Source organism: Lampetra fluviatilis, chromosome 71 (assembly GCF_964198595.1).
Source record: "Lampetra fluviatilis chromosome 71, kcLamFluv1.1, whole genome shotgun sequence".
NCBI classification, from domain to species: domain Eukaryota; kingdom Metazoa; phylum Chordata; class Hyperoartia; order Petromyzontiformes; family Petromyzontidae; genus Lampetra; species Lampetra fluviatilis.
Genome location: NC_136345.1, coordinates 3,381,182 through 3,453,270, shown reverse-complemented (window position 1 = coordinate 3,453,270; position 72,089 = coordinate 3,381,182). Strand labels below are relative to the sequence as shown.

The 72,089-nt window shown below is 51.9% G+C and overlaps 1 protein-coding gene and 1 long non-coding RNA gene across 2 annotated transcripts; both read right to left on the bottom strand.

Moving 5' to 3' along the window:
* Window positions 1-23,489: 23,489 nt before the first annotated feature.
* On the bottom strand, window positions 23,490-44,709 carry RTN4R (reticulon 4 receptor). The gene is made up of 4 exons (XM_078883439.1): window positions 44,697-44,709; window positions 40,108-40,181; window positions 25,976-26,745; window positions 23,490-24,911 (listed from the first exon to the last, which is right to left on the bottom strand). The coding sequence occupies exons 1-4, from the start codon at window positions 44,707-44,709 to the stop codon at window positions 24,248-24,250; spliced, it is 1,521 nt and encodes a 506-aa protein (XP_078739565.1). The 3' UTR covers window positions 23,490-24,247.
* Window positions 44,710-67,570: 22,861 nt separating this feature from the next.
* LOC144952944 (uncharacterized) lies at window positions 67,571-70,509 on the bottom strand. Its single transcript, XR_013640722.1, has 2 exons — window positions 70,312-70,509; window positions 67,571-69,483 (listed from the first exon to the last, which is right to left on the bottom strand). It is a non-coding gene; the product is annotated as an uncharacterized LOC144952944 (long non-coding RNA).
* Window positions 70,510-72,089: the final 1,580 nt, after the last annotated feature.

Here is a 72,089-nt window from a genome sequence, read left to right as displayed (position 1 = left end):
AGTGTTGAGTCTATGGGCAGTGTTGAGTCTATGGGTAGTGTTGAGTCTATGGGCAGTGTTGAGTCTATGGGCAGTGTTGAGTCTATGGGCAGTGTTGAGTCAATGGTGCAGTGTTGAGTCTATGGGCAGTGTTGAGTCTATGGGCAGTGTTGAGTCTATGGTGCAGTGTTGAGTCTATGGTGCAGTGTTGAGTCTATGTGCAGTGTTGAGTCTATGGGCAGTGTTGAGTCTATGGGCAGTGTTGAGTCTATGGTGCAGTGTTGAGTCTATGGTGCAGTGTTGAGTCTATGGGCAGTGTTGAGTCTATGGGTAGTGTTGAGTCTATGGTGCAGTGTTGAGTCTATGGGCAGTGTTGAGTCTATGGGCAGTGTTGAGTCTTTTTGTGCAGTGTTGAGTCTATGGGCAGTGTTGAGTCTATGGGCAGTGTTGAGTCTATGGGTAGTGTTGAGTCTATGGTGCAGTGTTGAGTCTATGGTGCAGTGTTGAGTCTATGGTGCAGTGTTGAGTCTTTTTGTGCAGTGTTGAGTCTATGGGCAGTGTTGAGTCTATGGGCAGTGTTGAGTCTATGGGTAGTGTTGAGTCTATGGGGCAGTGTTGAGTCTATGGGCAGTGTTGAGTCTATGGGCAGTGTTGAGTCTATGGGCAGTGTTGAGTCAATGGTGCAGTGTTGAGTCTATGGTGCAGTGTTGAGTCTATGGTGCAGTGTTGAGTCTATGAGCAGTGTTGAGTCTATGGGTAGTGTTGAGTCTATGGTGCAGTGTTGAGTCTATGGTGCAGTGTTGAGTCTATGGTGCAGTGTTGAGTCTTTTTGTGCAGTGTTGAGTCTATGGGCAGTGTTGAGTCTATGGGCAGTGTTGAGTCTATGGGCAGTGTTGAGTCTATGGTGCAGTGTTGAGTCTATGGTGCAGTGTTGAGTCTATGGTGCAGTGTTGAGTCTTTTTGTGCAGTGTTGAGTCTATGGGCAGTGTTGAGTCTATGGGCAGTGTTGAGTCTATGGGTAGTGTTGAGTCTATGGGGCAGTGTTGAGTCTATGGGCAGTGTTGAGTCTATGGGCAGTGTTGAGTCTATGGGCAGTGTTGAGTCAATGGTGCAGTGTTGAGTCTATGGGCAGTGTTGAGTCTATGGGCAGTGTTGAGTCTATGGTGCAGTGTTGAGTCTATGGTGCAGTGTTGAGTCTATGTGCAGTGTTGAGTCTATGGGCAGTGTTGAGTCTATGGGCAGTGTTGAGTCTATGGTGCAGTGTTGAGTCTATGGTGCAGTGTTGAGTCTATGGTGCAGTGTTGAGTCTTTTTGTGCAGTGTTGAGTCTATGGGCAGTGTTGAGTCTATGGGCAGTGTTGAGTCTATGGGTAGTGTTGAGTCTATGGGGCAGTGTTGAGTCTATGGGCAGTGTTGAGTCTATGGGCAGTGTTGAGTCTATGGGCAGTGTTGAGTCAATGGTGCAGTGTTGAGTCTATGGGCAGTGTTGAGTCTATGGGCAGTGTTGAGTCTATGGTGCAGTGTTGAGTCTATGGTGCAGTGTTGAGTCTATGTGCAGTGTTGAGTCTATGGGCAGTGTTGAGTCTATGGGCAGTGTTGAGTCTATGGGCAGTGTTGAGTCTATGGGTAGTGTTGAGTCTATGGTGCAGTGTTGAGTCTATGGGCAGTGTTGAGTCTATGGGCAGTGTTGAGTCTATGGTGCAGTGTTGAGTCTATGGTGCAGTGTTGAGTCTATGGTGCAGTGTTGAGTCTATGGGCAGTGTTGAGTCTATGGGTAGTGTTGAGTCTATGGTGCAGTGTTGAGTCTGTTTGTGCAGTGTTGAGTCTATGGGCAGTGTTGAGTCTATGGTGCAGTGTTGAGTCTTTTTGTGCAGTGTTGAGTCTATGGGCAGTGTTGAGTCTATGGGCAGTGTTGAGTCTATGGGCAGTGTTGAGTCTATGGTGCAGTGTTGAGTCTATGGGCAGTGTTGAGTCTATGGTACAGTGTTGAGTCTATGGTGCAGTGTTGAGTCTATGGGCAGTGTTGAGTGTATGGGCAGTGTTGAGTCTATGGGCAGTGTTGAGTCTGTGGGCAGTGTTGAGTTTATGGGTAGTGTTGAGTCTGTGGGCAGTGTTGAGTCTATGGGCAGTGTTGAGTCTGTGGGCAGTGTTGAGTCTATGGGCAGTGTTGAGTCTGTGGTGCAGTGTTGAGTCTGTGGGCAGTGTTGAGTCTATGGGCAGTGTTGAGTCTACGGTGCAGTGTTGAGTCTATGGTGCAGTGTTGAGTCTATGGGCAGTGTTGAGTCTATGGGCAGTGTTGAGTCTATGGGCAGTGTTGAGTCTATGGGCAGTGTTGAGTCTATGGTGCAGTGTTGAGTCTATGGGTAGTGTTGAGTCTATGGGCAGTGTTGAGTCTATGGGCAGTGTTGAGTCTGTGGTGCAGTGTTGAGTCTGTGGGCAGTGTTGAGTCTATGGGCAGTGTTGAGTCTACGGTGCAGTGTTGAGTCTATGGTGCAGTGTTGAGTCTATGGGCAGTGTTGAGTCTATGGTGCAGTGTTGAGTCTATGGGCAGTGTTGAGTCTATGGTGCAGTGTTGAGTCTATGGGCAGTGTTGAGTCAATGGTGCAGTGTTGAGTCTATGGGCAGTGTTGAGTCTATGGTGCAGTGTTGAGTCTATGGGCAGTGTTGAGTCTGTGGTGCAGTGTTGAGTCTATGGGTAGTGTTGAGTCTATGGGCAGCGTTGAGTCTATGGGTAGTGTTGAGTCTGTGGTGCAGTGTTGAGTCTATGGGTGGTGTTGAGTCTATGGTGCAGTGTTGAGTCTGTGGGCAGTGTTGAGTCTATGGTGCAGTGTTGAGTCTATGGGTGGTGTTGAGTCTATGGTGCAGTGTTGAGTCTATGGGCAGTGTTGAGTCTGTGGTGCAGTGTTGAGTCTATGGGTGGTGTTGAGTCTATGGTGCAGTGTTGAGTCTGTGGGCAGTGTTGAGTCTATGGTGCAGTGTTGAGTCTGTGGGAAGTGTTGAGTTTATGGGCAGTGCTGAGTCTATGGTGCAGTGTTGAGTCTATGGTGCAGTGTTGAGTCTATGGGAAGTGTTGAGTTTATGGGCAGTGCTGAGTCTATGGTGCAGTGTTGAGTCTATGGTGCAGTGTTGAGTCTATGGGCAGTGTTGCGTCTATGGGCAGTGTTGAGTCTATGGGCAGTGTTGAGTCTATGTGCAGTGTTGAGTCTATGGTGCAGTGTTGAGTCTATGGTGCAGTGTTGAGTCTATGGGCAGTGTTGAGTCTATGGGCAGCGCTGAGTCTATGGGCAGTGTTGAGTCTATGGTGCAGTGTTGAGTCTATGGGCAGTTCTGAGTCTATGGTGCAGTGTTGAGTCTGTGGGCAGTGTTGAGTGTTTATGGGCAGTGTTGAGTCTATGGGCAGTGCTGAGTCTATGGTGCAGTGTTGAGTCTGTGGGCAGTGTTGAGTCTATGGTGCAGTGTTGAGTCTATGGTGCAGTGTTGAGTCTTTTTGTGCAGTGTTGAGTCTATGGGCAGTGTTGAGTCTATGGGCAGTGTTGAGTCTATGGGTAGTGTTGAGTCTATGGGGCAGTGTTGAGTCTATGGGCAGTGTTGAGTCTATGGGCAGTGTTGAGTCTATGGGCAGTGTTGAGTCAATGGTGCAGTGTTGAGTCTATGGGCAGTGTTGAGTCTATGGGCAGTGTTGAGTCTATGGTGCAGTGTTGAGTCTATGGTGCAGTGTTGAGTCTATGTGCAGTGTTGAGTCTATGGGCAGTGTTGAGTCTATGGGCAGTGTTGAGTCTATGGGCAGTGTTGAGTCTATGGGTAGTGTTGAGTCTATGGTGCAGTGTTGAGTCTATGGGCAGTGTTGAGTCTATGGGCAGTGTTGAGTCTATGGTGCAGTGTTGAGTCTATGGTGCAGTGTTGAGTCTATGGTGCAGTGTTGAGTCTATGGGCAGTGTTGAGTCTATGGGTAGTGTTGAGTCTATGGTGCAGTGTTGAGTCTGTTTGTGCAGTGTTGAGTCTATGGGCAGTGTTGAGTCTATGGTGCAGTGTTGAGTCTTTTTGTGCAGTGTTGAGTCTATGGGCAGTGTTGAGTCTATGGGCAGTGTTGAGTCTATGGGCAGTGTTGAGTCTATGGTGCAGTGTTGAGTCTATGGGCAGTGTTGAGTCTATGGTGCAGTGTTGAGTCTATGGTGCAGTGTTGAGTCTATGGGCAGTGTTGAGTGTATGGGCAGTGTTGAGTCTATGGGCAGTGTTGAGTCTGTGGGCAGTGTTGAGTTTATGGGTAGTGTTGAGTCTGTGGGCAGTGTTGAGTCTATGGTGCAGTGTTGAGTCTATGGGCAGTGTTGAGTCTATGGTGCAGTGTTGAGTCTATGGGCAGTGTTGAGTCTGTGGGCAGTGTTGAGTCTATGGGCAGTGTTGAGTCTGTGGTGCAGTGTTGAGTCTGTGGGCAGTGTTGAGTCTATGGGCAGTGTTGAGTCTACGGTGCAGTGTTGAGTCTATGGTGCAGTGTTGAGTCTATGGGCAGTGTTGAGTCTATGGGCAGTGTTGAGTCTATGGGCAGTGTTGAGTCTATGGGCAGTGTTGAGTCTATGGTGCAGTGTTGAGTCTATGGGCAGTGTTGAGTCTATGGTGCAGTGTTGAGTCTATGGTGCAGTGTTGAGTCTATGGTGCAGTGTTGAGTCTATGGGCAGTGTTGAGTCTATGGGTAGTGTTGAGTCTATGGTGCAGTGTTGAGTCTGTTTGTGCAGTGTTGAGTCTATGGGCAGTGTTGAGTCTATGGTGCAGTGTTGAGTCTTTTTGTGCAGTGTTGAGTCTATGGGCAGTGTTGAGTCTATGGGCAGTGTTGAGTCTATGGGCAGTGTTGAGTCTATGGTGCAGTGTTGAGTCTATGGGCAGTGTTGAGTCTATGGTGCAGTGTTGAGTCTATGGTGCAGTGTTGAGTCTATGGGCAGTGTTGAGTGTATGGGCAGTGTTGAGTCTATGGGCAGTGTTGAGTCTGTGGGCAGTGTTGAGTTTATGGGTAGTGTTGAGTCTGTGGGCAGTGTTGAGTCTATGGGCAGTGTTGAGTCTATGGGCAGTGTTGAGTCTATGGTGCAGTGTTGAGTCTATGGGCAGTGTTGAGTCTGTGGGCAGTGTTGAGTCTATGGGCAGTGTTGAGTCTGTGGTGCAGTGTTGAGTCTGTGGGCAGTGTTGAGTCTATGGGCAGTGTTGAGTCTACGGTGCAGTGTTGAGTCTATGGTGCAGTGTTGAGTCTATGGGCAGTGTTGAGTCTATGGGCAGTGTTGAGTCTATGGGCAGTGTTGAGTCTATGGGCAGTGTTGAGTCTATGGTGCAGTGTTGAGTCTATGGGTAGTGTTGAGTCTATGGGCAGTGTTGAGTCTATGGGCAGTGTTGAGTCTGTGGTGCAGTGTTGAGTCTGTGGGCAGTGTTGAGTCTATGGGCAGTGTTGAGTCTACGGTGCAGTGTTGAGTCTATGGTGCAGTGTTGAGTCTATGGGCAGTGTTGAGTCTATGGTGCAGTGTTGAGTCTATGGTCAGTGTTGAGTCTATGGTGCAGTGTTGAGTCTATGGGCAGTGTTGAGTCAATGGTGCAGTGTTGAGTCTATGGGCAGTGTTGAGTCTATGGTGCAGTGTTGAGTCTATGGGCAGTGTTGAGTCTGTGGTGCAGTGTTGAGTCTATGGGTAGTGTTGAGTCTATGGGCAGCGTTGAGTCTATGGGTAGTGTTGAGTCTGTGGTGCAGTGTTGAGTCTATGGGTGGTGTTGAGTCTATGGTGCAGTGTTGAGTCTGTGGGCAGTGTTGAGTCTATGGTGCAGTGTTGAGTCTATGGGTGGTGTTGAGTCTATGGTGCAGTGTTGAGTCTATGGGCAGTGTTGAGTCTGTGGTGCAGTGTTGAGTCTATGGGTGGTGTTGAGTCTATGGTGCAGTGTTGAGTCTGTGGGCAGTGTTGAGTCTATGGTGCAGTGTTGAGTCTGTGGGAAGTGTTGAGTTTATGGGCAGTGCTGAGTCTATGGTGCAGTGTTGAGTCTATGGTGCAGTGTTGAGTCTATGGGAAGTGTTGAGTTTATGGGCAGTGCTGAGTCTATGGTGCAGTGTTGAGTCTATGGTGCAGTGTTGAGTCTATGGGCAGTGTTGCGTCTATGGGCAGTGTTGAGTCTATGGGCAGTGTTGAGTCTATGTGCAGTGTTGAGTCTATGGTGCAGTGTTGAGTCTATGGTTCAGTGTTGAGTCTATGGGCAGTGTTGAGTCTATGGGCAGCGCTGAGTCTATGGGCAGTGTTGAGTCTATGGTGCAGTGTTGAGTCTATGGGCAGTTCTGAGTCTATGGTGCAGTGTTGAGTCTGTGGGCAGTGTTGAGTGTTTATGGGCAGTGTTGAGTCTATGGGCAGTGCTGAGTCTATGGTGCAGTGTTGAGTCTGTGGGCAGTGTTGAGTCTATGGTGCAGTGTTGAGTCTATGGGCAGTGTTGAGTCTATGGGCAGTGCTGAGTCTATGGTGCAGTGTTGAGTCTATGGTGCAGTGTTGAGTCTATGGGCAGTGTTGAGTCTATGGTGCAGTGTTGAGTCTATGGGCAGTGTTGAGTCTATGGGCAGTGCTGAGTCTATGGGCAGTGTTGAGTCTATGGGCAGTGTTGAGTCTATGGTGCAGTGTTGAGTCTATGGGCAGTGTTGAGTCTATGGGCAGTGTTTAGTCTATGGTGCAGTGTTGAGTCTATGGGCAGTGTTGAGTCTATGGGCAGTGTTGGGTCTATGGGCAGTGTTGGGTCTATGGGCAGTGTTGAGTGTAGGGGCAGTGTTGAGTCTATGGGCAGTGCTGAGTCTATGGTGCAGTGTTGAGTGTATGGGCAGTGTTGAGTCTATGGGCAGTGTTGAGTCTATGGGCAGTGCCGAGTCTATGGGCAGTGTTGAGTCTATGGGCAGTGTTGAGTCTATGGGCAGTGTTGAGTCTATGGGCAGTGTTGAGTCTATGGTGCAGTGTTGAGTCTATGGGCAGTGTTGAGTCTATGGGTAGTGTTGAGTCTATGGGCAGTGTTGAGTCTATGGGCAGTGTTGAGTCTGTGGTGCAGTGTTGAGTCTGTGGTTCAGTGTTGAGTCTATGGGGTAGTGTTGAGTCTATGGGCAGTGTTGAGTCTATGGGCAGTGTTGAGTCTATGGGCAGTGTTGAGTCTATGGGCAATGTTGAGTCTATGGGCAGTGTTGAGTCTGTGGTGCAGTGTTGAGTCTATGGGCAGTGTTGAGTCTGTGGTGCAGTGTTGAGTCTCTGGTGCAGTGTTGAGTCTATGGGCAGTGTTGAGTCTATGGGCAGTGTTGAGTCTATGGGCAATGTTGAGTCTATGGGCAGTGTTGAGTCTATGGGCAATGTTGAGTCTATGGGCAGTGTTGAGTCTGTGGTGCAGTGTTGAGTCTATGGGCAGTGTTGAGTCTATGGGCAGTGTTGAGTCTGTGGTGTAGTGTTGAGTCTATGGGCAGTGTTGAGTCTGTGGTGCGGTGTTGAGTCTATGGGCAGTGTTGAGTCTATGGTGCACCCCTCCTCTGCACTCCACATTTTAAGGGCTGAGTCGACCTAGGGGGGGACTGGTTGGCGAAGATGATCTCCATGACTTGGTGGGGAGTAGGGGGGGGTTGGGGGAGGGGGGCTAAGGGGAGGGGGGTGCCCCAGCTTCCCACACCGAATGCAATCACCCCAGAATCGCTCCCCTACCCAGCCCATACCCAGCCCCTACCCAGCCCCTACCCAACCCCTTCATAGCCCCTACCCAGCCCCTACCCAGCCCCTACCCAGCCCCTTCATAGCCCCGAGCACTTTCAGCTCAAAGGTTGTGGAAGCATCCGTCAGCAGCATCAAGGCATCACGTGATCACCCCCCCCCCACTCACCCCCCCCCCACTCACCCCCCACTCTCCCCCCACTCACCCCACTCCCCCCCCATCCCCCCCCCACTCCCCCACGAACCCCCCCACTCACCCCCCATTCTCTCCCCACTCTCCCCCCCCACTTGCTCCCTCTCGGTTTAGCTAAAGGTTGGGAAAGACATCCATCAGCAGCAGCAGCAGCAGTGGGGGTCACGTGGTTAGAGCCCCTCCCCTCTAGCCCCCCCCCACCTCCCTCAATGCCCCCCCCTCTCTACCCCCCCTCAACTTCCCACCCTCACCACTCGCCCACCACTCACCCTGTGGTCTATCTACTGCTGGATGGAGATCTACGTAGTGGTGGTTGCAGTGGTGGTGGTGGCGTTGGTTGATGGTGGTGGTGGTGGCGGTGCTGGTGGTGGTGGTGATGTTGGTGGTGGTGGTGATGTTGGTGGTGATGGTGAGTGGTGGTGGTGTTGATGGTGGTGGTGGTGTTGGTGGTGATGGTGGTGTTGGTGGTGATGTTGGTGGTGATGGTGAGTGGTGGTGGTGAGTGGTGATGTTGGTGGTGATGGTGGTGTTGGTGGTGATGGTGGTGGTGGTGGTGTTGGTGGTGATGTTGGTGATGTTGGTGGTGATGGTGGTATTGGTGGTGATGGTGGTGGTGATGTTGGTGGTGATGGTGGTGTTGGTGGTGATGGTGAGTGGTGGTGGTGATGGTGAGTGGTGAGTGGTGATGATGGTGGTGGTGATGTTGGTGGTGATGGTGCTGGTGGTGTTGGTGGTGATGGTGAGTGGTGGTGGTGGTGGTGATGGTGGTGATTCATCCGTCAGTGACGCTCCACCACCACCACCACCATCACCACCACCATCACCACCACCACCATCACCACCAACATCACCACCACCACCATCACCACCAACATCACCACCACCACCATCACCACCAACATCACCACCACCACCATCACCACCAACATCACCACCACCACCAACATCACCACCACCACCATCACCACCACCATCACCACCACCACCACCAACATCACCACCACCACCCACCACCATCACCACCACCATCACCACCACCACCATCACCACCAACATCACCACCACCAACATCACCACCACCAACATCACCACCACCACCATCACCACCACCAACATCACCACCACCACCATCACCACCAACATCACCACCACCACCACCAACATCACCACCACCACCATCACCACCACCATCACCACCACCAACATCACCACCACCACCATCACCACCACCATCACCACCACCACCATCACCACCAACATCACCACCACCATCACCACCAACATCACCACCACCACCATCACCACTAACATCACCACCACCACCATCACCACCAACATCACCACCACCACCACCAACATCACCACCACCATCATCACCACCACCATCACCACCACCACCACCAACATCACCACCACCACCATCACCACCAACATCACCACCACCACCACCAACATCACCACCACCACCATCACCACCACCATCACCACCACCACCACCACCACCAACATCACCACCACCACCATCACCACCACCATCACCACCACCACCATCACCACCACCATCACCACCACCACCATCACCACCAACATCACCACCACCATCACCACCAACATCACCACCACCACCATCACCACTAACATCACCACCACCACCATCACCACCAACATCACCACCACCACCACCAACATCACCACCACCATCATCACCACCACCATCACCACCACCACCACCAACATCACCACCACCACCATCACCACCAACATCACCACCACCACCACCAACATCACCACCACCACCATCACCACCACCATCACCACCACCACCACCAACATCACCACCACCACCATCACCACCACCATCACCACCACCACCATCACCACCAACATCACCACCACCACCATCACCACCAACATCACCACCATCACCACCAACATCACCACCACCACCACCAACATCACCACCACCACCACCAACATTACTACCACCACCATCACCACCACCACCAACATCACCACCACCACCATCACCACCACCACCACCACTCTCCCCACTCTCCCCCTCGTCTCCCGCAGGAATTCGCTGCAATTCGGCGCCGAGTTCCAGGGGGTGGAGTGGGGTGATTACAGCCCCCACCCCCCCACCCCCCTCCAGCCCCCACCCCCACCCCTCCAGCCCCCACCCCCTCCACCCCTCCAGCCCCCACCCCCTCCACCCCTCCAGCCCCCACCCCCTCCACCCCTCCAGCCCCCACCCCCTCCACCCCTCCAGCCCCCACCCCCTCCACCCCCCCACCCCCCACCCCCTCCACCCCCCCACCCCCCATTTCTCCCCAAGGCCTTGAGAGGGACACCCAAACCCAGGGCTCGAACCGAGGCTCTCAGTGTCTCTGACACGGCCTCTCTCCCCGTGTCTCTCTCCCCGTGTCTCTCGCTCCCCGTGTGTCTCTCTCCCCGTGTCTCTCTCCCCGTGTCTCTCCTCCCGTTTCTCTCTCCCCGTGTCTCTCTCCCGTGTCTCTCTCCCCGTGTCTCTCCTCCCGTGTCTCTCTCCCCGTGTCTCTCTCCCCGTGTCTCTCTCCCCGTGTCTCTCTCCCCGTGTCTCTCCTCCCGTATCTCTCTCCCCGTGTCTCTCTCCCCCTGTCTCTCTCCCCGTGTCTCTCTCTCCCCGTGTCTCTCTCCCCGTGTCTCTCTCCCCGTGTCTCTCTCCCCGTGTCTCTCTCCCCGTGTCTCTCCTCCCGTATCTCTCTCCCCGTGTCTCTCTCTCCCTGTCTCTCTCCCCGTCTCTCTCCCCGTGTCTCTCTCCCCGTGTCTCTCTCCCCGTGTCTCTCTTTTTTTTACGATCAGTGGAAACAAGAAGATGCTCGGTGTATTCGGCACTTTGCTTCGTTCATCATTTTTCGTTAATTTTATTTTGACGCTTTGCTTCACGTAAACCCCCCCCCCTTTTAAATGAAAGATTTAACAAAGATCTCTCGCTCTGCTCTCCTTACCCCGTCCTTCTCTCTCTACCCCCCCTCTCTGCCCCCCCTCTCTCTCTACCCCATCTCTTCCTAATCCATGTCGCTCTCTCTCGCCCACTCTCTCGCTCACTCCCTCGCCCACTCTCTCGCTCACTCCCTCGCCCACTCTCTCGCTCACTCTTCCCCTCACTCTCCCTCTCGCTCCCTCTCTCATTCTCTTTTTTGTAACTACGACAAGTGCTGCATCTGCACGCAGCCCTTCTCGCAGTCCCACGGCCTCCGACGAGTAGCTCATTATCAGCACGCAGAGCTCCCCGTCATCTGCCAGCGAGCACACGGCCTCCTCCATCGCCCACCGCTCCCTGAAGGCCGGAACGGCGTGGGTCACCAGCCACACCGCATGGTGGAACTCCAGCCCTCACACCCTGGGGCTCCGACCAGAGCGCGGGAGATGCCCCCAGGCTGCTGGCCGGACGTCTCCCCTCCAGGGCCACCTTCCTCGCCCTGTGCACGGCGAGCTTGGCGTGGCCGACTGGCACGTTGACCAGCCCCTGAAGATGTTGGGGTCCATCACCCCTCGGGTGTCCGAAGATGTTGGGGACCGTCGGGGAAAAGTGGAGGCTGAACCTTAGGAGGATGTTTCTCAGGACCTGCTTGTGCCAGGCTAGGTGCAGGAAGAGGTCACGGGACAGACCCTGCAGGTGCCATGGGTTGACTGCTGTGCCAGGCTAGGTGCAGGAAGAGGTCACGGGACAGACCCAGCAGGTGCCATGGGTTGACTGCTGTGCCAGGCTAGGTGCAGGAAGAGGTCACGGGACAGACCCAGCAGGTGCCATGGGTTGACTGCTGTGCCAGGCTAGGTGCAGGAGGAGGAAGTCACGGGACAGACCCAGCAGGTGCCGTGAGTTGACTGACAGATGACTGACAGATGCACCATCGATGCTGACACAGAGACGCCCATATTTAAACTGGTTTTAATAGTATTTGTATATGTACGTGCAACCCCATAGCATTTGTAGTAGAGGCCACACACCTGCTGATGAATCCTGAGGAAGGTCTAACCCCTGTATAAGGTTGTACAGCTTAAATAAATGTCACTTGAAAGACACCGGTTCACGAAGGTCGGCGATTATTCTGATGATGAATGGCTGCTTAGCCATGCGGTGGCTGGGAATGCAGGCCCCGTTTTCAAATCTCTCAGTCACCCATCTACTCACCCACCCACTCACCCACTCACTCACCCTCTCGCTCACCTACTCACCCACTCACCTTCTCACCCACTCGCCTAGTCACCCATCTACTCACCCACTCACCTACCCGCCCACTCACCCACTCGCCCACCCACCTACCCACCCACTCACCCACTCGCCCACCCACTCACCCACCCACTCACCCGCCCACTCACCCACCCACTCACTCACTCACCCACTCACCCACCCACCCACCCACTCACCCATCCACTCACCCACTCACTCACCCACCCACCCACTCACCCACCCACTCACCCACCCACTCACCCATCCACTCACCCACTCACTCACCCACCCACCCGCCTACTCACCCACCCACTCACCCACTCACTCACCCACCCACCTACTCACCCACCCACTCACCCACTCACTCACTCACCTACCCACCTACTCACCCACCCACCCACTCACCCACCCACTGCCTGAGGGGGTCGTGCCCCAACCTCCCCCTCCCTCCTCCCCCACACAACATGCAACATCGTAAACCTGCAGACCGGTTCCCACTCAGTCACCCACGCGCTCACGTGCCCATTTATCGCTATGGCTACAGTCAGCATTGGGCTCAAGGATTCTTCTCGTGTTGAGGGCTGTCATCATCATCATCACCACCACAACCAGGCGCACAAACGCCACCCTCCCTGAGCATTTCGCTTGGGAGATCATCTCTGCCCGGTGCCTTTCTTGGTCTCAGACTCCGGATCGCCTTCAGTACTTCCTCAACAGATGGCACCTCATTTTTCGATTTAAAGCTTTCGTGACTGCAGTGATTCATCTTCTTGGTTCTTTCGGTAAAGTCACGTAGAAGGTAAATAATAAAAGAATAAAAATAAAACATAATAAAGTAAAATTCTCACGACGTTTCGGCCACAACACAAGCAGCCGTCCTCAGGTGAAGAAACAGAGTTGTCAGAAAGACAGGGCTCCAATGAACACTGCTAAGCTTGGCAGCGTATTTAAGCTGGATGGGAGGATGAGAGCGCCTTGACAAAGGAGTTTACATATCACCTCAGCCAGCCACTCACAGGGGGCGACTTCCTCTTCCAATATTTGAGGCACCGCAGCCTCAGCAGGGTCATCCCCACTTTGTGCCACGATGTTTTCCAGGCTGAGGGATTTCTCCTCCCCCAGGACCTCACAGAAATGCTCAGCAAATCTGCAAACCTGTTCCTGGGGGTCGGAGATTCGATCACTGTTCTTTTCCCTAATGATGGCGATAAGGGTGGCGCTGCAAGTTACTCGATAATTTCCCCTCGACATCAGGAGGAGTGGGGGACGATGCCAACCCCAGCCGCAAGCGATGATGAAATTCTCGCTTGCAACTTTCATCAGCTAGCTGAGACCAGGCCACTAAGGGTTTGAATGGGGTCCTGTGTGTACACCCACCACCGGAGTGGAAGAATGGCAGGCGCATCTTACAGATGACAAGTCGATGGTCAGTGGGCAGATCAGCTCCACGGTGGGTCCTGGTGTCAAGGACATGGGCTCTCATCCGCTGGTCCGTCACTATGTAGTCCAGCAGATGTTCTTGCTTAGACCCGGCATGCATCCATGATGTTGTGTGGATGCGCCGATGCCGGAACAGCGTGTTGGTTATTACCATTGTTATTGAGCTGATCTGGCCCATGCCTTCTCATCACTCCAGACCAGGTGCCAGCATCATGACCAACTCGGGCATTGAAGTCACCCAACAAGATGACTATCCCTTGACCGGCTGCGGTCATGGGATGGCTCCCTATTGGTCAACCACGTTATGTATGTCGATGATTTGGTAATTGCTGCTCACTCAGAGGAGGAGTTGGAGACGCTGCTGCTGAGACTGGAGCGTGCCACTAAGAGGTGGGGCCTTACTATCAGCCCCACCAAAACTAAGCACCTGCCTGGGTATTTTGTACCATCGGACACTCCACCCTCACAACTCCCAATCGGTGATGGGGCAGTTGTGGAGAGAGTGGACAGTTTCCCATACCTGGGCAGTGTACTCATGACCGGCTCTGGTTTAACAGCAGAGGTCTCACTCCAAATCAGTCGAGCGGGAATATATTTTCATCGGTTGCGTAACGCTGTGTGGAAGCTACTTGGTCTGTCGCTCCGCACGAAGCTTCAGGTCTTTTCGGCCACGGTCATTCCCTCCCTTCTCTACGCTTGTGAAACGTCAACCCCCCTAATGGAACATCTTCGCCGGTCAGAAACATTTAGGCTGGCCTGTCTACGATCCATCCTGGGTTTAACCTGCAGGCTGGATTGTGTGAGGAGCCCACAAATCTTTGAAAGATCTGGGCAAAGTCTCATTGGTGAGCTCCTCCGGCAGGCAAGGCTGCGTTGGCTGGGTCATGTAGCCCGCATGCCCAGCCACCGCATGCCTAAACAGCTTTTGTTCGGCCGGATCGAGGGGGGCTTAACGGGCGCGGCACCGGATAGAGAAGAGATGGAGTGATGTGGCACAGGAGAACGTGGAGATGAGTGGACTTGCCGATGACTGGTACCAGCGGTGTCAAGATCGGCCTCTGTGGAGGAGGCTCGTGAAGGACGCTACTGGGCAGTTGGAGGCAGTCGCCCTCCAACAACAACGGAGGGCGGAGGAGCGACGCTCACAACAACGAGCGGTGCGCCGGGTGGCTAAAGCAAAGCAAGTTGGTACAGTAGGGGGCACAGGTGGTGCATCAGCCAGTCATCTCTTTCATCTCGGTCAGTCGACCCCGTGGCACCTGCTGGGTCTGCCCCGTGACCTCCTGCCAGCGGGCGTTCGACACTTCACGTGGCCTCAAGGTGCACTTGGCCTGGCACAAGCGTCGTGGTAACGTCACCGCCACTTAGTGGCGAATGGCGGTTGTTGTTGTTGTTGTGTGTGTCTCTGTGTGTGTGTCTGTGTGTCTCGCATCATTATCTGGCATTTGCCTGTATGTAAAGATGAAAAGCAGTGTGATGCTGATGATGATGGTGCTGCTGATGATGATGGTGCTGCTGATGATGATGGTGCTGCTGATGATGATGGTGCTGCTGATGATGATGGTGCTGCTGATGATGATGGTGCTGCTGCTGCGGATGCTGCTGCTGCTGGATGATTGACAGTCGAGTTGTTGGGAGATTTGCTCATTAGGCAGCCACAGGCAACCCACTCCCCCCCACCGCCCCGCCCCTCGCCCCACCGCCCCCCACCGCCCCGCCCCTCACCTCACCCCACCCCCCCACCACCCCGCCCCTCCCCCCACCTCCCCGCCTCTCCCCTCCCCCCAGCACTCCCCATCCGTGAGCCACCTTCTGCAGCCAGCAACAACGCTGGTGGTTCTGTTAAGTTGTGGTGGTTGTGGTGGTGGTTGTGGTGGTTGTGGTGGTTGTGGTGGTGGTGGTGGTGTTTGTGGTGGTGGTTGTGGTGATTGTGGTGGTGGTGGTGGTTGTGGTGGTTGTGGTGGTGGTGTTTGTGGTGGTTGTAGTTGTAGTGATTGTGGTGGTGGTTGTGATGGTTGTGGTGGTGGTTGTGGTGGTGGTTGTGGTGGTTGTACTGTCTAGTGACACTGTACTTGTACTGTCTAGTGACACTGTACCTGTACTGTCTAGTGACACTACTTGTACTGTCTAGTGACACTGTACCTGTACTGTCTAGTGACACTGTACCTGTACTGTCTAGTGACACTGTACTTGTACTGTCTAGTGACACTGTACCTGTACTGTCTAGTGACACTACTTGTACTGTCTAGTGACACTGTACCTGTACTGTCTAGTGACACTGTACCTGTACTGTCTAGTGACACTGTACCTGTACTGTCTAGTGACACTGTACTTGTACTGTCTAGTGACACTGTACCTGTACTGTCTAGTGACATGATTCCTTGCAAAGAAACGTTTCCCTTTGATGTTTGAACATCTCAACACAAACATAGTCCTTGGTTCGTCCGGTAAATTCTAGATACCACCAAAGATTTCTCCACGAGGCTGTACAGATGTACAAACATAGACATGACGTCAACCGAGAAGATGGATTCAAATTGAGGCATCATTGGAAAAATGTGATTAACCATGTTAATGACATGTTAATGAGATGTTAATGATATGTTAATGACACGTCAACGAGACGTTAATGACATGTTAATGAGATGTTAACGACACGTTAATGATATGTTAATGAGATGTTAATGACATGTTAATGAGATGTTAACGACACGCTGATATATTAATGACATGCTAATGAGATGTTAACGACACGTTAATGATATGTTAATGAGATGTTAATGACATGTTAACGACACGCTAATGAGATATTAATGACATGCTAATGAGATGTTAATGAGATGTTAAACCTCTACCGCCACTCTCCCCTGCTTTGCGTCCCCCCCCCTCCCACATCCGGGGCCCATCCCCCTTGGCTCCTCCCCCTCCTTGTCAATCACCTGCCTGGCTCCGCCCACACCCCAACCCCCCCTCCCTCATCCGGGGCTCCGTCCCCCTTGGCTCCTCCCCCTCCTTGTCAATCACCTGTCTGGCTCCGCCCACAACCCAACCCCCCTCCCACATCCGGGGCCCATCCCACTTGGTTCCTCCCCCTCGTCAATCACCTTCCTGGCTCCGCCCACACCCCATCCCCCCCTCCCACATCCGGGGCCCATCCCTCTTGGCTCCTCCCCCTCGTCAATCACCTGCCTGGCTCCGCCCACACCCCAACCCCCCTCCCCCATCCCCCTTGGCTCCTCCCCCTCCTTGTCTATCACCTGCCTGGCCCCGCCCACACCCAAACCCCCCTCCCCCATCTGGGGCTCGTCCCCCTTGGCCCCTCCCCCTCTTTGTCAATCACCTGCCTGGCTCCGCCCACACCCCAACCCCCCCTCCGGGGCCCATCCTCCTTGGCTCCTCCCCCTCCTTGTCAATCACCTTCCTTGCTCCGCCCACACCCCAACCCCCCCTCCCACATCCGGGGCCCATCCCCCTTGGCCCCTCCCCCTCCTTGTCAATCACCTTCCTTGCTCCGCCCACACCCCAACCCCCCCTCCCACATCCGGGGCCCATCTCCCTTGGCTCCTCCCCCTCCTTGTCAATCACCTTCCTTGCTCGCCCACACCCCAACCCCCCTCCCACATCCGGGGCCCATCCCCCTTGGCTCCTCCCCCTCCTTGTCAATCACCTTCCTGGCTCCGCCCACACCCCAACCCCCCCTCCCACATCCGGGGCCCATCCCCCTTGGCTCCTCCCCCTTCTCTGACCCAATGTAACAACGTCTCATCACAAACAACTCTCGCAACTGTTAATTTGCCGTGACCTTCTTTTACACCTGATGAAGGAGGCTTGTGTTGCCTCCGAAACGTCGTGATTTAAATAGACGATCCAAGCCTGGGGCGTGTCATTCAGACTCTGTCTCCCCGACAGACCTGGTCTTCACCTGAGGACGGCTGCTTGCGTTGTGGCCGAAACGTCGTGAGTATTGTATTTTATTATGTTTAATTTTTATTATTTTATTATTTCCCTTCCACGTGACTTTACCTAAAGAACCAAGAAAATGAATCCCTGCAGTCACGAAAGCTTTAAATCAAAATTTAATTGAGTTGTTTTCATTGATTTTATTGTTTTACCTACGCGACTTTACCGAAAAAAAGTATCTTTCGGCAAAGTTTATTATTTTATTTCGTCTACCCACGTGACTTTACCGACAGGACCAAATAGTCTGAATTCCTACAGTCACGAAAACTTCAAATCTCAACAGAACAAATGTTTACACTATGAGACATCTCCTTTACCAGTGGCAAAATATAGTAGTAGGTTTTTTACCCTTTAAACTGGTACAAAACTGACACCTTTATACAAGGCATCATGTTTGCAATAACCACAACACAAGCAGTCAAAATGCAAACAAAAAGAAACAACTTTGATGATGATAATGATATGCACTTTCCTTGAAGTTGATTGGTCCACACCCGAGACAGCTTTTCTTAGAGCCTAGTCTCCATTGGTGTTGGAACAGATGTTGTGGTTATTGCGAACATGATGCCTTGTATAAAGGTGTCAGTTTTGTACCAGTTGAAAGGGTAAAAACCTACTACTATAACAAATGTTCTTGAACTTGAATGTTGTATTGCCAGAGAAGGGTAAAACATTATTCTTACAGTGCAGGTAACTCTGCAATGCCTCGTTTTATGTTATCCTCTTAGCTTTTTTTTGAGTATCGTCTCTGAGTTTGATCTTGGTCACCGTGTCTTGATCGTAGAGGTGGTTGTGACTCCATTTGCTTCACGCAGAGACTGTTAGAAGCGTCGCGGTGGGGCGAGTTCTTAGTCGAGAAATACACTGACGGATGAATCACCACCAACACCACCAACATCACCATCACTCACCATCACCACCATCACTCACCATCATCACCACCACCATCATCATCACCACCATCATCACCACCATCATCACCACCATCATCACCACCATCACCACCACCACCATCATCATCACCACCACCATCATAACCACCACCATCACCACCATCACCACCACCATCACCACCATCACCACCACTGACCATCACCACTCACCATCACCCACTCACCATCACCACCACCACCACTACTCACCATCACCACCACCACCATCATCACCATCACCACCATCATCACCACAATCACCATCGCCACCACCACCATCACCACCACCACTACTCACCATCACCACTCACCATCACCACCACTCACCATCACCACCACTCACCATCACCCACTCACCATCACCACCACCACCACTACTCACCATCACCACCATCACCACCACCACCACAATCACCATCGCCACCACTACCATCACCACCACCACCACCACTCACCACCAACACCACTCACCATCATCACCATCATCACCACCACCCACTCACCATCACCACAATCACCATCGCCACCACCACCACCACCAACATCAACACCATCACCACCACCCACTCACCATCATCACCATCACCACTATCACCACCATCACCACCATCATCACCACCATCACCACCATCACCACAATCACCACAATCACCACCACCATCACCACAATCATCACCACCATCACCATCAACACCATCACCACCACCATCATCATCACCACCATCACCACCATCACCACAATCACCACCACAATCACCACCACCAAGTAAAAAGTGCACCGCTATATTTCACCATAACCACCGCCATCATCTTAATCACAATCATAAGAAGTATAATAATCACGGTAATCGAAGCAATAGAAGTCGTAATCATAATATTAATTATAATCATAATCAGATTAATTAACGACAACAATCATACACAACGAGGATTTTAGTAACGATAATCACATACATGGTTCGTCAATCGATCACTCACTCCCCCATCACTACCTCATCAATACCCAATCAATACCTCATCAATACCCGATCAATGCCTCATCAATACCCCATCAATACCTCATCAATACCCCATCAATACCTCATCAATACCCCATCAATACCCCATCAATACCTCATCAATACCTCATCAATACCCCATCACTACCCCATCAATACCCCATCACTACCTCATCAATACCCCATCAATACCTCATCAATACCTCATCAATACCCCATCAATACCTCATCAATACCTCATCAATACCCCATCAATACCCCATCAATACCTGATCAATACCTCATCAATACCCCATCACTACCCCATCAATACCCCATCACTACCTCATCAATACCCCATCAATACCTCATCAATACCTCATCAATACCCCGTCAATACCTCATCAATACCTCATCACTACCTCATCAATACCCCCTCAATACCCCATCAATACCCCATCAATACCTTATCAATACCTCATCAATACCCCATCAATACCTCATCAATACCCCATCAATACCTCATCAATACCTCATCAAGACCCCCTCAATACCCCATCAATACCTCATCAATACCCCGTCAATACCTCATCAATACCTCATCACTACCTCATCAATACCCCCTCAATACCCCATCAATACCCCATCAATACCTTATCAATACCTCATCAATACCCCATCAATACCTCATCAATACCCCATCAATACCTCATCAATACCTCATCAATACCTCATCATTACCCCTCAAGGAGGAGGAGGTGGTCAAGATGGAGCAGCAACGTGAGACGAGATATAAATAAATAATTAAAATTCGTGACGTATCAACGTCCCCACACACAACCAGGTGGACGGTGCTTCGTCATCGTCGTCGTCATCATCAACATCATCATCGTCATCATCATCAACATCATCATCAACATCTTCATCATCACCATCATAACGGCCAATCGGATACCACAATCACACACAGACACACACAACAACAACAACCGCCATTCGCCACTAAGTGGCGGTGACGTCACCACGACGCTTGTGCCAGGCCATGTGCACCTTGAGGCCACGTGAAGTGTCGAACGCCCGCTGGCAGGAGGTCACGGGGCAGACCCAGGTGCCACGGGTCGACTGACCGAGATGACCGAGATGACTGGCTGATGCACCACCTGTGCCCCCTACTGTGCCAACTTGCTGTGCTTTAGCCACCCGGCGCTCCGCTCGTTGTTGTGAGCGTCGCTCCTCCGCGCTCCGTTGTTGTTGGAGGGCGACTGCCTCCAACTGCCCAGTAGCGTCCTTCACGAGCCTCCTCCACTGAGGCCGATCTTGACACCGCTGGTACCAGTCATCGGCAAGTCCACTCAGCTCCACGTCCTCCTGTACCACATCACTCCATCTCTTCTCTAGCCCGTGCCGCGCCCGTTTAGCCCCCTCGATCCGGCCGAACAAAAGCTGTTTAGGCATGCGGTGGCTGGGCATGCGGGCTACATGACCCAGCCAACGCAGCCTTGCCTGCCGGAGGAGCTCACTGATGGGACTTTGCCCAGATCTTTCAAGGACTTGTGAGCTCCTCACACAATCCAGCCTGGTTAAACCCAGGATGGATCGTAGGCAGGCCAGCCTAAATGTTTCCAACCGGCGAAGATGCTCCACTAGGGGGGTCCACGTTTCGCAAGCATAGAGAAGGGAGGGAATGACCGTGGCCGAGAAGACCTGAAGCTTCGTGCGGAGCGACAGACCAGGTAGCTTCCACACAGCGTTACGCAACCGATGAAAAGATATTGCCGCTCGACTGATTCGGAGTGAGACCTCTGCTGATAAACTGGAGCCGGTCATGAGCACACTGCCCAGGTATGGGAAACTCTCTACTCTCTCCACAACTGCCCCATCACCGATTGGGAGTTGTGGGGGCGGAGTGCCCGATGGTACAAAATACCCAGGCAGGTGCTTAGTTTTGGTGGGGCTGATGGTAAGGCCCCACCTCTTAGTGGCACGCTCCAGTCTCAGCAGCAGCGTCTCCAACTCCTCTTCTGAATCAGCAGCTATTACCAAATCATCGGCATACATAACGTGGTTGACCAATAGGGAGCCATCCCTTGATCGCACCCGGGCGTCGATCAGCCTCCCATTGTATCTGTACCAAATGGTAATTCCCCCGGTACAGCTATTGAAGGCTTCACGAACTACGCAGTCGAAATAGATGTTAAATAATGTGGGAGCCAGAGGACATCCCTGTCGCACCCCAAGGTGTACAGGGAAAGGCTCCGACTCCCGGCCACGTAGTTTTACCCGGGCCCGCTCACCATCATGAAGGTCCTTAATGATCGTGAGCAGAGGGTCAGGGACTCCGAAAGCACGAAGAACAACCCAGAGCCCAGTCCTACTGATGGTATTATAGGCCTTGACCAGGTCAATAAAGCAGAGATGTAGGTCTTTTTGGAATTCCCTACACCTCTGCTGTAGCAAACAGACACACACGCGCACACACACACAGACTGACACACGCAGACACACATAGAGACGCACACACAGACACACACAGACTGACACACATAGAGACACAGACACACACACACAGACACACACACGCACACACACACTCACTATATATACCAAGATGATGGAGTTGAAGGAAACTGCTCCCTCGCAGAGAGTTGGTATAATCGGTTCATCATCATCATCATCACCATCATCATCACCATCATCATTACCATCATCATCACCATCATCATCACGGTGGCTTGGAAATGTTAACCACCTCGCCTGGTCCACAGGAGGTCTGTGTCTCTCATCACCACGGTGGCTATGAGATGTTGACTACCTCGCCTGGTCTACAGGAGTTCTGTCTCTCTCATCATCATCATCACGGTGGCTATGAGATGTTGACTACCTCGCCTGGTCTACAGGAGGTCTGTGTCTCTCTCATCATCACCACGGTGGCTATGAGATGTTGACTACCTCGCCTGGTCTACAGGAGGTCTGTGTCTCTCTCATCATCACCACAGTGGCTATGAGATGTTGACTACCTCGCCTGGTCTACAGGATGTCTGCGTCTCTCTCCCCGTGGTGGTCGCTGCGTGGATTTTGTCTCCGGCTCCTCCTCCGCTTGTACCCTCCACGTTCAGAGCCTTGGGCTGCTGCTGTCAATGTCACGTGACGGTGATGACGATGATGATGTCATCAGTCACGTGGTGGAGCTGCTGCTGTCAATGCCCACGTGATTATGACGATGATGTCATCAGCCACGTGGTGGTCAGAGCCTTTGGCTGCTGCTGCTGTCAATGTCACGTGACGGTGATGATGATGATGATGTCATCAGCCACGTGGTGGTCAGAGCCTTGGGCTGCTGTCAATGTCACGTGACGGTGGCGATGATGATGTCATCAGCCACGTGGGTGAGCTGCTGCTGTCAATGCCCACGTGATTATGACGACGACGACGACGATGATGATGTCATCAGCCACTCGGTCGAGCGGCTATCCATTCGTGATGCCTCATGTCGGTGCTTCTGAAAATAAACAAGAATCTGTACATAGCAGCTCGGTATTTATGGCCTACGAACCTTGGTTAAGCAGTGGGGGGGTGGGGGGGATAAGGGGCGGTCCATAAATGACGTCACACGATTTTTGACCCCTCCCCCCTCGTCACATGACGTCACAAATGTCTGACCCCCCCCCCCCCATGTGCGTGACGTCATGTATGGCGGGTTTGTACTCCCAGCCGGAGCAGGGAACTTTGGCGAGTGACGTCATACGCGCCTCGAGGTTGCCCCTTTGGGTTCGATGTCGTCACGTTCACGATGTCGTCACAGTCGATGTCGTCACAGTCGATGATGTTGTCACAGTCGATGATGTCGTCACAGTCGATGATGTCGTCACAGTCGATGTCGTCACAGTCGATGTCGTCACAGTCGATGATGTCGTCACAGTCGATGATGTCGTCACAGTCGATGTCGTCACAGTCGATGTCGTCACAGTCGATGTCGTCACAGTTGATGATGTCATCACAGTCAATGTCGTCACGTTCACGATGTCGTCACAGTCGATGATGTCGTCACAGTCGATGATGTCGTCACAGTCGATGTCGTCACAGTCGATGTCGTCACAGTCGATGTCGTCACAGTCGATGTCGTCGTCACAGTCGATGTCGTCACAGTCGATGATGTCGTCACGTTCACAATGTCGTCACGTTCACAATGTCGTCACAGTCGACGTCGCCACAGTCGACGATGTCGTCACAGTCAACGTCGTCACAGTCGACGTCGTCACAGTCGATGTCGTCACAGTCGATGTCATCACAGTCGATGTCGTCAGTCGATGTCGTCACAGTCGATGTCGTCACAGTCGATGTCGTCACAGTCGATGTCGTCACAGTCGACGCTGCGTCGTTAGAAAGCCTCCAGCGGCCGATACGGCCAAGTCCCCAGCGGGGTTTGTGCTGGTCACGTGATCAGCACGTGCTGGTGGTCACGTGATCAGCACGTGGTGGTAGTCACGTGACCAGCACGTGGTGGTGGTCACGTGACCAGCACAAACCCCGTTGGGGACTTGGCCGTGTCGGCCGCTGGTGGTTCAACTCCACTTCCTCCTGCTCTGTCAACCACCACCACCAGCGCCACCACCACCAGCGCCACCACCACCAGCGCCACCACCAGCACCAGCACCACCACTGCATCGGTCACAGAGTCAAAGTGCCCATATCCAGCAGCAGCAGCTGCAGCGTCAGCAGCAGAGTCAGCTACGTAGACATCTGAACCCCACCGCCGACACCGCTGTTCATCGCTCCCGCGGACGGCGGTTCAATTCCACTTCCTCCATCAACCACCGCCACCACCACCACCGCCGCTGTGTTTCTGTCGCAGAGTCAAAGCGTCCGTCACTATCTGGGCACCAGCAGCAGCAGCAGCGGCAGCAGCGGCGTCACCGCTGACGCCAATCGGATCGCTCCGGACGCCGCATCGCTTCCCCCGCTGCCGACGGCCGTGGGCCTCCCGGTGGCCGCCGACAGCCGCCTCACGCACCGCGGCCTGCCGGCCTTCTTGCGGCACTTCCTGCGAGCCGGAGCCGGAGCCGGCGGCGGCGTCGTCGCCTCTGAAGCGGCGCCGGTGGCGGCGGCCGCGGCCGACACCGGCGCGGCCGCCATGAGCAGCGGCCGCCCGGTCCTGGAGGCCTTCAGTCGAGGCCCCGGGGCCGTGGGGAGAAGCGACAGGCCGTACGAGGGCGCGGTGCCGTGACCACCACCACCGCCGTGAAGGCCGTCGTCACGGCCGTCGTCACGGCCATCGTCACGGCCACCGCCGTGAAGGCCGTCGTCACGATCGCCGTTGGCCTCAGCGGCCTCGTTGGCCTCGTTGGCCTCGTGGTCGTCGTCACGGCAGTCCTGGAAGAGGGCCCAGGGAAGGCCCTTGAGGTCGCGGCCGGCCAGGGCCGGAGGCTGCGCGCAGGCGAGGTCCGAGGTGGAGCCGCGGAATTGTTGGAGCCACAGGGAGAGGGAGCGGGCCGAGCAGTCGCAGAGCCACGGGTTGTCGTTCAGACGCAGGTACCTGGGGGAGAGATCACGGGGTAACCTGGTAACCTGGTTACCGGGTTACCGGGTCACCTGATAACCGGGTAACCACAAGGAGAGGGAGGGAGGGAGCCAAGCAGTCGCAGAGCCACGGGTTGTCGTTCAGACGCAAGTGCCTGGGGAGAGATCACGGGGTAACCTGGTAACCTGGTAACCGGTTCGTGAAAGTGATCCGGTCGAAATCGTCAGCACGTCCTCCGTGCTAAGCGATCGCTTCCTCGTGTTACAGCGGAGATCATCGTGAGGAGCCGGATCATCACCACCACCATCTCCTCCACCACCACCATCTCCTCCTCCACGACCACCACCACCATCTCCTCCACGACCACCACCACCATCTCCTCCACCACCACCACCACCATCTCCACCACCACCACCATCTCCTCCACCACCATCTCCTCCTCCACCACCACCTTCTACTCCTCCACCACCACCACCATCTCCTCCACCACCACCACCATCTCCACCACCACCACCACCACCACAATCACCATCTCCTCCACCACCACCATCTCCACCACCACCAACTCCTCCACCACCACCACATCTCCTCCACCACCACCACCATCTCCTCCACCACCATCTCCTCCACCACCATAATCAGTAATCACCACAACCAGGGTGGTGACGCCTCCTACTCCACCACAACCACCACCTACTCCACCACCACAACCACCACCTACTCCACCACCACAACCACCACCTACTCCACCACCACAACCACCACCTACTCCACTACAACCACCATCTTCCTTCTCCTCCACCTCCTCCTCCCCCTCCCTCCTCCACCACAACCACCTCCTCCAGCTCCACCACCTCCTACTCCACCACCACCTCCTCCACCACCACAACCACCACCTCCTCCACCACCTCCCCCTCCTCCACCACAACCACCATCTTCCTCCACCACCTCCTCCTCCTCCCTCTCCTCCACAACCATCATCTCCTCCACCACCACCACCACCTCCTCCACCACCGCAACCACCACCACCAGCACCACCACCACCAGCACCACCACCACCACCAGCACCACCCCCTCACCGGAGCCCGTGCAGGTGAGCGAGCGTGCCCCCGGCGAGCTCCCTCAGGCTGTTGTTGAACAGGAACAGGGTGCTGAGGCGGCCGAGGTCTCTGAACGCCGCCGGGTGCACGTGCGCCACCTGGTTGTCGTGCGCCAGCAGCCGGTCGAGCGAGCGCAGGCCCCCCAGCGAGGCCCGGCCCAGGGCGCGCAGCCGGTTGCCGTGCAGGAAGAGCGACGCCAGGTTGGCCAGGCCGGCGAAGGCCCCGTCCCGCAGCTCGGCCAGCGCGTTGGCCTGCAGGTCGAGGAAGCGGAGGCTGCCCAGGCCCTCGAAGGCCCCTGGGGGCAGGCCGCGAAGGCCGCAGTCGTACAGGTGGAGCGAGCGGAGGGCCCCCAGGTCGCGGAAGCTGCCCGCCGCCAGCGAGCGCAGGCCCCGGTTGCGGCCCAGGTCCAGCTCCTCCAGGCGACGGAGGCCCGCGAAGGCCGCGACGTCGACGGAGCGGATCTCGTTGGCGGCGAGCGAGAGGGCCCGGAGCGCCGGGCTCAGACGCGGCGACGGGCGGCCCCCAGCAGCCTCATCGTCGTCGTCGCTCCGGGTCAGCGACGAGATGCGGTTGTTCTGCAGCCAGAGGCGCTCCGCCGTGGGCGGGATGCCGTCGGGAAGGCGCCAGAGGCCGCGGCCCTGGCAGCTCGCCGTGGGGGGGGAGTCGTAGCAGACGCAGTCGCCGGGGCAGGCGGCAGAGACGGTGGCGATGGTGGTGGTGGTGGCGGCGGCGACCGCCGGCGGTGGCGGCTGGACGGACGCGAGAAGCAGGAAGAGCCAGGGGAGGAGGGGCCAGACGGGGCGGTGGGGAGGTGGTGACGCCGTGGTGGTGGTGGTGAGGGTGGTGAGGGTGGTGGTGGTGGTGTGGTGGTGGGGACGGTGGTGGTGAGGAGAGGGGTGAGGAGGGGTGGACATCGTGTCCGCTGTGGGGGGAGGAGGGTGAGCGGAAGGCAGGTTAGAGCGACTCACCCACCACTCACCCACCTACTCACTCACTCACTGACCCAGTCATTCACTCACCCACTCACAAACTTACCCACCCAGTCACTCGCTCACCCACTAACTCACCCACCCACTCACTCACCCAGTCACTCACTCACCCACTCACTCACCCACCCAGTCACTCACTCACCCACTCAATCACTCACCCACCCAGTCACTCACTCACCCACCCATCCAGTAACTCACTCACCCACTCACAAACTAACCCACCCAGTCAGTCACTCACTCACTCACCCACTCACTCACCCACTCACTTACCCACTCCCCACTCACTCACCCACTCACCCACCTACTCACCAACCCACATCTCATAGCCACCGTGATGATGATGATGAGAGAGACACAGACCTCCTGTAGACCAGGCGAGGTAGTCAACATCTCATAGCCACCGTGGTGATGATGATGAGAGAGACACAGACCTCCTGTATATCAGGCGAGGTAGTCAACATCTCATAGCCACCGTGATGATGATGAGAGACACAGACCTCCTGTAGACCAGGCGAGGTAGTCAACATCTCATAGCCACCGTGGTGATGATGATGAGAGAGACACAGACCTCCTGTAGACCAGGCGAGGTAGTTAACATCTCATAGCCACCGCTACTTTTGACGCTGTGGTTATCTGCTGGGCTTGACTGCCCGAATGCGACATCACATCCACTGCACCACTCACCATGGTGACATCACATCCACTGCATCACTCACCATGGTGACATCACATCCACTGCACCACTCACCATGGTGACATCACATCCACTGCATCACTCACCATGGTGACATCACATCCACTGCACCACTCACCATGGTGACATCACATCCACTGCACCTCTCACCATGGTGACATCACATCCACTGCATCACTCACCATGGTGACATCACATCCACTGCATCACTCACCATGGTGACATCACATCCACTGCATCACTCACCATGGTGACATCACATCCACTGCACCACTCACCATGGTGACATCACATCCACTGCACCTCTCACCATGGTGACATCACATCCACTGCATCACTCACCATGGTGACATCACATCCACTGCATCACTCACCATGGTGACATCACATCCACTGCATCACTCACCATGGTGACATCACATCCACTGCACCACTCACCATGGTGACATCACATCCACTGCACCTCTCACCATGGTGACATCACATCCACTGCATCACTCACCATGGTGACATCACATCCACTGCATCACTCACCATGGTGACATCACATCCACTGCATCACTCACCATGGTGACATCACATCCACTGCATCGCTCACCATGGTGACATCACATCCACTGCATCACTCACCATGGTGACATCACATCCACTGCACCACTCACCATGGTGACATCACATCCACTGCACCTCTCACCATGGTGACATCACATCCACTGCATCACTCACCATGGTGACATCACATCCACTGCACCACTCACCATGGTGACATCACATCCACTGCACCACTCACCATGGTGACATCGCATCTACTGCATCACTCACCATGGTGACATCACATCCACTGCACCACTCACCATGGTGACATCGCATCCACTGCACCTCTCACCATGGTGACATCACATCCACTGCATCACTCACCATGGTGACATCACATCCACTGCACCACTCACCATAGTGACATCACATCCACTGCACCACTCACCATGGTGACATCACATCCACTGCACCACTCACCATGGTGACATCGCATCCACTGCACCACTCACCATGGTGACATCGCATCCACTGCACCACTCACCATGGTGACATCGCATCCACTGCACCACTCACCATGGTGACATCACATCCACTGCACCTCTCACCATGGTGACATCACATCCACTGCATCACTCACCATGGTGACATCACATCCACTGCACCACTCACCATGGTGACATCACATCCACTGCACCACTCACCATGGTGACATCACATCCACTGCACCACTCACCATGGTGACATCGCATCCACTGCACCACTCACCATGGTGACATCGCATCCACTGCACCACTCACCATGGTGACATCGCATCCACTGCACCACTCACCATGGTGACATCACATCCACTGCACCTCTCACCATGGTGACATCACATCCACTGCATCACTCACCATGGTGACATCACATCCACTGCACCACTCACCATGGTGACATCGCATCCACTGCACCACTCACCATGGTGACATCGCATCCACTGCACCACTCACCATGGTGACATCACATCCACTGCACCTCTCACCATGGTGACATCACATCCACTGCATCACTCACCATGGTGACATCACATCCACTGCACCACTCACCATGGTGACATCACATCCACTGCACCACTCACCATGGTGACATCGCATCCACTGCACCACTCACCATGGTGACATCACATCCACTGCACCACTCACCATGGTGACATCACATCCACTGCATCACTCACCATGGTGACATCACATCCACTGCACCACTCACCATGGTGACATCACATCCACTGCACCACTCAGCGTGGGAGCAGCAGTAGCAGCAGCATATGCAGATGATACCCTGATGACGCACTCATGGAAAATCAAAATAACTCTCACTGCGTGTCACTGTGTGCGCGTCATTGTGTGCATGTCAATGTGTGCGTGTCATTGTGTGCGTGTCATTGTGTGCGTGTCATTGTGTGTGTGTCACTGTGTGTCACTGTGTGTGTGTCACTGTGTGCATGTCAATGTGTGCGTGTCATTGTGTGCGTGTCACTATGTGTCACTGTGTGTGTCACTGCGTGTCAATATGTGTCACTGTGTGTCATTGTGTGCGTGTCACTGTGTGTGTGTCATTGTGTGTCACTGTGCGTGTCATTGTGTGTCACTGTGTGTCACTGTGTGTGTCACTGTGTGCATGTCAATGTGTGTGTGTCACTGTGTGTCACTGTGTGTGTCACTGTGTGCGTGTCACTGTGTGCGTGTCACTGTGTGCGTGTCACTGTGTGTGTGTCACTGTGTGTGTCACTGTGTGTGTGTCACTGTGTGTGTCAATGTGTGTGTCACTGTGTGTGTGTCACTGTGTGTGTGTCACTGTGTGTGTCACTGTGTGTCACTGTGTGTCACTGTGTGTGTCATTGTGTGTGTGTCACTGTGTGCGTGTCACTGTGCGTAGTCTGGCAAAAACGAGCCCCTACCTCCTCGTTGGAGCCAGACGGTGATGCTGTGCTGAGCAGCAGTGCCATGGAGGGAGGGACGATTCAAAAATCGTCCATCCCCCTCATGGCGTTTGTAGCCACCACAGCGGCCAATTGGGGCTCTGGATGGGTGCGAGGGGCTGGTGACCCCTCCACCTTCAATTCAACTTCCACTGAACCACGTGGACAATATCCGGCTAAGCTTGTGCCGGAGGCCCCGGGGGGACAGGCGTCTATGACGTCTCCTGGCCAAACCCCATTTGGTGGAGCCAGGAGACTGAATCTTCACCCTCGGGGCTCCTCCAGAAACGGCAAAAAGCAGCCACTACGTGTGGCCACGTGGAATGTTCGGACGCTCACTGCGGAGGAGAGGCTGCCACTCCTCTGTCGGGAGCTGGACCGGTACCGCCTGGATCTCTGTGGCATTCAGGAGGTCCGGTGGACCGGCTCTGGCTCCTGCCACCATGAGGGGTGGACAGTCCTCTACTCGGGGCAGGAGACTGCCAAACAACAAGGTGTGGCTCTTCTGAACAAAATAATGCAAGGAGTGTGGGAGTGTGGCAGTGAGGTGTGGGAAGCTGTAAGCCCCAGGCTACTGTGGGCTCGCCTTCCCATCAAACAGAGGTGAGGAGTGGTGGTCGTGGATACTTATGCCCCTACCATAGATGAACATCAGTGGAGGGATGCAGGCAAGGCCGATGACTCAAATGTCTTCCATGACCTATCACAGGTACTAACTAAATTGAAGAACCAGTGGCATCTACATCGGCAGAACGTGAATAACCAGTGGCATCTACATCTGCAGAACGTGAAGAACCAATGGCATCTACATCTGCAGAATATGAAGAACCAGTGGCATCTACAGAACATGAAGAACCAGTGGCATTTACATCTCCAGAACATGAAGAACCAGTGGCATCTACATCTGCAGAACATGAAGAACCAGTGGCATCTACATCTACAGAACATGAAGAACCAGTGGCTTCTACATCTGCAGAACACGAAGAACCAGTGGCATCTACATCTACAGAACATGAAGAACAAATGGCATCTACATCTGCAGAACATGAATAACCAGTGGCATCTACATCTGCAGAACGTGAAGAACCAGTGGCATCTACATCTCCAGAACATGAAGAACCAGTGGCATCTACATCTACAGAACATGAAGAACCAGTGGCATCTACATCTACAGAACATGAAGAACCAGTGGCATCTACATCTACAGAACATGAAGAACCAGTGGCTTCTACATCTGTAGACACGTGAAGAACCAGTGGCATCTACATCTACAGAACATGAAGAACCAGTGGCATCTACATCTACAGAACATGAAGAACCAGTGGCATCTACATCTGTAGACACGTGAAGAACCAGTGGCATCTACATCTACAGAACATGAAGAACCAGTGGCTTCTACATCTGCAGAACGTGAAGAACCAATGGCATCTACATCTGCAGAATATGAAGAACCAGTGGCATCTACAGAACATGAAGAACCAGTGGCATCTACAGAACATGAAGAACCAGTGGCATCTACATCTGCAGAACATGAAGAACCAGTGGCATCTACATCTGCAAAACATGAAGAACCAGTGGCATCTACATCTGCAGAACGTGAAGAACCAATGGCATCTACATCTGCAAAACATGAAGAACCAGTGACATCTACATCTACAGAACATGAAGAACCAGTGGCATCTACATCTGCAAAACATGAAGAACCAGTGGCATCTACATCTACAAAACATGAAGAACAAGTGGCATCTACATCTGCAGAACGTGAAGAACCAGTGGCATCTACATCTACAAAACATGAAGAACCAGTGGCATCTACATCTGCAGAACGTGAAGAACAATGGAATCTACATCTACAGAACATGAAGAACCAGTGGCATCTACATCTGCAGAACGTGAAGAACCAGTGGCATCTACATCTGCAGAACGTGAAGAACCAGTGGCATCTACATCTGCAGAACATGAAGAACCAGTGGCATCTACATCTGCAGAACGTGAAGAACCAGTGGCATCTACATCTGCAGAACGTGAAGAACCAGTGGCATCTACATCTGCAGGAGATTATACAACTTTTAAAGGCATTCCCCGTGTTTAGTGTACATGCCGTACAACGCGTTTCGACTTGTGAACAAATCGACTGACGAACACAGAACCCTGGAACCTAACTCGTTCGTGGGTAGAGGAGTGCTGGAACAAATATAAAACCAAAATATGAACCCCCGTGAACTTCAACTCTGCAGGGATGTGTGTTCGCTCAGAGGCTCACAAACTACAAGCAGCAGCAATAAAAACAACAAAATAGAGCGGAAAGCTTCACCTTTTAATGAGCTAATCAATATTTAATCAGGAAGGGGCTCTGTGCGGTGACGGAGATGCGGAGATGGCCTCGCTCCCTCCGCCTAAAGCGAGGCACAGGCAGTGTGTGTGTACCCTGTCCATCCCCTCTGTGTGGTGAGTCTATGGGTCTCTGTGTGTGTGTACCCTGTCCATCCCCTCTGTGTGGTGAGTCTATGGGTCTCTGTGTGTGTGTACCCTGTCCATTTCCTCTGTGTGGTGAGTCTATGGGTCTCTGTGTGTGTGTACCCTGTCCATCCCCTCTGTGTGGTGAGTCTATCCCCTCTGTGTGTTGAGTCTGTGGGTTTCTGTGTGGTGAGTCTATGGGTCTCTGTGTGGTGAGTCTATGGGTCTCTGTGTGGTGAGTCTATGGGTCTCTGTGTGGTGAGTCTGTCGGTCTCTGTGTGGTGAGTCTATGGGTCTCTGTGTGGTGAGTCTATGGGTCTCTGTGTGGTGAGTCTATGGGTCTCTGTGTGGTGAGTCTATGGGTCTCTATGTGAGTCTGTGGGTCTCTGTGTGGTGAGTATATGGGTCTCTGTGTGGTGAGTCTGTGGGTCTCTATGTGAGTCTATGGGTTTCTGTGTGGTGAGTCAATGGGTCTCTGTGTGGTGGGTCTATGGGTCTCTGTGTGGTGAGTCTATGGGTTCTAGATTTCTCCTCCCCCCCTTCAACTTGCTTATAAGGGATTACATTTTGAATCATTGCTTCACTTGATGCAGCTAATCTGGCTGTGACGGTCCCACCTGATGACGGAGACTTGTGTTGCCTCCGAAACGTCGTGAATTTTATTTTTATTTTTGTTTTGTTTTATTTTACTTTCATTACTTTTAATGTTTTACCTACGTGACTTTACCGAAAAAACCTGAGAATATGAGTCTATGGGTCTTTGTGTAGTGTCTGTGGTATGCCACATTGTGCTGTATACCTGTGTGTGTGTATGCCATGGCAGTTATTTATTTATTCGATGATGGGGGTGAACCTATTGAATGTAGCACCTAATCCGGGGATTACACCGATAATCACTCACAGAGCGACAGAGCGACAGCTGCTAATCCTCAACATCGCCCTGGAACTACACATTAGCCCTGTACTATACGCTACACTATACACTACACTGTACTATACACTGTACTATACACTACACTATACACTACACTATACACTAATCTATACACTACACACTACACTATACTATACACTACACTACTATACACTACACTACTATACACTACACTATACACTACACTATACACTACACACGACTATACACTACACTATACACTACTATACACTACACTATACACTACACTGTACTATACACTCTACTATACACTACACTGTACTATACACTGTATAGTGCACTATACATTACACTATACATTACACTGTACACTACACTCTACTATACACTATACACTACACTGCATCTGTTTTAGACTAATTTCAGGGTGCTGATCTCAGATTTGCTCCATCACATCTCGTTTTTATGCTATCGGCATACCCCATTTTCATTGATTTTACCCGAAATTAACTCTGTCACTTATGATTGCAAGTTGTTGCGAGTCAGTGAATGCTTTATTGTTAAAATATGGTGCTGTATTTTTAGGATAGTGTGTTTATAATATCATTTTATGTAGATATCCACATTTATTTAATATTTTTCTTCTGCAGTTTTTATTGAAAATGCAATATTTGATATCTCAAAAACCTGATGTGATAGACAAAAACTGATTCCAGATTTGGAATCAGCACCCCAAGATTACCTTAGAACCGTTGGAATACGTTATGACCAGAGGTCGCAACCGGGTACCCGATACCCGTACCCTACCCGATACCCGGCTACCCGTACCCGGCCGGGTACGGGTAGCCGTTTGCGACCCTGGTGCGGCCGGGTACGGGTACGGGTAAGGAATCAAAACCCGTTTACGACCTCTGCTTATGCCAGAAAAGTGTGTTGACCAGTGTTATTGAAGACTTAGTCCAACGTGGACTGAACCCTGATGTCCCTGCGCTGGTTAGGCGCTGCCTCACCAACATGTACTTCACCTGGAATGGGACCTTCTACAAACAAGATGAGGGCACCCCTATGGGGTCCCCCCTTGTCACCAGTGATAGGCAATGTTTTCATGGAGACATTTGAAACAGACGCCATCCAGACATCCACTCTGCGTCCTTCCCTGTGGAAGAGATACGTGGATGATACTTTCGTCATTTGGCCACGTGGCCTCCCGGCATTGAACCAATTTCTAGACCACATCAACTCCATTCACCCATCCATCAGATTCACCATGGAAGTGGGGAAGGATGGTAAACTGCCATTCCTGGATGTTCTGTTTGAGAGGAGGCCCAATGGCTCTTTGGGACATTCTGTCTCCAGCAAGGCCACCCACACAGATTCCTACTTGAGGCATGATTCCCACCACCACCATCCGGCACAGAAGAATGCCCTCATCAACACACTGCACCACAGGGCGCACTGCATCTTTGACCAACACCACCTGGCCAGTGAATTGGAACATGTACATCTGGCCCTCAAGATGAACGGATACTCTGACCGTGCTATCCGCCAAGCTGTTTCTCCCACCGTGGAGAAACAGCTCCTTGAGACTCCGATCAAAATCATCACGTTACCGTACATAGCAGGCGTCACCAAAAAGATTCCCAAAATTCGAAACAAACACAGGATCCAGGTCCGATTCAGTACTCTCCCTTAACTCTCCCTTAACTCTCCCTTATCTCTCTCTTAACTCTCCCTTAACTCTCCCTTATCTCTCTCTTAACTCTCCCTTAACTCTCCCTTAACTCTCCCTTAACTCTCCCTTAACTCTCCCTTAACTCTCCCTTAACTCTCCCTTAACTCTCCCTTAACTCTCCCTTAACTCTCCCTTAACTCTCCCTTAACTCTCCCTTAACTCTCCCTTAACTCTCCCTTAACTCTCCCTTAACTCTCCCTTATCTCTCTCTTATCTCCCTTATCTCTCCCTTAACTCTCCCTTAACTCTCCCTTAACTCTCCCTTAACTCTCCCTTAACTCTCCCTTAACTCTCTCTTATCTCCCTTATCTCTCCCTTATCTCTCCCTTAACTCTCCCTTATCTCTCCCTTAACTCTCCCTTAACTCTCCCTTATCTCTCCCTTAACTCTCCCTTAACTCTCCCTTAACTCTCCCTTAACTCTCCCTTAACTCTCCCTTATCTCTCTCTTATCTCCCTTATCTCTCCCTTAACTCTCCCTTATCTCCCTTATCTCTCCCTTAACTCTCCCTTAACTCTCCCTTAACTCTCCCTTATCTCTCTCTTAACTCTCCCTTATCTCTCTTATCTCTCTCTTATCTCCCTCACATCTCCCCGGAAGCCAACAATAAATAATCGATTATCTCCACCTCAATCGATACATCCATCTCATCTCCCTCAGTCATCTCCCAGGCACGGGGGCCTCGTGCAAGTCATCGATCTCGGCCCCTCCCACTTATCGACTCATACTTTTGATGCCTCGGGAGCTTTGATCTTGCGATCGCCCCCCGCCCCACCGATCTCACAACTATCGATCTCACAACTATCGATCTGCACACGTCACGCACCTGGGTTCGCTCTCTCGGTGTCACGGGCGAACATCTTCCACGACATCTTCTTACCCCGCCGCTGACATCTCGCCAAATCGAATCTCGTATTGATCAGAGACAGTCTACGATGGCGGTGATGGTGATGATGATGATGGTGGTGATGTTGGTGGTGGTGATGGTGATGATGGTGGTTTTGTGGTAGTGTTGGTGGTAATGATGATGGTGGTGATGTTGGTGGTGGTGGTGATGGTGGTGGTGATGGTGATGGTGGTGATGTTGGTGGTGGTGATGCTGATGATGGTGATGATGGTGGTGGTGATGGTGATGATGGTGATGATGGTGGTGATGATGATAGTGGTGATGATGATGATGGTGGTGATGTTGGTGGTGGTGATGGTGGTGATGGTGGTTTTGTGGTAGTGTTGGTGGTAATGATGATGGTGGTGATGTTGGTGGTGGTGATGGTGGTGGTGATGGTGATGGTGGTGATGTTGGTGGTGGTGATGGTGATGATGATGGTGGTGGTGATGATAGTGGTGGTGATGTTGCTAGTGGTGATGGTGATGATGATGGTGGTGGTGATGGTGATGATGGTGATGATGGTGGTGATGATGATAATGGTGATGATGATGATGGTGGTGATATTGGTGGTGGTGGTGATGGTGGTGATGGTGATGATGGTGATGGTGGTGATGATGATAATGGTGATGATGATGGTGGTGATATTGGTGGTGGTGATGGTGATGATGGTGATGATGCTGTAGACTGTCGCACTTTTAACCGCGTCGCGTTTGTTGACGTTGTTGTTGTTGATGTTGTTGATATTAAATCGACCTTAAAACGCGCTTCTATAACCCCCCCGCCCCCTCACTCACAAATTGTAGATTGTTGCCACCACCACCACCACCCTCTCTCACCACCACCACCCTCTCTCACCACCACCACCACCTTCTCACCACCACCACCACCACCACCCTCTCTCACCACCACCACCACCACCACCCTCTCTCACCACCACCACCCTCTCTCACCACCACCACCCTCTCTCACCACCACCACCACCCTCTCTCACCACCACCACCACCCTCTCACCACCACCACCACCCTCTCTCACCACCACCACCACCCTCTCTCACCACCACCACCACCACCCTCTCTCACCACCACCAACCACCACCCTCTCTCACCACCACCACCCTCTGTCACCACCACCACCAACACCACCGTCTCTCACCACCACCACCACCCTCTCTCACCACCACCACCACCCTCTCTCACCACCACCACCACCCTCTCTCACCACCACCACCACCACCCTCTCTCACCACCACCCTCTCTCACCACCACCACCACCACCACCCTCTCTCACCACCACCACCACCCTCTCACCACCCTCTCACCACCACCACCACCCTCTCTCACCACCACCACCACCCTCTCTCACCACCACCACCACCCTCTCTCACCACCACCACCACCCTCTCACCACCACCCTCTCACCACCACCACCCTCTCACCACCACCACCACCCTCTCACCAACACCACCCTCTCACCACCACCACCCTCTCCCCACCACCACCCTCTCTCACCACCACCACCACCCTCTCACCACCACCCTCTCACCACCACCACCACCCTCTCTCACCACCACCACCACCCTCTCACCACCACCACCACCACCACCCTCTCACCACCACCACCCTCTCACCACCACCACCCTCTCACCACGACCACCACCACCCTGTCACCACCACCACCCTCTCACCACCACCACCCTCTCACCACCACCACCACCCTGTCACCACCACCACCCTCTCACCACCACCACCCTCTCACCACCACCACCCTCTCTCACCACCACCCTCTCTCACCACCACCACCCTCTCTCACCACCACCACCACCCTCTCACCACCACCACCACCCTCTCTCACCACCACCACCCTCTCTCACCACCACCACCACCCTCTCACCACCACCACCACCCTCTCACCACCACCACCCCCTCACCACCACCACCACCCTCTCTCACCACCACCACCCTCTCACCACCACCATCCTCTCACCACCACCACCACCCTGTCACCACCACCACCCTCTCACCACCACCACCACCCTCTCACCACCACCACCACCCTCTCACATCACCACCACCACCCTCTCTCATCACCACCACCACCCTCTCACCACCACCACCACCACCCTCTCTCACCACCACCACCCTCTCTCACCACCACCACCCCTCTCACCACCACCACCACCACCCTCTCACCACCACCACCACCACCCTCTCACCACCACCACCCTCTCACCACCACCACCCTCTCACCACCACCACCCTCTCACCACCACCACCACCACCACCCTCTCACCACCACCACCCTCTCACCACCACCACCACCACCCTCTCTCACCACCACCACCACCACCCTCTCTCACCACCACCACCACCCTCTCTCACCACCACCCTCTCTCACCACCACCACCACCCTCTCTCACCACCACCACCCTCTCACCACCACCACCCTCTCACCACCACCACCACCCTGTCACCACCACCACCCTCTCACCACCACCACCCTCTCACCACCACCACCCTCTCTCACCACCACCCTCTCTCACCACCACCACCCTCTCTCACCACCACCACCACCACCCTCTCACCACCACCACCACCCTCTCTCACCACCCACCACCCTCTCTCACCACCACCACCACCACCCTCTCACCACCACCACCACCCTCTCACCACCACCACCCCCTCACCACCACCACCACCCTCTCTCACCACCACCACCACCCTCTCACCACCACCATCCTCTCACCACCACCACCACCCTGTCACCACCACCACCCTCTCACCACCACCACCACCCTCTCACCACCACCACCACCCTCTCACATCACCACCACCACCCTCTCTCATCACCACCACCACCCTCTCACCACCACCACCACCCTCTCTCACCACCACCACCCTCTCTCACCACCACCACCCTCTCACCACCACCACCCTCTCACCACCACCACCACCACCCTCTCACCACCACCACCCTCTCACCACCACCACCCTCTCACCACCACCACCCTCTCACCACCACCACCCTCTCACCACCACCACCACCACCCTCTCACCACCACCACCCTCTCACCACCACCACCACCCTCTCTCACCACCACCACCACCCTCTCTCACCACCACCACCACCCTCTCTCACCACCACCCTCTCTCACCACCACCACCACCCTCTCTCACCACCACCACCACCATCACACTACCACCACCACCACCATCACACTCTCACCACCACCACCACCCTCTCTCACCACCACCACCCTCTCTCACCACCACCACCCTCTCTCACCACCACCACCCTCTCTCACCACCACCACCACCCTCTCTCACCACCACCACCACCAGCCTCTCTCACCACCACCACACTCTCACCACCACCACCACCACCCTCTCTCACCCTCTCGCGAGGCGAAGTCTTCTTCTTCACGCGCTAAATACTAAAATATTAAAATAAGCGTAAATCATCTTAAATCATATTAACAGGCTGCTACCAAACATTTTAAATCGTCGTTACGAAGCAGCAGCAGCGGCAGCGGCTGTTGACTCACGACGACTTGCAAACAACAACAACAACCACCACAACAACCACCACAACAACAACCACCACAACAACCACCACAACAACAACCACAACAACAACCACCACAACCACCACCACAACAACCACCACAACCACCACAACAACAACCACCACCACCACAACAACCTCAGCAGCAGCGACTCACAAGGAAGCCGCAGTCGCCTCCAGCAGCGGCTGTTGACTCACGACGACTTGCAAACAACAACAACCACCACCACCACAACAACCACCACAACAACCTCAGCAGCAGCAGCGACTCACGATGAGGCCTCAGCCGCCTGCAGCAGCAGCAGCGGCGCCGTGAGAACCCCGCGGGGTTTGTCGGAGGGAGCGAGTTGGAGGAGGAGGAGGGAGGAGGTTGGGAGTTGTCCGACGTTTCTGACTCACCCCCTCCTCCTGCTGCTGTTGCTGTTGCCTCCTCCTCCTCTTCACTCCGACAAATGAATGGAAGCCACGCGCGGCTACCCGCCCGAGCCGCCTCGTGAAATGTAAAAATTAAATTATAAAAACCTCGCCGAGTGCCGATTTTGACGTTCTGCAATTCGACTCGCGGTTTTTTTGTATTTAGCGGCGAGGGGAGGGTGGGGTTTCGTGCCATTTTTGTTACAATTATTTAGTATTTTTTCGTGGGATTTTTGTTACAATGATTTTGTATTTTTTTGTGGGATTTTTGTTCAAATTATTTCGTATTTTTTTAGTGGTATTTTTGTTAAAATGATTTCGTATTTTTTCGTCGGATTTTTGTTAAAATTTATTTAGATTTTTTTGTGGCATTTTTGTTAAAAATATTTCGTATTTTTTTGTGGGATTCTTGTTAAAATTATTTCGTATTTTTTGTGGGATTTTTGTTACAATTATTTCGTATTTTTTGTGGAATTTTTGTTAAAATTAATTAGTATTTTTCGTGACATTTTAGTTAAAATTATTTTGGATTTCTCGTGGAATTTTTGTTAAAATTATTTCATCTTTTTTCGTGGGATTCTTGTTAAAATTTATTTTGTATTTTTTGTGGGATTTTTGTTACAATGTATTATTGGATTGCGAGGGGTTCAGGGTACTCCACCGCTCCTCTCAGCAAACCTCCTCCCACCGTTCGCCGCAGTCGTTCGCTGTGACTCATTCATCCATTCCTTTCCTGAACGAATATTCTAACGACTTTACGAATATCGTTGAGCAACAACAACAACAATTATAACAACAACAACCCGAGACGCGCGCGCGCGCGCTCGCTAACAACAACAACAGCAACAACCATAACACACAATCGTCTACAAACGATTACATTTGTTGACGTTTGTTTAAAATGTCAGAGAGATTACGATTACTGCAGTACAATGAAACTGTTACCCGTAAACAACAATAACGACTATAACGATGATGGAGAGTAATTTTATTTATTATATTTTTAAAAAACCTCCCACGCGCTTGTTGCTGCTAATTTATGAGGAGAATGTTCGGCGGTGGGGGCGGTTGGGGGGGGGGCGGTTGGGGCGGTGGTGCGGGCCACCCCCCGCCTCTCGCTATTGGCGGGAAAATTTTTTTATTTTAAAATATGTAATAACTATTTATTAAATATATTAAAATAATATACGAAAATAGATATCTTACGTTTTTTATGCTTTTTATATTTAATTATGTATTATTATTTTTGTTTAAATATAAATATGATTTATATTTAAACAAAAATAAATCATTATTTAGCGTGCTTATATTATAATTATAAATAGAGATTTATAAAAAAAAAATGTACAAATATAAATAAAGATTTATTTAGCGTGTTAAAATTATAAATAAATATTTTGTTTAAATATTTAAATTATAAATGTAAATGAATAACATTTTTTTGAAATGTTTCATTATAAATATAAATAAAGATTTATTTAAAATGTTTTAATTAGAAAAATAAAATTGTTTAGAATGCTTCAATTAAATAAATAAATAACGATGCAAATTTTTTTCTTTAACCATAAATAAAGATTTCTTTCACATGTTTAAATTATACATGTAAATAAATAATCACTCAAATATTGTATTCGAATTATAAATATAAATAAAGATGCTTTACTTTATTATTTAAATGATGAATATAAATAACTATTTATCAAATCAATTTTTTTATTAAAAATAAAGGTGCATTCATTTTTTTAATGGTAAATCTCAGTAAATAAAGATTTCTAATAATCTTGTTATTTTTTTAGTACAATACAAATAAAATAACGATAGAATGTTGAAACTCTCTCTCGCTCTCCCTGTTATCTACCCACGGTGTCTATAAATTGATCGCCTCGTTAGCTTGAACACCACTCACGCACAAAGGTACAGACAAAGCTCCCCCAGGTAGCCTCTAGCAGGGCTGCAGGGGCAAGTGCTGCTAGTAGCGAGTAGCACCACCTATGATGCACACACACAGACAAAGCTGCCCCAGGTAGCCTCTAGCAGGGCTGCAGGGGCAAGTGCTGCTAGTAGCGAGCCGCTATTAAGCCACTGCAGTCCCCCACACATCCACCCACAGACAAAACCAATACCATCAACAACAACAACCGCCATTCGCCACTAAGTGGCGGTGACGTCACCACGACGCTTGTGCCAGGCTAGGTGCACGTTGAGGCTACCACGTGAAGTGTCGCTGCTGACAGGAGGAGGTCACGTGACAGACCCAGCAGGTGCCATGGGTTGACTGCTGTGCCAGGCTAGGTGCAGGAGGAGGTCACGTGACAGACCCAGCAGGTGCCGTGGGTTGACTGCTGTGCCAGGCTAGGTGCAGGAGGAGGTCACGTGACAGACCCAGCAGGTGCCATGGGTTGACTGCTGTGCCAGGCTAGGTGCAGGAGGAGGTCACGTGACACACCCAGCAGGTGCCGTGGGTCGACTGAGATGAGCTGTAGATGCACCACCTGTGCCCCCTGCTGTGACAACTCGCTGCGTTTTAGCCGCCCGGCGCTCCGCTCGTTGTTGTGAGCGTCGCTCCTCCGCCCTCCGTTGTTGTTGCTGGAGGGCGACTGCCTCCAGCTGCCCAGCAGCCTCAGGGTGCACCTAGCCTGGCACTGCCCAGTAGCAGCGTCCTTCACGAGCCTCCTCCACAGAGGCCGATCTTGACACCGCTGGTACCGGTCATCAGCAGGTCCACTCAGCTCCACATCCTCCTGTACCACATCACTCCATCTCTTCTCTAGCGCGTGTCACTCATTCATCCACTCACTCACCCACTCACTCACCCACTCACCCATCACTCCATCTCTTCTCTAGCCCGTGTCACACACTCACCCATTCACTCACCCACTCACTCACTCACTCACCCACTCACACACCACTCCATCTCTTCTCTAGCCCGTGTCACACACTCACCCACTCACCCACTCACTCGCCCACCCACTCACACATCACTCCGTCTCTTCTCTAGCCCGTGTCACTCACCCACCCACTCACCCACTCACCCATCACTCCATCTCTTCTCTAGCCCGTGTCACACACTCACCCACTCACCCACTCACTCACTCACCCATCACTCCATCTCTTCTCTAGCTCGTTCCACTCACCCACCCACTCACCCACTCAGACATCACTCCATCTCTTCTCTAGCGCGTGTCACTCACTCACCCACCCACTCACCCATCACTCCATCTCTTCTCTAGCCCGTATCACACACTCACCCACTCACTCACTCACTCACCCACTCACCCATCACTCCATCTCTTCTCTAGCCCGTGTCACACACTCACCCACTCATTCACTCACTCACCCACTCACACATCACTCCATCTCTTCTCTAGCCCGTGTCATTCACTCACCCACCCACTCACCCACTCACACATCACTCCATCTCTTCTCTCGCCCGTGTCACACACCCACCCACTCACCCATCACTCCATCTCTTCTCGAGCCCGTGTCATTCACTCACCCACCCACTCACCCACTCACACATCACTCCATCTCTTCTCTAGCCCGTGTCACACACTCACCCACCCACTCACCCATCACTCCATCTCTTCTCGAGCCCGTATCACACACTCACCCACTCACTCACTCACCCACTCACCCATTACTCCATCTCTTCTCTCGCCCGTGTCACACACCCACCCACTCACACATCACTCCATTTCTTCTCTCGCCCGTGTCACACACTCACCCACTCACTCACCCCCTCACACATCACTCCATCTCTTCTCTAGCCCGTATCACACACTCACCCACTCACTCACCCACTCACCCATCACTCCATCTCTACTCTAGCCCGTGTCACACACTCACCCACTCATTCACTCACTCACCCACTCACACATCACTCCATCTTTTCTCTAGCCCGTGTCACCCACTCACCCACTCATTCACTCACTCACTCACTCACCCACTCACCCATCACTCCATCTCTTCTCTAGCCCGTGTCACACACTCACCCACTCATTCACGCACTCACTCACTCACCCACTCACACATCACTCCATCTCTTCTCTCGCCCGTGTCACACACTCACCCACTCATTCACTCACTCACTCACCCACTCACCCATCACTCCATCTCTTCTCTAGCCCGTGTCACACACTCACCCACTCACTCACTCACACATCACTCCATCTCTTCTCTCGCCCGTGCCGCGTCCGTTTAGCCCTCTCTATGGGGCCAAACAGAAGCTGTCTGGGCATGCAGACTACATGGCCCAGCCAACGCAGCCTTGCCTGCTGGAGGAGCTTACCGATGGGACTTTGTCCAGATCCTTCAAGGATTTGTGAGCTCCTCACACAATCCAGCCTGCAGGTTAAACCCAGGATATAGATCGTAGACAGGCCAGCCTGATTATTTCTAACCGGCGAAGATGTTCCACGTTTCGCAAGCGTAGAGAGAAGGAAGGGAATAACCGTGACCGAGAAGACCCGAAGCTTCGTGCGGAGCAATAGACCAGGTAGCTTCCACACAGCGTTACACAATCGATGAAAAGATAATGCCGCTCGACTGATTTAGTGACACCTCTGCTGTCATACCGGAGCCAGGCATGAACACGCATACACAGTCACACACACAGGCTGCGCTAACCACTGCACCACCGCTCCACACACACACTGGGTGCGCTAACCACTGCACCCCCTACAGCTCCCCCCTCACCCTCCCCCCTACACAATGGCCCTGTCAGAGACACTGAGAGTCTGGGTTCAAGCCCTGGGTCTGGGTGTCTTTCTCTCAGGGGGTTCACAGTGGCCGTGTCAGATACACTTAGAGTCTGGGTTCAAGCCCTGGGTCTGGGTGTCTCTCTCAGGGGGTTCACGATGGCCGTGTTGGAGACACTGAGAGTCTGGGTTCAAGCCCTGGGTCTGGGCGTCTCTCTCTCAGGGGGTTCACGGTGGCCGTGTCAGAGACACTGAGAGTCTGGGTTCAAGCCCTGGGTCTGGGTGTCTCTCTCTCAGGGGGTTCACGGTGGCCGTGTCAGAGACACTGAGAGTCTGGGTTCAAGCCCTGGGTCTGGGTGTCTCTCTCTCAGGGGGTTCACGGTGGCCGTGTCAGAGACACTGAGAGTCTGGGTTCAAGCCCTGGGTCTGGGCGTCTCTCTCTCAGGGGGTTCACGGTGGCCGTGTCAGAGACACTGAGAGTCTGGGTTCAAGCCCTGGGTCTGGGTGTCTCTCTCAGGGGGTTCACGATGGCCGTGTCAGAGACACTGAGAGTCTGGGTTCAAGCCCTGGGTCTGGGTGTCTCTCTCAGGGGGTTCATAATGGCCATGTCAGAGACACTGAGAGTCTGGGTTCAAGCCCTGGGTCTGGGTGTCTCTCTCTCCGAGTGAGAGGTGGTGGGGGTGATGGTTGGGTGTGTAACGGCCGTGCCAGACCCACCAATAATCCCTCATCCACGACCCAATTCTGCCACAAATCCAGCACTCTGGTGTTTTTATTATGTTATATATTTAAAGAAACATTCTTTCTTTATTTTAAATCCAGCTCTGTGTAAACGCCCGGCAAGCCAGGCGATACGGAGGCTCACGGCTTGGGATCAGCTCCTGCAAACAGATCAACAGATCAACATCAACAACAACAGATCAACAGATCAACAGAAGCAGCATCCACAACACGAAATCGCCGATGAGGCGAGCCCAGTGAGATTTGTCGAATTCTCGGTTCCTTTCAGCCGAGCGAGCGACATTGTCCCAGACGAATAAATAAACCACTTCGCTTAGCTCGCAGGCCTCGCATGGGAGGGAGGGGAAGAGAGGGAGGGAGGGAGGAGAGAAAGGATAGAGAGGAGAGGGAGGAGAGAGAGGGAGGAGAGGGGGGAGGAGAGGGAGGGAGGAGAGGGAGGGAGGAGAAGGAGGGAGGGAGAAGAGGGAGGGAGGAGAGGGAGGAGAGGGGGGGAAGAGAGGGAGGAGAGGGAGTGAGGGAGAAGAGGGGGGGAGGGAGGAGAGGGAGGGAGGAGAGAGAGGGGGGGAGGAGAGGGAGGGAGGAGAGGGAGGAGAGGGGGGGAAGAGAGGGAGGAGAGGGAGTGAGGAAGGAGAGGGGGGGAGGGAGGAGAGGGGGGAGGAGAGGGAGGGGGGGAGGGAGGAGAGAGAGGGAGGGAGGAGAGGGAGGGAGGAGAGGGAGGGAGGAGAGGGAGGGGGGGAGGAGAGGGGGGAGGAGAGGGAGGGAGGAGAGGGAGGAGAGGGGGGGAAGAGAGGGAGGAGAGGGAGTGAGGAAGGAGAGGGGGGGAGGGAGGAGAGGGGGGAGGAGAGGGAGGGGGGGAGGGAGGAGAGAGAGGGAGGGAGGAGAGGGAGGGAGGAGAGGGAGGGAGGAGAGGGAGGGGGGGAGGAGAGGGGGGAGGAGAGGGAGGGGGGGAGGGAGGAGAGGGAGGGGGAGTGAGGGAGGAGAGGGAGGGAGGAGAGGGAGGAGAGGGAGGGAGGAGAGGGAGGGAGGAGAGGGAGGGAGGAGAGGGAGGGAGGAGAGGGAGGAAAGAAAGGAAGGGGAGGGAGGGAGGAGAGGGAGCGGGGGGGGAGTGAGGGGAGGGAGGACAGGGGAGGGGGAGGAGGAGGGGTGGGAGAGGAGGGGGAGAGAAACTTTATTTTCGTCACTTTGTTCTCGGGATTCCTATTCACCAACAGCAGGCGTCTTTCTCTACACACATTTATGATCAGTTTGTTTATTTAGACCTCTTATCTTTCTCTCTTTGTTTTTTTTCTGTTGTTTTCACTGTTTCCGTGTTTTGGTCCTCAGCATAATCCCCCCACTTTAATTCGATGATTGATTTCACGATCACGCTTTTCTCTGTTCTCATCTCGAGTTTGAGTTCTCACGATCCTCAAACGATTTTTTGAGTTTCGTGATTTTTTTTCGTGACATTTTTCCACGTGAACACACACACACGTGTTAGCACTGTACCACACATGCCTAGAACATGTTTCACCTTATGGGAACCTCATTTGCCAGTAGACTAGGCTCTAAGGAAAGCTGTCTCGGGTGTGGACCAATCAACTTCAAGGACAGTGCACATTATCAGAGTTATGTTCTTTTGTTTGCATTATGACTGCAGGTATTGCGGTCTATGCAAACATGACTCCTTGTAAAAAAAAGGTGTCAGCTTTGTTGCCAGATAGAAGGGTAAAAAACCAATTATCATGTTTCACCTTCTTGTAGAACACTCACGAGAACATGTTTCACTTTCTCTCCAGGAGAGCTTTGCGTCAATAGCAGTAACAGTTTTAAGAGAAGGTGGTCAACAACACAGCACAGACCATTTTGATTTCTGGAGGAATTCATATTCTTGGTTCTTTCGATAAAGTCGCGTAGATAGACATTTTTTAATGAAGAAATAAAGTGATTACAAATGAGAAAAATTTAATCAAAATATAAATTTTTATTCACTTTATTTTTGTATTATTTTTCTTCTCTTTACGTAACTTCACCGGAAGAACCAAATCATATGATCAACTATCTCCATATCATTGTTTTATTTATTTTTGGTCACTTTTTTTCCCCGGCTCTTGACAAATAGAGGCTTAAATTTCGATGTAAAGCTTTCGTGACTGCAGGGATTCATCTTTTTGGTTTTTTCGGTAAAGTCATCACGTAGAATGGAATAATAAAATAATAAAAATAAAACATAATAAAATAATTCTCACGACGTCCCATAAATATGCTAAATTCCTCTTGATATGCAAATTATTTTGTCAAGGCGCTCTTCGCCCCTCCAACCCAGCAGCTTAAATAAACGCTCCAAGCCTGGGGCTTGTCATTCAGACGCTGTCTTCTCGACAGACCTGTTCTCCACCTGAGGACGGCTGCTTGCGTTGTGGCCGAAACGTCGTGAGAATGATTTAATTGTTTTATTTTTATTATTTTATTATTTCCATTCTACGTGACTTTACCTAAAGAACCAAGAAGATAAACAATAGAGGCTTGCTTGCGTGCTCGTGTGTGTGACGTATCCCACCCACAAGCGCGGGAGATGTCCACCAGACCCGTAGCAACAACAACATCAAAGGCGACCAACTCAAAGATAGTGGCACTATCAGAGTATTGAGAGCTCGGGGTAAAGCATTTACACTATGAGACATCTCCTTTACCAGTGGCAAAATATAGTAATAGGTTTTTAGCCTTTTAACTGGTACACAAAACTGACACCTTTATACAAGGCATCATGTTTGCAATAACCACAACACAAGCAGTCAAAATGCAAACAAAAATAAACAACTCTGATGATGATAATGATATGCACTGTTTTTTTGACGTCATCTGGTCCAACACCAATGGAGACTAGGCTCTAAGAAAAGCTGTCTCGGGTGTGGACCAATCAACTTCAAGGACAGTGCATATCATTATCATCATCATCAGCGTTGTTTCTTTTTGTTTGCATTTTGACTGCTTATGTTGTAGTTATTGCAAACAAGATGCCTTGTACAAATGTGTCAGTTTTGTACCAGTTGAAAGGGTAAAGGAGGGGTCTCATAGTGTCTATACAATCATCAATGATGCGGAAAAACACGTCTTGTTTCCCCAATGCGTTACAGAGCCATCTCGAGAACATCCCAAATGGCGAGCGTCTGGTTTTGGGAAGGAGGTTTCAACGCGTCCGCCGGATGTCCTCGACCGCACTGCGGGGTCCTGAACTCCGTGTTCAACATCCAAAGCAGCGAGATTTCAACCTTTACAAGAACTCCAGCTGTCGAAGATTGGACGTGTGTACGTCTCAAAGGAGCTTCACAATAGTGGAGTGTCGTCCAGTGTTCACGCGGCACCACCTACTACTTAAAATGAGTAAGTAATATTTGAAAACACATTTTTTAAAACACGCTTCAATGAAATGTACCGTACTGGTAATGGCAAAACTCCACGACTCCAGGAAGCTTGCCATAACGTAAGGGGCCTTGGTGATTTAAAGTCGTGAGAATTGTATTTTATTATGTTTTATTTTTATTATTTTATTATTTCCATTCTACGTGATGACTTTACCGAAAGAACCAAGAAGATGAGCATTATAGCTGTGTAAGTTGTACGCCTGGGACAATACAAAAAACATTGACCAGGAAATTTCTGAGCTAGAGAACAGGGTTCGTGATTTAGAGGAAAGGTTGGAAGATTGGGGACAATCCAGGCATATCTCAGGAACGCGTGGAGACCTGGGCAGGTCCAAAAGGGTTGCAGAAAGAAAAGGCAAAAGGGGCATTTATACGATGTCGTTTTAAAAATGCCCTGGATACGAACTCACGTTCAACACTTTTCTTCTCTGGTACAGGTGTTTATTGGGGTGAGATCACGTAAATATATAACTGTGTCGTTAAACCAGCCACCACCCGACACAGCCAACTAGTAAGGGTTGTCACGTAAACAGAACGTGGACAATTCGTTACTAATACGGCACTAGTGTATAGTAGTGTAGTGTATAGTGTAGTGTATAGTAGTGTAGTGTGTAATGTAGTGTATTGTAGTGTAGTGTGTAATGTAGTGTATAGTAGTGTCGTGTATAGTAGTGTAGTGTATAGTAGTGTAGTGTATAGTAGTGTCGTGTATAGTAGTGTAGTGTGTAGTGTAGTGTGTAGTATATAGTAGTGTAGTGTATAGTGTAGTGTGTAGTGTATAGTAGTGTAGTGTGTAGTGTATAGTAGTGTAGTGTGTAGTGTATATTAATGTAGTGTGTAGTGTATAGTGTAGTGTGTAGTATATAGTAGTGTAGTGTGTAGTGTTGTGTGTAGTATATAGTAGTGTAGTGTGTAGTATATAGTAGTGTAGTGTATAGTGTAGTGTGTAGTATATAGTAGTGTGTAGTGTATAGTAGTGTATAGTGTAGTATATAGTAGTGTAGTGTGTAGTATATAGTAGTGTAGTGTGTAGTGTATAGTGTAGTGTGTAGTATATAGTAGTGTAGTGTATATTGTCCATTGTGTGTACTCAAATAGCCGTACCAATGGCAATCGCTATTGAAGTCTGGTGGCATGATAATTGGTTTTTTACCCTTCTATCTGGCAACAAAACTGACACCTTTTTTTTACAAGGAGTCATGTTTGCATAGACCGCAATACCTGCAGTCATGATACAAACATAAGACATAACTCTGATAATGTATGCACTGTCCTTGAAGTTGATTGGTCCACACCCTTTTGGCGTCATCTGGTCCAACACCATGTGAGACTAGGCTCTAAGGAAAGCTGTCTCGGGTGTGGACAAATCAACTTCAAGGACAGTGCATACATTATCAGAGTTATGTCTTTTGTTTGTATCATGACTGCAGGTATTGCGATCTATGCAAACATGACTCCTTGTAAAAAAAAGTGTCAGTTTTGTTGCCAGATAGAAGGGTAAAAAACCAATTATCATATTTTTACTGGCAAATGAGGTACCCATAGTGTAGATGTCTGGTGGCATGTACAGGCACGCACTTAAACGACGCATTAGCTGATGATTCGCTTCCACGCAGCACTAAGGTGGTAGCTATCCGAACGGTTAAAATTATTTTTATTTCTTTCAATTTCGTTAGATCCGCTACTGCTGACGGCTGTATCTGGGGGAATTTAATATTTCTTTGGTGTCTTTTTCGTGTCGTGCTGATCATTCATTTTCCCAACGTAGCATTTGCCACAAATGCAATTAATTCGGGACACACCTTCTGTTGATAGCTTCGGTAATACATCTTTTGTATCGGATATTAGTTTTTGTATTTTATGTACCGTGCCGAATCTGACTCGGATGTTTGAATCAGTTACTCCCACAGTGTATGGTATTTTTAAATCATTTATATTAAGTTCGCTTGCTTGCTTAGGACTGTGCAAATCTTTCGGTCGTTTTTTAACCCACTTCCCGTGATCCAATCGAGCTGACATTTTGCACACAGACTCGTTGTGCGTGACAATTAATTTTCGTGAAAAAAAATTTTCCCAAAATTTTACACTGTTTAGGGAATTTTTTTTAAATATTTCATTACCAATTGTTTAATGCTGCCAGACAATCATCTGACCCATAGGTGGCAGCCATCTCAAGCCAAAGGACGAGAGGACTCTAGCCGCCCCGATGCCACGCATATAAAGGATTTATAGTGAAAAACTTTGTTTTTACGGGTTAATTTTTTATAGTTTTAAATACTTGGGCAGTTTCAATGCTCGTGTTATTTAATTTGGTTATGGCATTCAATGCCCTGTTGATGTGTGCATCATTGTAACCTTTCAATTGCAGCGCTTCTTGAACATGTTTCATTTCACTTGTCAGACTGTCGCCATCTGACATTTTCTTAGCCTGATGAATGAGCGTCTTAATGAGCGCAGATTTCTGTGCGGGGTGATGGTGCGACTCTGCATTCAGATAGACGTCCGTGTGCGTTTTATTTCGGCAAACGCTGTGCGCGCAAGTACTTTTACACACATACACAGACAAAGCTACCCCAGGTAGCCTCTAGCAAGGCTGTGGGGGCAAGTGCTATCACACAGACAAAGCTACCCCAGGTAGCCTCTAGCAGGGCTGTAGGGGCAAGTGCTGTCACACACACAGACAAAGCTACCCCAGGTCGCCTCTAGGAGGGCTGTAGGGGCAAGTGCTGTCACACAGACACAGCTACCCCAGGTAGCCTCTAGCAGGGCTGTGCGTGCTATTTGACCCTTTTGACCCCGTCCGGGTAGAATATCCAGAAATAGTGGAGTTCTGTCAGCTTCCACTTCAATGGGAAACTGGATGGATGGGTTTTGCGAGTTGAGATGATTTAGAAATTCGTTAAAGTGTTTCTTTGCCATATTCTTAGGTTTTTTCGGTAAAGTCACGTAGGTAAAACATTAAAATTAATAAAAATAAAATAAAAATCACGACGTATGCAGTCTATTCTTAGTCGTAAGCCTCACCTTGCCATATTAATAAAAAGTGTGCCGTACTTGGCCCTTCCCCTCTCCAACCATTATATATACGGAGTGGTAGCTCCTGCAATCTCTCATTTACTTGATACAGCTGTCGTGGCTGTGACGGTTCCACCTGAAGACGGAAGCTTGTGTTGCCTCCGAAACGTCGTGATTTTTATTTTATTTTACTTTTATTAATTGTAATGTTTTACCTACGTGACTTTACCGAAAAACCCTAAGAATATGAATCCTTGCAGTCACGAAAGCTTCAAATCTGGAATGTATCTTTGCCGTGTGGCCAGACCACCAATGTGTCATCCACATATCTACACCAAGCAGAGGGGTTTTAGTGTTGTGCTTGAAGCTATTGCTTTTACACTGAGACATCTCCTTTACCAGTGGCAAAATATTGTGATAGGTTTTTACCCTTTCAACTGGTACAAAAAACTGACACCTTTATACAAGGCATCATGTTATTGCAAACATGATGCCTTGTATAAAGGTGCCACTGGTAAAGGAGATGTCTCATAGTGTAAATGCTTACCCCGAGCTCTCAATACTCTGATAGTGCGCTGTTTTTGAGTTGTACGCCTTTTGGCGTCATCTGGTCCAACACCAATGGAGACTAGGCTCTAAGAAAAGCTGTCTTGGGTGTGGACCAATCAACTTCAAGGACAGTGCATATCATTATCATCATCAGAGTTGTTTATTTTTGTTTGCATTTTGACTGCTTGTGTTGTGGTTATTGCAAACATGATGCCTTGTGTAAAGGTGTCAGTTTTTGTACCAGTTGAAAGGGTAAAAACCTATCACTCGCTATTGCTTTTGTTTAAAAATCTTCCGTGTACAAATTCGCAATCACAGGAGACAAAGTAGAGCCCATTGCTGCTTCTACCTTTTGTTTATAGAAGTCACCTTGCCACAAGAAGTCGGTGTTCTTTAGACAGTGTTCAGCTCGTCCTGGAATATCTTTGGCTAAACCTGCGTTCATTACCAGTGTCGAGTAATTTAATTAAATTGCGATTTAAAGCTTTCGTGACTGCAGGGATTCATCTTCTTGGTTCTTTCGGTAAAGTCACGTAGAATGGAAATAATAAAATAATACAATTAAAACAATAAAATTATTCTCACGACGTTTCGGCCACAACGCAAGCAGCCGTCCTCAGGTGAAGAACAGGTCTGTCGATAAGACAGCGTCTGAAATATTCAGACTCATTCATTCAGACGCTGTCTTCCCGACAAACCTGTTCTTCACCTGAGGACGGCTGCTTGCGTTGTGGCCGAAACGTCGTGAGAATTATTTTATTATGTTTTATTTTTATTATTTTATTATTTCCATTCTACGTGATGACTTTACCGACAGAACCAAGAAGATAATTTAATTGACTTGTTGACCAGAACCCCCGTGAAAGCAGACGTCACATCAACACTTACGAGAATGTTAGGAGCAAAGCAATGTAGGATTTCTTTGAATTTATTTCACGACAAGGGGATCCTTGTTTCAAACAAAAATCAAATAGCTTCAACAGCAGCAGAGTAGGATGGAAATCTCTTTCTCCAGAGCACAGATCCACGGTGTTGTTGGTAGTGGTGGTGGTGGTGGCGGTAGTGGTGGTGGTAGTGGTGGTGGTACAGGTGGTAGTGGTGGTGGTAGTAGTGGTGGCGGTGGTGGTAGTGGTGGTGGTGGAAGTGGTGGTGGTGGTGGTAGTGGCGACGGCGGTGGTGGTGGTAGTGGTGGTAGTGGTGGTGGTACAGGTGGTAGTGGTGGTAGTGGTGGTGGTGGTAGTGGTGGTGGTACAGGTGGTAGTGGTGGTAGTAGTAGTAGTAGTGGTGGTGGTGATGGTAGTGGTAGTGGTGGTAGTGGTGTTGGTAGTGGTGTTGGTAGTGGTGTTGGTAGTGGTGGTGGTGGTGGTAGTGGTGTTGGTAGTGGTAGTGGTGGTAGTGGTGGTGGTGGTGAGGGTATCGCAGCCTTTCCACTGCGTGAGACCACCGTGGTGATGATTGCTGCTGCTTTGGGTGTTGATGCGGCTCATGAAGGGGGGGGGTGGTGGTGGTGGTGGTGGTAGTAGTGGTGGTGGTAGTGGTGGTAGTAGTAGTAGTGGTGGTAGTAGTAGTAGTGGTAGTAGTAGTGGTAGTAGTGGTAGTAGTGGTGGTAGTAGTAGTGGTGGTGGTGGTGGTACAGGTGGTGGTAGTGGTAGTAGTGGTAGTAGTGGTGGTGGTAGTAGTGGTGGTGGTAGTAGTGGTGGTGGTAGTGGTGGTAGTAGTGGTGGTGGTAGTAGTGGTGGTAGTGGTGGTGGTGGTAGTAGTAGTAGTGGTGGTGGTGGTAGTAGTGGTGGTGGTGGTGGTAGTAGTAGTAGTAGTGGTGGTGGTGGTAGTAGTGGTGGTGGTGGTGGTAGTAGTAGTGGTGGTGGTAGTAGTAGCGGTGGTGGTGGTGGTGGGTGCCCTGTTGACGGGGCTTTGTGTCTGTGACCACAGCAGGTCGCAATGTCACGCTGGTTCATGAAGCCTCCCTTCGCCAGGCAAAGCTTCTCAATGGATAGAACAATTCACTGTTGCATTGTTTTTAGAGTTTTATTTTGGTGATTTTGACAACGTGTTGGTTTAGCCATGTGTGTTTGCTGTAGTAGAGAGTTGGCCTGATAACTTGAATCTAAATTGTCTTACGGTTTTGATTTAAAGCTTTCGTGACTGCAGGGATTCATCTTCTTGGTTCTTTCGGTAAAGTCTCGTAGAAGATAAATAATAAAATAATAAAAATAAAACCGAATCAAATATAATTAAATTTCGATTTAAAGCTTTCGTGACTGCAGGGATTCATCTTCTTGGTTCTTTCGGTAAAGTCACGTAGAAGGGAAATAATACAATAATAAAACATAATATTTTATTATTTATATTATTTTATTAATATAAATATTATTTTATTAATATAAATATAACATAATTGTTTATATTTATATTATTTTATTAATATAAATATTATTTTATTAATATAAATATCAAACAATTGTTTTATATTAAGATTATTTTATTCATATAAATATTATTTTATTAATATGAATATAAAACAATTGTTTTATATTTATATTATTTTATTAACATAAATATTATTTTATTAATATAAATATTATTTTATTATAATAAATATATATTTTAATATTTATATGATTTTATTATTTCCCTTCTACGTGACTTTACCGAAAGAACCACGAATATGTCTTGTGGTTGTTAAGGTTTGACTTGCATCCCACTGGGATGTTTGCACTCAGCGCTGAGATGCGCTGATTTTTATCTGGAAGACTTTGCAGATTTTTCCTGGATTTTCCTGTTGCGTTTAGTCACTTTCAGATGTTTCTTGTTCACGTTTTTGTTTTGTTTCGGTTGAACCCGAGTCAAGGGTTCTACCTCATACATGAAACTGAATCGATTGGAACATACGGTCAGACCACTAACAACCACTCCATTCGGTATTTCCCGTAAAAAACACAAATAGTTGACGACTTTACACCATTGGAACCTCATTTGCCAGTAAAAAATATGATAATTGTTTTTTTACCCTTCTATCTGGCAACAAAACTGACACCTTTTTTACGAGGAGTCATGTTTGCATAGACCACAATACCTGCAGTCATAATGCAAACAAAAAACACAACTCTGATAATGTATGCACTGTCCTTGAAGTTGATTGGTCCACACCCGAGACAGCTTTCCTTAGAGCCTAGTCTCACATGGGTTGGACCAGATGACGCCAAAAGGCGCACAACTCAAAGACAATGCTCCATCAGAGTGTGAGAGCTCGGGGTAAGTATCTACACCATTGGTACCTCATTTGCCAGTAAAATATATGATAATTGGTTTTTTACCCTTATATCTGCTAGAGGCTATCTGGGGGAGCTTTGTCTGTGTGTGCATCATAGGTGGTGCTACTCGCCACTAGCAGCACTTGCTCCTGCAGCCCTGCTAGAGGCTACCTGGGGGAGCTTTGTCTGTGTGAGTCATACGGGGGCTGGATCTCACGGTGCTGGTTCAACATCCCTCTGTTATGATTTAATCTGTCCAGTGCATGCGACAAGGCGCGGCTCTGAATTCGTTTCCTATTGGTCTGCGTGTGTGTGTCTGTGTGTGTGTGTCTGTGTGTGTGTCTCTGTGTGTCTCTGTGTGTGTCTGTGTGTGTCTGTGTGTGTGTGTCTGTGTGTGTGTGACTGTGTGTGTGTGACTGTGTGTGTGGATGCAGGCAAAGCCGATGAGTCAGATGCCTTCTATGACCTCCTGTCACAGGTAGTGGCTAAAGTGGCCACTCGGGACAGAGTCATCTTGTTGGGTGTCTTCAATGCCCGAGTTGGACATGATGCTGGCACCTGGTCTGGAGTGATTGGAAGGCATGGGCCAGATCAGCTCAATAATAACGGCAGGAGGCTGCTAGATTTTCGTGCAGCCCATGGGCTTGTAATTACCAACACGCTCTTCCGGCATCGGCGCATCCACACAACATCATGGATGCATGCCGGGTCCAAGTAAGAACATCTGCTGGACTACGTAGTGACGGACCAGCGGATGCGAGCCCATGTCCTTGACACCAGGACCTACCGTGGAGCTGATCTGCCCTCTGACCATCGACTAGTCATCTGTAAGATGCGCCTGCCATTCTTCCACTCCTGTGGTGGGTGTACACCCAGGACCCCATTCCAACCAAAAGTGGCCTGGTCTCAGCTGATGAAAGTTGCAAGCGAGAATTTCATCATCGCTTGCGGCTGGGGTTGGCATCGTCCCCCACTCCACCTGATGTCGAGGGTAAATGGGCGAGTTTAAGACTGTGACTCATGCAGCTGCAAATGGCCGCTTTGGGTACGCGGTCCAGACCTCCCCAGAGACCCTGGCTGACAGAGGAGATGTTTAGGATAGTTGAGAAAAAGCGACAGGCCCACTCTCATCGGCTACAGCATCCCACGTCAGAGAATGAGGAGGCTTACCGCAGCCTTCGCTCGGAGGTTCGGAGAGCCGTGAGGTGCTGCAAGGATGGGTGGTGGTCGCGGGTTGCTGAGGAGATGGAGTCTGCCTCAGTGGCCCGCGATCACAAATCACTATTTAACTCCATCAAAAAAGTCACCTGCAGCGCCACACCTATTACCATCATTAGGGGAAAAAATTTACCCGTAAAACAAAGTTTTTCACTATAAACCCAGCCCACATTGGTCTTTGAAACGGGCGGCTAGAGTCCTCTCGTCCTCTGGCTTGAGATGGCTGCCACCTATGGGTCAGATGATTGCCTGCCACCATTAAGCAATTGGTAATTAAATATAAAAAAAATTTTACCTAAAAAGTGTACAATTTTTAAACAAAAATTTTCACGAAAAGAAATTGTCACGCACAATGAGTCTGTGCAAAATGTCAGCTCGATTGGATCACGGGAAGTGGGTTAAAAAACGACCGAAAGATTTGCACGGTCGTCAGCGCGCAAGCAAGCGAGCAAGTGAACTTAATATAAAGGATTTAAAAAACGGTGAACCAATCTCCAACCCCCAGGAACAGGTTTGCAGATTTGCTGAGCATTTCTGTGAGGTCCTGGGGGAGGAGAAATCCCTCAGCCTGGAAAACATCGTGGCACAAAGTGGGGATGACCCTGCTGAGGCTGCGGTGCCTCAAATATTGGAGGAGGAAGTCACCCCCTGTGAGTGGCTGGCTGAGGTGCCATCTGTTGAGGAAGTGTACTGAAGGTGATCCAGAGTCTGAGACCAGGAAAGGCACCCTGCTAGAGGCTACCTAGGGGAGCTTTGCCTGTGTGTACATCATAGGTGGTGCTATTTCGCTACTAGCAGCACTTGCCCCTACAGCCCTGCTAGAGGCTACCTGGGGGAGCTTTGCCTGTGTGTACATCATAGGTGGTGCTACTCGCTACTAGCAGCACTTGCCCCTACAGCCCTGCTAGAGGCTACCTGGGGGAGCTTTGTCTGTGTGTACATCATAGGTGGTGCTACTCGCTAGCAGCACTTGCCCCTACAGCCCTGCTAGAGGCTACCTGGGGGAGCTTTGTCTGTGTGGGTGAATCCCCCCCCCTCCCCCCTCCCCCCCCTCCTCCCTCCCTCAGTGATCTTAAACAAAAGTCATCCGACACGCGAATTGAATGTAGATTTGGAAATGTAAGTTCAGGACTTACACACACACAGAGAGAAACAAAGCTGCCCCAGGTAGCCTCTAGCAGGCTGCAGGGGCAAGTGCTGCTAGTGGCGAGTAGCACCACCTATGATGTACACACACAGACAAAGCTCCCCCAGGTAGCCTCTACCTTCACCACCACCACCATCACCACCATCATCACCACCATCATCACCACCATCACCACCATCACCACCATTACCACCACCATCACCATCATCACCACCATCACCACCATCACCACCATCATCACCATCACCACCATCACCATCATCACCACCACCACCATCATAACCACCATCATCACCACCACCACCATCACCACCACCATCACTACCATCACCATCACCACCATCACCACCATCACCACCATCACCATTACCACCATCACCACCATCACCATTACCACCATCACCACCATCACCACCACCATCACCACCACCATCACCACCATCACCACCACCATCACCACCATCACCACCACCATCACCACCATCACCACCATCGCTTTATTTCCGATATCTGCCACTCCACTCTCTGTAGGCGACCCGCGTAGCGGCTCTGCCTCTATCAATATTTGTATCACACAGACAAAGCTCCCCCAGGTAGCCTCTAGCAGCACTTGCCCCTACAGCCCTGCTGGAGGCTACCTGGGGGAGCTTTCTCTGTCTCTGTCAGTGTGTGTCTGTATGTGTCTCTGTCTTTCTGTGTCTCTCTGTCTCTGTGTCTCTATCTCTGTGTATATGTCTGTGTGTCTCTCTGTGTGTGTCTGTGTATCTGTCTGTGTGTGTGTGTCGCTCTTTTTCTGTGTCTGTCTGTGTATCTCTCTGTGTGTATCTCTGTGCGTGTCTCTCTCTGTGTCTCTCTCTGTATCTGTCTGTGTCTCTCTCTCTGTGTATATCTGAGTGTCTGTGTAACTGTCTGTCTTTGTGTGTGTGTCTGTGAGTGTATCTGTGTGTGTCTCTGTGTGTGTATCTCTGTGTGTGTGTCTCTGTGTGTGTATCTCTGTGTGTCTCTCTCTGTGTGTGTATCTCTGAATGTCTGTGTATCTGTCTGTCTGTGTGTGTGTCTGTGTGTGTGTCTGTGTGTGTGTCTGTCTGTGTGTGTGTATGTGTATCTGTGTGTGCGTGACTGTGTGTGACTGTGTGTATGTGTCTCTGTGTGTGTCTGTCTGTGTGTGTCTCTGTGTGTGTATGTGTCTGTGTGTGTCTGTGAGTGTATCTGTCTGGGAGTGTATCTGTGTGTCTGTGTGTGTCTGTGTGTGTATGTGTCTCTGTGTGTCTGTGTCTGTGTGTGTCTCTGTGTGTTTGTGTTTTGGATGTTTCGCGAGGTCCGTGCCACGATATTCCGCCAGCTTATTAAGGTCATAAATCCTTCCTCGGATCATCACCAAAGACAAAGCTCCCCCAGGTAGCCTCTAGCAGGATGTAGGGGCAAGTGCTGTGGCTACACACAGAGGGGGGTGGGTGGCCAGCACCACGCCCGGCCGCCTTTGTCTCTCCCCAGTGGGGATGTTCACTACACCACCACCGACACACCAGGGTACTCATTTGAGGCTGAGTCGACCTAGGGGAGGCCCAAGACCGGTTCAGAGAATCGCTGTCACTGCTGATGGTGGTTGTGATTCAAACTCGGGTCGCCAGGTTCGTAGCGCAGTGCGCTAACCACTGCACCACCACTCCCCTTATCACAACCATCACCACCATCATCACCATCATCACAACCATCACCATCATCACAATCACAACCATCACCACCATCACCACCATCATCACCACCATCACCACCATCATCACCACCATCATCACCACCATCACCACCATCATCACCACCACCATCACCACCATCATCACCACCATCACCACCATCATCACCACTACCATCATTACCATCATCACCACCATCACCATCATCACCACCACCATCACCACCACCATCACCACCACCATCATCACCACCACCATCACCACCACCATCACCACCATCATCACCACCATCATCACCACCATCATCACCACCATCACCACCATCATCACCACCATCACCACCATCACCGGGTTCTTAGCGTAGCGGGGAGTGGTGGTGCAGTGATTAGGCTACGCTGCGCTACGAACCTGGTGACCCGAGTTCGATTCCCACTCACCACCACCACCAGCAGCAGTGGTGCTGGCTAGCAGCACTTGCCCCTACAGCCCTGCTAGAGGCTACCTGGGGGAGCTTTGTCTGTGTGTGCATCATAGGTGGTGCTACTCGCCACTAGCAGCACTTGCCCCTGCAGCCCTGCTAGAGGCTACCTGGGGGAGCTTTGTCTGTGTCGATATGAAGCTGAGAGGCGCTCGCAAACAGCGCGATCTGAGTTTCGATTCCCAGAATTTGGCTCCAAACCCGCCCAGAGGCGTCATCTAGGGCAGCCTTGCTCGGCCTGTCTTAAATAATTTGTGTCAGTGTGTGTGTCTGTGTGTGGGTGTGTGTGTGTCTGTCAGTGTGTGTGTCGATGTGTGTGTCTGTGTGAGTGTGTCGGTGTGTGTGTGTCTGTCTCGGTGTGTGTCTGTGTCAGTGTGTGTGTCTGTGTGTGTGTCGGTGTCTCTGTGCCTCGGTTTGTGTGTCGGTGTGTGTGTCTGTGTCAGTGTGTGTGTGTCTGTGTGTCTCGGTGTGTTGCTGCTACTGGGCAGTGCCAGGCTAGGTGCACCCTGTGGCTGCTGGGCAGCTGGAGGCAGTCGCCCTCCAGCAACAACAACGGAGGGCGGAGGAGCGACGCTCACAACAACGAGCGGAGCGCCGGGTGGCTAAAGCACAGCAAGTTGTCACTCTCATCTCAGTCGACCCACGGCACCTGTTGGGTCTGTCACGTGACCTCCTGCCAGGAGGGTAACCCACACTTCACAGCCTGGTACAGGCACTTAGGGGCAAATAGCGGTTGTTTTCCAGTCAATAGGTCTGTGTGGTGAGTCTGTGTAGTGAGTCTGTGTGGTGAGTCTGTGGGTCTCTGTGTGGTGAGTCTGTGGGTCTTTGTGTGGTGAGTCTGTGGGTCTGTGTGGTGAGTCTGTGGGTCTTTGTGTGGTGAGTCTGTGGGTCTGTGTGGTGAGTCTGTGGGTCTCTGTGTGGTGAGTCTGTGTGTCTTTGTGTGGTGAGTCTGTGGGTCTGTGTGGTGAGTCTGTGGGTCTTTGTGTGGTGAGTCTGTGGGTCTTTGTGTGGTGAGTCTGTGGGTCTGTGTGGTGAGTCTGTGTGAGTCTGTGTGGTGAGTCTGTGTGGTGAGTCTGTGGGTCTCTGTGTGGTGAGTCTGTGGGTCTTTGTGTGGTGAGTCTGTGGGTCTGTGTGGTGAGTCTGTGGGTCTTTGTGTGGTGAGTCTGTGGGTCTTTGTGTGGTGAGTCTGTGGGTCTTTGTGTGGTGAGTCTGTGGGTCTGTGTGGTGAGTCTGTGGGTCTCTGTGTGGTGAGTCTGTGGGTCTCTGTGTGGTGAGTCTGTGGGTCTGTGTGGTGAGTCTGTGGGTCTGTGTGGTGAGTCTGTGGGTCTCTGTGTGGTGAGTCTGTGGGTCTCTGTGTGGTGAGACTGTGGGTCTCTGTGTGGTGAGTCTGTGGGTCTCTGTGTGGTGAGTCTGTGAGTCTTTGTGTGGTGAGTCTGTGGGTCTCTGTGTGGTGAGTCTGTGGGTCTCTGTGTGGTGAGTCTGTGGGTCTCTGTGTGGTGAGTCTGTGGGTCTCTGTGTGGTGAGTCTGTGGGTCTGTGTGGTGAGTCTGTGGGTCTCTGTGTGGTGAGTCTGTGGGTCTCTGTGTGGTGAGTCTGTGGGTCTCTGTGTGGTGAGTCTGTGGGTCTCTGTGTGGTGAGTCTGTGGGTCTGTGTGGTGAGTCTGTGGGTTTCTGTGTGGTGAGTCTGTGGGTCTGTGTGGTGAGTCTGTGGGTCTCTGTGTGGTGAGTCTGTGGGTCTCTGTGTGGTGAGTCTGTGGGTCTGTGTGGTGAGTCTGTGGGTCTCTGTGTGGTGAGTCTGTGGGTCTGTGTGGTGAGTCTGTGGGTCTGTTTGGTGAGTCTGTGGGTCTGTGTGTGGTGAGTCTGTGGGTCTCTGTGTGGTGAGTCTGTGGGTCTCTGTGTGGTGAGTCTGTGGGTCTCTGTGTGGTGAGTCTGTGGGTCTCTGTGTGGTGAGTCTGTGGGTCTGTGTGGTGAGTCTATGGGTCTGTGTGGTGAGTCTGTGGGTCTGTGTGGTGAGTCTGTGGGTCTCTGTGTGGTGAGTCTGTGGGTCTGTGTGGTGAGTCTGTGGGTCTGTGTGGTGAGTCTGTGGGTCTGTGTGGTGAGTCTGTGGGTCTGTGTGGTGAGTCTGTGGGTCTCTGTGTGGTGAGTCTGTGGGTCTGTGTGGTGAGTCTGTGGGTCTGTGTGGTGAGTCTGTTGGTCTCTGTGTGGTGAGTCTGTGGGTCTCTGTGTGGTGAGTCTGTGGGTCTCTGTGTGGTGAGTCTATGGGTCTCTGTGTGGTGAGTCTGTGTGGTGAGTCTGTGGGTCTCTGTGTGGTGAGTCTATGGGTCTGTGTGGTGAGTCTGTGGGTCTCTGTGTGGTGAGTCTGTGGGTCTCTGTGTGGTGACTCTATGGGTCTCTGTGTGGTGAGTCTATGGGTCTCTGTGTGGTGAGTCTGTGGGTCTCTGTGTGGTGAGTCTGTGGATCTCTGTGTGGTGAGTCTGTGGGTCTCTGTGTGGTGAGTCTGTGGGTCTCTGTGTGGTGAGTCTGTGGGTCTCTGTGTGGTGAGTCTGTGGGTCTCTGTGTGGTGAGTCTATGGGTCTCTGTGTGGTGAGTCTGTGGGTCTGTGTGGTGAGTCTGTGGGTCTTTGTGTGGTGAGTCTATGGGTCTCTGTGTGGTGAGTCTATGGGTCTCTGTGTGGTGAGTCTATGGGTCTCTGTGTGGTGAGTCTGTGGGTCTCTGTGTGGTGAGTCTGTGGGTCTCTGTGTGGTGAGTCTGTGGGTCTCTGTGTGGTGAGTCTGTGGGTCTCTGTGTGGTGAGTCTGTGGGTCTCTGTGTGGTGAGTCTGTGGGTCTCTGTGTGGTGAGTCTGTGGGTCTGTGTGGTGAGTCTGTGGGTTTCTGTGTGGTGAGTCTGTGGGTCTGTGTGGTCTGTGGGTCTCTGTGTGTTGAGTCTGTGGGTCTCCGTATGGTGAGTCTGTGGGTCTCTGTGTGGTGAGTCTGTGGGTCTGTGTGGTGAGTCTGTGGGTCTCTGTGTGGTGAGTCTGTGGGTCTGTGTGGTGAGTCTGTGGGTCTGTTTGGTGAGTCTGTGTGTGGTGAGTCTGTGGGTCTCTGTGTGGTGAGTCTGTGGGTCTCTGTGTGGTGAGTCTGTGGGTCTCTGTGTGGTGAGTCTGTGGGTCTCTGTGTGGTGAGTCTGTGGGTCTCTGTGTGGTGAGTCTGTGGGTCTCTGTGTGGTGAGTCTGTGGGTCTGTGTGGTGAGTCTATGGGTCTGTGTGGTGAGTCTGTGGGTCTGTGTGGTGAGTCTGTGGGTCTCTGTGTGGTGAGTCTGTGGGTCTGTGTGGTGAGTCTGTGGGTCTGTGTGGTGAGTCTATGGGTCTCTGTGTGGTGAGTCTGTGTGGTGAGTCTGTGGGTCTCTGTGTGGTGAGTCTATGGGTCTGTGTGGTGAGTCTGTGGGTCTCTGTGTGGTGAGTCTGTGGGTCTCTGTGTGGTGAGTCTATGGGTCTCTGTGTGGTGAGTCTGTGGGTCTCTGTGTGGTGAGTCTGTGGATCTCTGTGTGGTGAGTCTGTGGGTCTCTGTGTGGTGAGTCTGTGGGTCTCTGTGTGGTGAGTCTGTGGGTCTCTGTGTGGTGAGTATATGGGTCTCTGTGTGGTGAGTCTATGGGTCTCTGTGTGGTGAGTCTGTGGGTCTCTGTGTGGTGAGTCTGTGGGTCTTTGTGTGGTGAGTCTATGGGTCTCTGTGTGGTGAGTCTATGGGTCTCTGTGTGGTGAGTCTATGGGTCTCTGTGTGGTGAGTGTGTGGGTCTCTGTGTGGTGAGTCTGTGGGTCTCTGTGTGGTGAGTCTGTGGGTCTCTGTGTGGTGAGTCTGTGGGTCTCTGTGTGGTGAGTCTGTGGGTCTCTGTGTGGTGAGTCTGTGGGTCTCTGTGTGGTGAGTCTGTGGGTCTTTGTGTGGTGAGTCTGTGGGTCTGTGTGGTGAGTCTGTGGGTTTCTGTGTGGTGAGTCTGTGGGTCTGTGTGGTCTGTGGGTCTCTGTGTGTTGAGTCTGTGGGTCTCCGTATGGTGAGTCTGTGGGTCTCTGTGTGGTGAGTCTGTGGGTCTGTGTGGTGAGTCTGTGGGTCTCTGTGTGGTGAGTCTGTGGGTCTGTGTGGTGAGTCTGTGGGTCTGTTTGGTGAGTCTGTGTGTGGTGAGTCTGTGGGTCTCTGTGTGGTGAGTCTGTGGGTCTCTGTGTGGTGAGTCTGGGTCTGTGTGGTGAGTCTATGGGTCTGTGTGGTGAGTCTGTGGGTCTGTGTGGTGAGTCTGTGGGTCTCTGTGTGGTGAGTCTGTGGGTCTGTGTGGTGAGTCTGTGGGTCTGTGTGGTGAGTCTGTGGGTCTGTGTGGTGAGTCTGTGGGTCTGTGTGGTGAGTCTGTGGGTCTCTGTGTGGTGAGTCTGTGGGTCTGTGTGGTGAGTCTGTGGGTCTGTGTGGTGAGTCTGTGGGTCTCTGTGTGGTGAGTCTGTGGGTCTCTGTGTGGTGAGTCTATGGGTCTCTGTGTGGTGAGTCTGTGTGGTGAGTCTGTGGGTCTCTGTGTGGTGAGTCTATGGGTCTGTGTGGTGAGTCTGTGGGTCTCTGTGTGGTGACTCTATGGGTCTCTGTGTGGTGAGTCTATGGGTCTCTGTGTGGTGAGTCTGTGGGTCTCTGTGTGGTGAGTCTGTGGATCTCTGTGTGGTGAGTCTGTGGGTCTCTGTGTGGTGAGTCTATGGGTCTGTGTGGTGAGTCTGTGGGTCTCTGTGTGGTGAGTCTGTGGGTCTCTGTGTGGTGAGTCTATGGGTCTGTGTGGTGAGTCTATGGGTCTCTGTGTGGTGAGTCTATGGGTCTCTGTGTGGTGTCTATGGGTCTCTGCGTGGTGAGTCTGTGGGTCTGTGTGGTGAGTCTGTGGGTCTCTGTGTGGTGAGTCTGTGGGTCTGTGTGGTGAGTCTGTGGGTGGTGAGTCTATGGGTCTCTGTGTGGTGAGTCTGTGGGTCTGTGTGGTGAGTCTGTGGGTCTCTGTGTGGTGAGTCTGTGGGTCTTTGTGTGGTGAGTCTATGGGTCTCTGTGTGGTGAGTCTATGGGTCTCTGTGTGGTGAGTCTATGGGTCTCTGTGTGGTGTCTATGGGTCTCTGTGTGGTGAGTCTGTGGGTCTGTGTGGTATGTGGGGCTCTGTGTGGTGAGTCTATGGGTCTGTGTGGTGAGTTTATGGGTCTCTGTGTGGTGAGTCTATGGGTCTCTGTGTGGTGAGTCTATGAGTCTCTGTGTGTGAATCTGGGTGTCTTTGTGAGTCTGTGAGTCTATGGGTGTATCTGTGTGTGTCTGTGTGAGTCTGTGTCTGTGAGTCTATGGGTGGCTGTGTGAGTCAGAGTGACTGCGTGTGAGTCTGTGTGTCTGTGTGAGTCAGAGTCTGTGTGGGTCTATGGGTGTGTGAGTCTGTCTGTCTGAGTCTGAGTGACTGCGTTACGTTGTTTATTATTTAACACTATGTAACAAATTGCATTAAGCGCTTCCCATTGGCTCGTTTTCTCATTTGAGGTGGTAGCCATGGTAACCAGCTGGGAGGAAGTGAGTGGGGGGGAGGATGGACCCCCCTGTCCCCCTCTAATGGTTACCATGGCAACCGTTGCTAATGAGGACTTGTGGAGCACACAGAGAGAGAGGAAAGAGAGAGTGGGGAGAGTGGAGAGTGAGAGAGTGGAGAGAGAGAGAGCGGTGAGAGTGGAGAGAGTGGAGAGTGTGGTGAGTGGAGAGAGTGGAGAGAGAGCGGTGAGAGTGGAGAGTGTGGAGAGTGGAGAGAGTGGAGAGTGTGGTGAGTGGAGAGAGTGGAGAGAGAGCGGTGAGAGTGGAGAGTGTGGAGAGTGGAGAGAGTGGAGAGAGAGCGGTGAGAGTGGAGAGTGTGGAGAGTGGAGAGAGTGGAGAGTGTGGTGAGTGGAGAGAGTGGAGAGAGAGCGGTGAGAGTGGAGAGTGTGGTGAGTGGAGAGAGTGGAGAGTGTGGTGAGTGGAGAGAGTGGAGAGAGAGCGGTGAGAGTGGAGAGTGTGGTGAGTGGAGAGAGTGGAGAGTGTGGTGAGTGGAGAGAGTGGAGAGAGAGCGGTGAGAGTGGAGAGTGTGGAGAGTGGAGAGAGTGGAGAGTGTGGTGAGTGGAGAGAGTGGAGAGAGAGCGGTGAGAGTGGAGAGTGTGGAGAGTGGAGAGAGTGGAGAGAGAGCGGTGAGAGTGGAGAGTGTGGTGAGTGGAGAGAGTGGAGAGAGAGCGGTGAGAGTGGAGAGAGTGGAGAGTGTGGTGAGTGGAGAGAGTGGAGAGAGAGCGGAGAGAGCGGTGAGAGTGGAGAGTGGAGAGAGTGGAGAGTGTGGTGAGTGGAGAGAGTGGAGAGAGAGCGGTGAGAGTGGAGAGTGTGGTGAGTGGAGAGAGTGGAGAGTGTGGTGAGTGGAGAGAGTGGAGAGTGTGGAGAGTGGAGAGAGTGGAGAGAGAGCGGTGAGAGTGGAGAGTGTGGAGAGTGTGGAGAGTGGAGAGAGTGGAGAGAGAGCGGTGAGAGTGGAGAGTGTGGAGAGTGGAGAGAGTGGAGAGAGAGCGGTGAGAGTGGAGAGTGTGGTGAGTGGAGAGAGTGGAGAGAGAGCGGTGAGAGTGGAGAGTGTGGTGAGTGGAGAGAGTGGAGAGTGTGGTGAGTGGAGAGAGTGGAGAGAGAGCGGAGAGAGCGGTGAGAGTGGAGAGTGTGGAGAGTGGAGAGAGTGGAGAGTGTGGTGAGTGGAGAGAGTGGAGAGAGAGCGGTGAGAGTGGAGAGTGTGGTGAGTGGAGAGAGTGGAGAGTGTGGTGAGTGGAGAGAGTGGAGAGTGTGGAGAGTGGAGAGAGTGGAGAGAGAGCGGTGAGAGTGGAGAGTGTGGAGAGTGGAGAGAGTGGTGAGAGTGGAGAGCGTGGAGAGAGAAAGTGGAGAGTGAGAGAAGGGGAGAGCGTGGAGAGATAAAGAGGAGAGAGTGGAGAGAGAAGGGGAGAGCGTGGAGAGAGCGTGGAAAGTGGAGAGAGTGTGATTGGGAGAGAGAGATTGGGAGAGAGTGGCAGAATGAGCGTGGGAGTGAGAGATTGAGGCAGTGAGAGAGAGAGTGAATGAGAGAGATTGAGAGTGAATGAGTGAATGAGAGAGATTGAGAGTGAATGAGTGAGTGAATGAGAGAGATTGAGAGTGAATGAATGAGTGAATGAATGAGTGAATGAGAGTGAATGAGAGTGAGAGGATGACCACCACACGGCTCTGGACTCAGCAGCGCCACAAAGCAACAGACGCGACACACCAACTCAGAGTTCACGTTTAATGGGGCCTCGTGGTGGTGGTGGTACAGGTGGTGGTGGTGGTAGTGGTGGTGGTGATGGTAGTGGTGGTGATGGTAGTGGTGGTGGTAGTGGTGGTGGTGGTGGTGGTAGTGGTGGTAGTGGTGGTAGTGGTAATGGTGGTGGTGGTGGCGGTAGCGGTGGTAGCGGTGGTAGCGGTGGTGGAGGTGGTGGTAGTGGTGGTGGTGGTAGTGGTGGTGGTAGTGGTGGTGGTGGTAGTGGTGGTGGTAGTGGTGGTGGTAGTGGTGGTGGTGGTAGTGGTGGTGGTAGTGGTGGTAGTAGTGGTGGTGGTAGTGGTGGTAGTGGTAGTTGGTGGTAGTGGTGGAGGTAGTGGTGGTGGTGGTAGTGGTGGTGGTAGTGGTGGTGGTAGTGGTGGTGGTAGTGGTGGTGGTGGTAGTAGTGGTGGTGGTAGTGGTGGTAGTGGTGGTAGTGGTAGTGGTGGTGGTGGTGGTAGTGGTGGTAGTGGTGGTAGTGGTGGTAGTGGTGGTAGTGGTGGTAGTGGTGGTAGTGGTGGTGGTGGTGTTGGTGATGCGGAATCTCCTGACATGACATTATTAGTTCGTCCCGGGAGGGAGAGGGAGGGGGGGCGACGCGGGGGGTGAGGGGGGGGGGCGCGGGGGGGTGAGGGGGGTGGGGGGGCAACCCCCCCACCCATCCTCCTCCCTCCCCCCCAGGATCACAACAACGACCACAACAACAACAACAACGACGACGTCGGTGGTGGTGGCTAAGGGGAGATTACATTTCTGTGGGGGTTGAGAGGGAGGGGGCGAGGGGGGAGGGTGTTGGGTGGGGGCACTACAGACTCACACACATACACACACATACACACACATAGACACACACACTACTACACACATACACACACATAGACACACACACACAGACACACACACACTACTACACCACACACACACAGACACTCACTCACAGTCACACTCACACACACACACTCACACACACACAGACACACACACACTCACTCACACAGACACACAGAGACAGACACACACACAGAGACACTCACACACAGATACACACACACACACAGACACACACACACTCACTCACACACACACAGACACACACACTCACACACAGACACACACACTCACACACAGACACACACACTCACACACTCATACACTCACTCACACTCACACAGACTCACACACACACAGACACACACACACACAGACTCACACGCACACGCACACACACAGAGACTCACACACACTCACACACACTCACAGACACACACACAGAGACTCACACACTCACAGACACACACACACAGACACACGTCAGTCACTCGCTGTCAGAGCTGGAGCTGGAATCCCTCTTCACCTCGATCTGCAGCGACGGCAAATTGGCAAGATGCCCAACACTGCTCACTCCACCTCCTACTCCACCTCCTACTCCACCTCCTACTCCACCTCCTACTCCTCCTCCTACTCCTCCTCCTACTCCACCTCCTACTCCACCTCCTACTCCACCTCCTACTCCACCTCCTACTCCACCTCCTACTCCACCACCTCCACCACCTCCTCCTCCTCTTCCTCCTCTGCGCCTCTCCCTGTCACTCAGCATGGCTCCCCACGCGCTCTGCAGCTGAAAGTCTCCATCATCCACACCGCCACCACCACCACCACCACCACCACCACCACCACCACCACCACCACCACCACCCTCCTCCTCCTCGCGGTGGCGGTTGTTGTTGTCGTTGTGGTCGTCGTCGTCGTTGTTGTTGTTGTCCGACGAGCCGTCGCCGCGCCTCCTCCGCTTGCCCAGGCCGTGCTCCCGGAACGACGTGGACGACGAGGCGGCGGTGGAGGTGGAGGGGGAGCCGCTGGTGCGTGGACCGAGACGCCTCCACACAGCTGGGAGGGGGGGAGAGATGGTGAGAGAGATGCTGGAGGGCGACTGCCTCCAACTGCCCAGTAGCGTCCTTCACGAGCCTCCTCCACTGAGGCCGATCTTGACACCGCTGGTACCGGTCATCGGCAAGTCCACTCAGCTCCACGTCCTCCTGTACCACATCACTCCATCTCTTCTCTAGCCCGTGCCGCGCCCGTTTAGCCCCCTCGATCCGGCCGAACAAAAGCTGTTTAGGCATGCGGTGGCTGGGCATGCGGGCTACATGACCCAGCCAACGCAGCCTTGCCTGCCGGAGGAGCTCACTGATGGGACTTTGACGAGATCTTTCAAGGATTTGTGAGCTCCTCACACAATCCAGCCTGCAGGTTAAACCCAGCATGGATCGTAGGCAGGCCAGCCTAAATGTTTCCAACCACCTCCACCACTATCACCACCACCACCTCCACCACTATCACCACAACCACCTCCACCACTATCACCACCAGGTCCACGACCTCACGAAGCTTACCATGACCTCACTGCCACGCTCACCAACCACGCTCACCAACCACGCTCACCAGCCACGCTCACCAGCCACGCTCACCAGCCACGCTCACCAGCCACGCTCACCAACCACGCTCACCAACCACGCTCACCAGCCACGCTCACCAACCACGCCCACCAACCACGCTCACCAGCCACGCTCACCAGCCACGCTCACCAGCCACGCTCACCAGCCACGCTCACCAGCCACGCTCACCAACCACGCTCACCAGCCACGCTCACCAGCCACGCTCACCAACCACGCTCACCAACCACGCTCACCAACCACGCTCACCAATCTCGCTCACCAGATTTGTCTTCCGCCGTGGTGGTGAGTCTCGGCCCGAGCCGTGACCTGACGTCCGTGGCCTCGCGCCTGTGCACCGTCACCTTCACCCGGGAGGGCAGTGACCCTGCACCACCACCGCCACCACCGCCACCACCGCCGGAGGATGGGAGGGATGGGCGGTCGGGAGAGTGAAGTCGTTTTCCGAGGCGCCGTTTGATGCCTGCAAGGCAAAGGCCGAGAAAGCAGCCGCTGTGAGTAGCTGTGTGAGTGAGTGAGTAGCTGTGTGAGTGAGTGTGTGAGTGAGTGTGTGAGTAGCTGTGTGAGTGAGTGTGTGAGTTAGTGTGTGAGTGGCTGTGTGAGTGAGTGTGTGAGTGAGTGAGTGTGTGAGTGGCTGTGTGAGTGACTGTGTGAGTGAGTGAGTAGCTGTGTGAGTGAGTGAGTAGCTGTGTGAGTGAGTAGCTGTGTGTGTGAGTGAGTGACTGTGTGAGTGAGTGACTGTGTGAGTGAGTGTGTGAGTGAGTGACTGTGTTAGTGAGTGTGTGACTGTGTGAGTGTGTGACTGTGTGAGTGAGTGGCTGTGTGAGTGAGCGACTGAGTGAGTGACTGTGTGAGTGAGTGGCTGTGTGAGTGAGTGACTGTGTGAGTGGCTGTGTGAGTGAGTGGCTGTGTGAGTGAGTGTGTGAGTGACTGTGTGAGTGAGTGAGTGTGTGAGTGAGTGTGTGAGTGAGCGACTGAGTGAGTGGCTGTGTGAGTGAGTGGCTGTGTGAGTGAGTGGCTGACTGAGTGAGTGGCCGTGTGAGTGAGTAGCTGTGTGAGTGAGTGACTGTGTGAGTGACTGTGTGAGTGAGTGAGTGGCTGAGTGAGTGAGTGGCTGTGTGAGTGAGTGGCTGTGTGAGTGAGTGGCTGTGTGAGTGAGTGGCTGTGTGAGTGACTGTGTGAGTGAGTGGCTGTGTGAGTGACTGTGTGAGTGTGTGACTGTGTGAGTGACTGTGTGAGTGAGTGGCTGTGTGAGTGAGTGTTTGTGTGAGTGAGTGTTTGTGTGAGTGACTGTGTGAGTGAGTGGCTGTGTGAGTGACTGTGTGAGTGTGTGAGTGAGTGGCTGTGTGAGTGACTGTGTGAATGAGTGGCTGTGTGAATGAGTGGCTGTGTGAGTGAGTGGCTGTGTGAGTGAGTGTGTGACTGTGTGAGTGAGTGGCTGTGTGAGTGACTGTGTGAGTAAGTGGCTGTGTGAGTGACTGTGTGAGTGTGTGAGTGGCTGTGTGAGTGACTGTGTGAGTGACTGTGTGAGTGAGTGACTGTGTGAGTGAGTAGCTGTGTGAGTGAGTGGCTGTGTGAGTGAGTGGCTGTGTGAGTGAGTGACTGTGTGAGTGAGTGACTGTGTGAGTGAGTGACTGTGTGAGTGAGTGGCTGTGTGAGTGAGTGGCTGTGTGAGTGACTGTGTGAGTGTGTGACTGTGTGAGTGAGTGTGTGACTGTGAGTGAGTGAGTGGCTGTGTGAGTGACTGTGTGAGTGGCTGTGTGAGTGACTGTGTGAGTGTGTGAGTGAGTGGCTGTGTGAGTGACTGTGTGAGTGACTGTGTGAGTGACTGTGTGAGTGACTGTGTGAGTGACTGTGTGAGTGAGTAGCTGTGTGAGTGAGTAGCTGTGTGAGTGACTGTGTGAGTGAGTGACTGTGTGAGTGTGTGGCTGTGTGAGTGAGTGGCTGTGTGAGTGACTGTGTGAGTGAGTGGCTGTGTGAGTGGCTGTGTGAGTGACTGTGTGAGTGAGTAGCTGTGTGAGTGACTGTGTGAGTGAGTGA

Bases quoted from the DNA above. Each gene is read 5' to 3' on its own strand.
- RTN4R (XM_078883439.1), bottom strand. The intron at 26,746-40,107 runs GTGAGTCAGAAA...GCGTCCGTCCAG, and splicing joins AACAGCAGCAGGAGGAGGGG to CCGCCACCGCCGGCGGTCGC. The intron at 24,912-25,975 runs GTGAGGGGGTGG...TCTCTCCCCCAG, and splicing joins GCTCACCTGCACGGGCTCCG to GTACCTGCGTCTGAACGACA.